We start from the raw sequence: 72,089 nt of genomic DNA, 5'->3' as shown, positions 1-72,089 counted from the left end.
TGAAAACAATAATGACTCTTCTAAATGGAGAAGCTCAACCCCAGCTAAAACCGCCTTTGTCCACAGTGTGGGAGGGCCCTCCATTAAGAAAAATGTATTATAGGAAAATGCAAATTTACAGGCCAATAAATTACAGGATGATTAGTCACGTTGCAGCCTTTCTTCAAAGGACTCTTTAAAGGCTGCGCTCCTTCATTTAAGTGTCTGTTTATAGCTCAGTAACTTCCAGACTGAGAGGCTGGGAGGCCCCATGAGGGGCAAGGGAAACTGGGAAGATGCAGAGAAGAAGAGAGCGTGCCCCTTCTTAACCAGCCTGGTGGGGTTGGGGTGGGGGGGGAAATCCCTGAAAGGGCATCAGAGTCATCTGGGTTGTGTTGATGTGACGCATGCTTGCCCAGCACCTATTCTGCTCCAGGTACAGTCCCAACACAGGGGTGGCAACCAGACAGGAACCGCCTGGGTCCTCATCGAGTTTCCAGGGTACGGGTGGGTGAGAAAATTAACATCGATCAGATTCACCCTGCTTCCAGATCGACTCAATGCGGTTTACAGGCAAGGACTCCTGAACACATCTATCGCCAGATGTCAGGGACAGTCCACGTGCACGGTGGCGGAAGGAAGGGTGAATCAATAGATGGAATTTTTGAAAAGGAAAAACAAATACAAATGTTATGGTTTTCCGAGCTTTTCCCAAAGAACAAATACGAAGTTTGGCCTTCTTTGAACCAATTGTCCCAGAGTCCTTTGCTCTGTGACCTGGATCAAATCCCTCAGCCACTCAGCACCTCAAGCGCCATTGACCACAGGCAGACAGGAAGGGATGAGCTCATGCCCTGGCTGCTGGAATCACTGAGGAATCTCTTCCAAGGGCGAGAAGAGCCTGCTGGAGCCCCTCCACCCATCACTTGGAGACACATGGACTTTACACTCTTTCCCAGGCTCTTTCTGACCCCATGTCTTGCCTCCTGCTGTCCCCTTTGCCATAAGGCCTCCTCCCCTGGACTCTACCTAGCAAACTCCTATTCATCCTGCAAGATCCAACTTCTGTCAAGGACTTACTGCATTATGTTGGGATTTAGCCATTTGTATGTCTGCTGCCCCCGCACTGGATTATAAGCTCCTTGAAGGCAAAGTTAAATTTTGTTGGTACGATTCTTAGAGGCAAGCCCCATGGCTGGCACATGGCTTAAACAATGCTCCATAATCATCTGCAGAATGAATGGCTCAAATTAATTGGGTGTACAAATGGCCTTGATCATCACAGTTACAGAAGAGTGTTGAGCACTCACTGAGGGCTTAATGCCTTGCCTAGCATAACCCTGAGAGGACTGTTTCACAAGAGGAAAAGATTGAGCCTAGGAAGTCTGAAGGTTAGTTCAAGATCAAAGAGCTGGTAAACAATTGGACCCAGGTCCACCTAGGGACCTATTACAGCTGTATCAGTTCTCTTTTCTAAATTATAGTCTCTTCTGGGGCAGGTACTATGTTGTATTCACCTCTGGATGTGTCCTCAGGACCCAGCATAATAGGTGCACAGAATAGAATGGCAGTGAATGAAATCTGAATGAAATTCGTTGACACAATGACATTTGCTTTATTTTTTAAGTCAACAACCAATGAGCTAAATTCCAGTGGTTTGCCATGGCACAGAAGAACCTGAAACAAAAAGAGGAAAGTATATACACAGTCTCTCTTTTTCTCTCTATGTATACAGTTACATAAATTTATTAGTTAATTTTTCTCGATTATTAAAGAATATTGAAAAATGAAAAACAGGTTACTAAAACTCACGTTATTTAAGTTTAGATATTTTTACTTATACCCAAACCTGAACTTATTATACTATTGCCTTCTCAGCTTGAATGGAAGCAAACTCATCAATACAAATCAAAATTCAAAATCTACTTCACTTGTTTTAGTTTCCATTGAAGGATCATAAGTTACAACAAATAAGAGAAAACTTTTTGAAAGTGTGTTTGATGAATATAAAGCCATATCAGAAGATATGAATATGCTTCTCAAATATTTAAACTTAATATTGAGAATTTAAAGATATCTGCTTTTCAGTTTTTTTCATGTTTCAACTACTTTAACATTTTGGGAAAGATGTTTTCTAAAATAGAACTACTCAAATGGGGCACACATTTTTCTAAAGCTCACAGCAGTTTATTTTTATTTGAAATGATATTTTGTTCATCATGGATTTTTTTTTGCATTAATTTTGAATTTTGACGTCATATATTAAAATACTATTTACCTTGATAACTGAGTTTTTCTTGGTGCTCCCTTAAAATTTATGCACACCCAGTGACTCTTTGTGACCCTATAGGCGATAGCCCGCCAGGCTCCTCTGTCCATGGAATTCTCCAGGCAAGAATACTGGAGTGGGTAGCCATTCCCTTCTCCAGAGGATCTTCCCTATCCAGGGAATGAAACTGGGTCTCCTGTATTGCAGGCAGATTCTTTACTCTCTGAGCCACCATGGAAGCAGATACAGCTTACCTGCAGGGGAAACTGATACGCATCAAGAAAACATTTAAAGGTTCCTTTCCGTTGGCCAATCCTAATTCCATCTCTGGAGATTTATCTCAAGAATTCAAGAGATACAAAGTCTTTTGGACCAAGATGTTCATCTCCTTGTTATTTATAATAGTGTAAAGTTGGAAATAACCTGGTTGCCCAACCATAGGCGATTTGTTTAAAAACTCTGTTTATCCATGTGGAAAAATGTCATGCAGCTGTTTTGAATCATGTTTTTTTTCAAAACGATGTTTTTGAAGAATATTTAATGACATGGGAAAATATTCAAGATGCCTTTTGTGGAAACCCACAATGAAAGCTGTATATCCCACGCCATTTCATTTTTCAAAAACAGATTTGTTTTGAAAAAACTGTAACACCGGAAAATGCTAATGATGATTGTCCCTGGATGATGGAAATATGAGTGGACTTTGTTCTTCCTTTTACTTTTTTTGTATATATCTACTTTCTACCATTCTAATTCCAATGAATTAGATTAGTATTAGGAATTAGATTTTTTTTCTATTTTTGATTGAGATGTAATTAACATATAAAATAATATTTTAAGTAAATTCATCTTATAAGCCTATACTTTAGAAGGTGTAGGAGAACAGGGAATATGCCCTGTTCATTCCCTGTTACATTCCTAGGGCTTGCAGCAGGGCCTGGAGAGTGGTAGGTGTTCAACAAACATTTGTTGAAAAACTGCTTATGACTAATTAGTTCAAGCACTCCTTTTATTAATCAAAATTCTTTTGGTTGAAGAGACAGAAGCATAACTCAGTTTAAGAGAAAAAGGAAATGCGTTTGATTGACAGGGGAGACTCCCGGTTTTGAAGGAACAGTTTTGGGGAGCAGGGTCAAAGCGTCCGCCTCCCATCCCCACTTGGCTCGCCCGGTTTCAGCATGAAGATGGCCACTGACAGCTCCTGAACCACTTCCTCCTAGCCCCACTTGTTTCTCAAAGGACAGCTCCTGGGTAGGCCGAGTATTATGCAAAACTTCAACTCTGCCAAATCCAGCATCTTAAAAAAATTTTTTTTTTTGTACACCCTCTAGTTATAGGATAGGATTTGTAAAGCTTGGAACAGACGTTTCAGTAACTTAAGGATTTCTAAAGTGAAAGGTCAGGTGGTCCCCAGGATAATTAGACAGCAATGGCTACTGGACAAAGAAATTCCCCGAAGGTTTCTGTTCTACCCCAACCTGCTGGCCAGAACTGTTTGACATTGACGTTTACCGTTCCTGAAGCTCCCAGTGACAGAGGCGGGAGGGATCAGCTACCTGGATGACAGCCACAGGTCTGACATAAGTAAGCCATTGAGTTCCCCAGGCAATCAGATTTCTGTACCTGGGGAATTCAGTAGGTTGGCAATATTTGTATCCTTTGATAATTCTACTGCAAGAGCTGAATTTAAGTCAGAGAAGAGCTAATTGTTACAGGCACTCTAATGGATGACTTCATATGCACAACACTTACAATAAGGCAAAAATAAAGCACATAAGGCAATAATTATAATGATCCCATTTTACAAATGAGGAAGCTGAGGCTCAAAATAGAGAGGTCACACAGATGCCAAATGGCAGAGCTGGGCTCTAAACCCAGGGGTTCTAACTCTAAATCCTACAATCTTTCCATGCCCCAAGTGTTTCCCAAGGGAAGTAAGAACCACCAGTTTGGGAAATGTTGCAAACTATTTCTCCCTCTTGGAAAGTCATGGTAGTCCTTGGCATATTAAAGCCTTTGAGAAGCAGTACATGAAAGAAACTGGATTGATTTTGTTGAATCCAGTTTTTGCCTAGATTTATTGACCATGTAACTCTTCTTCCTCTCCAAGATAACTGTGTCTTATGGAACACACTCTGGGAACTGCTGTATTATGCCCCCAAACTACTGTGTCCATTCATTATAACAACAGCTTCCGGGTCCTCGCACTGGCGTTTGATGATCTGTGGGAAGTGTCTCAACTAATTTTATACTTTCAATGGTGAAAACATCAAAGTCACTGAGATTCAAAGAGGATTCAAGATTGTGGCTCTCATTGACTCTTGGGCAGTTTCTGGAGTGAGAGAGGAAGGTATGGAGTTATCATGTTAGCCCTGGAAATCACCCATGACTCATGACCTCTCTGTGCCTTAGCAAGGACATATTATTGGCATCATGACCTGTGTGAAAACAATTATAGTCCTTATGAACTGCTATTTTTATAGTAATTGCTATTTCCTTTTCAATTGGAACCAAGGATAACTTTGGGGGGAAAGGTGCAAGACAGTTTTTGCTTTGTCTCCCAGATTTCCAGACCATGTGGTTCCTGTGGAAACATCAATCACAGTGACTTCTGTTGTGCCTGCCACCTTGCCAATCTTGGGATCGACCCCGCCCCCCTCCCACCTTCCCCGGACATAGCAATGGGCCCAAGGGGTGGGTAGTTGTTCCAAACACAGCCAATCAGATTCCTACTGAGAGGTCAGATCTATGGACTCTGGAAGAGAGCAGCGTATTATATCATAAACTTTGTGGAGCCATCTTCCTCACCCTGTGGAGAAAAGCTTCTCTGAGATATAAGCTAACACTCATATCTCAGAGCTGAAGGTTTGAAACAGCTGAAACTGTAGAGAGAGGGATAGACAAGGACAGCTAGGGTCTTGGTGACATCATTTGTATCCCTGGGTCTAGCCATGCCTGATACTGTCCCACCCCCAGTATTCTTAATTATGGGAGCCAGTGTTCCCTTTATGCTTAAGCTCACTAGGCTGTATTTTTGGTCATTAGCAACATCTAAGAAAATATCAATGTATTCAGAAATTGGTACCTAAAGTGGAGTATTATAAAGGTGGAATTAGCTGGATTGAAGGGGGTGGTAGGTAGGAGTGTAATAAATGAGGAAGAAGATGGTAAGAAATTAAGTCAATGAAGCAGGGAGATGTCAGATCTGTTTGAAACTTGTAGACCAAGCTCAGTGTTTGGGATATTATTCCAAGTGCAATGGACAGCTTCTGGGGAGTTTCAAAAGTAAGACAGTGACCTAATGTGGTTTATGTTTTTAAAAGATCATCCCGGCAGGGTTTTTTTGTTTGTTTGTTTTTATATTTTTGGGCCATGCTGCACAGCGCGTGGGATCTCAGCTCCCCAATCAGGGAGCAACCCCCCACCCTCTGCATTGGAAGTGTGGAGTCTTAACCACTGGGCCACCAGGAAAGTCCTGTTCTGGTGGTGAGATGCAGAATGGCTGGTGGAGGCAAAAATGGAAACCGGGAGACCAGCTTGGAAGGAGGCTAGTTTAGGCAATGGTAGTGGCGTGCCTGGACTAAAATAAGGGGCTGGTGTGGTGAGATACCCCCGTTATGACCGGGGTACACTGGGGAGGCAGGTCTGCGCATGTCTGCTGATGGGCTGGGTGTGAGAAGAGATGGCGGGGGAAGCAAAGGGAGACGGTGCAGTGGGTTCTGTTGGTCCCCACCCAGCACTCAGCCTCTCTGGGGCCCCCACTCCTGTGAGTATAGGTCACTCCCTTGTGTGGGCGATCGCTCTCAGCCAAAAGGACCTGACTCACTAGGAGGCCACCGGTGACAGCCCCAGCAGTAACTGATAGAGGGTTATGAAAGGCAGGCTTCCTTCCCATTTCAAGGTGAGACTAACTCTGAGTTGCAATTCGCCCTCCAGAGCTCCCTGTGGGTTAGTCGGGCTTCCCTGGTGGCTCAGATGGTTAAAGAGTCTGCCTGCAATGCAGAAGACACAGAGCTCCCTGTGGGATGTGGCTAATGCTGTCTCCAGCTGAGACCCCAGCCCTGACTGATCTGCCCTAACCTGCTCCCCTCGCTCCCTTCCTCCTGAGAGCTCTTCCCCAAGAAACCCTTGCCCAAGGAGTCCTGCCTCAGGCTCTGCTCCCAGGAAAGCCGATCTAAGACTGCACCATGCTTTCAGCTTGATCACCTGGGTGAACACGGATGCTGTTTGAGATGGGGAGACTAGAAGAGGTCTGTCTAGAAGATGAAGAGTTTGATTTTGGACATGTTAAGTTTTAGATGCTTGCTAAAAGATGTCAAGAAGCTATTTGGAATGGGAAAGTGGGAAGGCTCCATTAAATATAAGCTCTGATTCTGTGGTATCATTGGAAGGAAGGTATAAAGCAGGCGGTGGGTGAATGGAGGTGGGGAGCTTGAATAGGGGTGGGCGCTTAGGTGGACAATGGAACAGAGCAAGTGCTTCGTGATCGTGGGAGAAAATTCTGCCCTTGGCACAAACGGATGGCCACTATGAACAATTTCATTTCTGCTTCTAGTCCTCGGTTCCTCTACCTGTGAGAACTGGAAGGATTCTTTTAGTTCTGACACCTCTCCCCAAGCCCTGCCTTCTCCTTTCCCTCACATTCTGAGCCGGTTCCCAAACAGTTTGGCTTGGGCTTTCTCCCAACTCCCTGAGTTAGGGGGGGTCTATACACTAATTCACACTAAAGTGTTAATGACTAATAAAGATCTCCTTCAGGGGATCTTCCTAACCCAAGGATCAAACCCACATCTCTTACATCTCCTGCATTGGCAGGTGGATTCTTTACCACTAGCACCAGTTGGGAAGCCCAATAAAACATGGGCTTATATTTAAATATGGGCTTCCCTCATGGCTCAGAAGGTAAAGAATTTGCCTGCAATGTGGGAGACTTGGGCTCCATCCCTGCGTTGGGAAGATCCCCTGGAGGAAGGCATGGCAGCCCACTCCAGTCTTCTTGCTTGGAGAATCCCCATGGACAGAGGAGCCTGGCAGGATACTGTCCATGGAGTCACGAAGAGCAGACACGACTGACTGACTAAGCACAGCACATATTTAAACATGCACTTAAAACTTGTTTAGTAAGTCTATATACTGAGCAGCAATAAATGCGCTAAGACTTATGCCGGGTGCTATTATGAAAGATTCCAAGAGAAGGAAGGTCAAGCCCTGCCCTTCGGACTGGAACCCAAGCAAAAGAGATCTCATTGAGCCGCCTGGAGCTTCCCCGTCTTCCAGGGGCTCCCCAGAGAGTCTCTTTGGCCCTTCATATTACAAGACAGATAGTTTTTCTCCCTGTTTGCAGGGAAGGACGGAAGGGAGGAGGGGAGTGACATTGCAACCAGGATTGTTCAGATCGCCAGTATAAGTGCTCTCCTCTGCCGCACGGCCCTTGATTCAGTCTCGAGGCTCTCTCATGCCCCCTGCAGGTGGAAGGGTCTGCTTCTGGGTGCGCCCTTTCTGTGATGGGACTCTCACCAGGAGTGTAGGCTGAGTTAGTAGTTCTGGGATGGATCTGGGCTTCCATATTTTAAAGATGAATCTACAGGCAGGCAAGTCTGGAAACCATTAATAATGTGCACCCTCTTTCTCCTGGATCCTGAAACAATTCTGCAGTGAGAAGTCTGTTTGGAGTTCTGCAGTCCTGGGAGTGAGTCCGGTTCTGCCAGGCGCTAGCTGTGTGGCCTTGGGCAAGTCTCTTCACCCCTCTGAGCCTGTTTTCTCATCTGAAAAAATACAGACAAGAATACCTGCCCGTACGAAAGAGGAGGAAGCTGAACAAGGACGAGGTACAGTGCCTGGTATGAGCAGGCTCTCAGCAAGTTGTCATGGTCACCGATGCTATGGTCACGGCACGTACGTGGCCATCTGGTCCTGAGAACGCAGCCCTCTCCTGCCTCCCACATTCAAGGTAGTCTCTCCCTAGCATTCAGGACATTCATATCACCAGCCCCGGCTTCCCGCACCAGCCGCGAACTCCCCTCCCCTCTCGTCAATGCATCCTGACTACTCACTTCTTCCATGGGGCCTCCCAGCGCTGACCTCACCTCGGGCCCTATCGGCTGAGCCCTGGCCGGCATCTCTCCCTCTATCTCAGCTCCCCACACCCAGCAGGGCCTGGGTGGGGCTGGGCGGGTTGGAGGGGAGGCCAGGCCCTTCTGTCTGCAGCCCAGGCAGCTGAGTTGTCACTAGCTAGAGGATGCCTTGAGTGGGTCACCTCCCTGCTCTGTGAGTGGGGACGGCAGCTCTCCCTTTACAGGGCTGCAGAGAGAAATCAGTGCAGAGTGGGCAGAAAGCACGTGGTCACCCAGAAGTGTCAATGTTAGTCCCTTCCTGAAGCCTGGTGTCTCCCAGGCTAAGGCAATAGATGGAGACTTTTCAACGTAGCTCCACCTAGGGAAGAAGATGTGTTCTTTGCGTGGCCCGGCAGAGGAGGCATCATGAGGGAAGCTACTCTGTCTAGGGCAGAAGACCCTACTGTGTCTCTGTCCATTTTAAATTCTCCAATGAGACCCCAGACCAAGCCTTGAAGGTCCCCCCTACCCTACACGCTCAGGATCGGAATCCACAGAAAAGAGTGAAGGGGTATGGTAAATAGAGGTGAAGGGACGGGAGTGGTAGTGTCAGAAAGGGGAGGCGTTGAAAGGGCCAGTGGGGAGAGAAGGCAAGAGGGAGAGAGCCCGGGAGGCTTGTTCTCCAGGACCAGACGCTGTTGCTGTGATCGGAGCCTGGGGACGAAGAGGCGAGTAGAGAGGCAGCTGCCAAACCTCCACCCCTCGGGGGACTCAGTCCACCTGAACCCATGTGTGCTCCCCCTGGGGATGGCGAGGTCATTCTATGATGGCTCCTCTCACTCTGTCTTCCAGGATAGTGAAATAATAACATGCATACCTGGACACGAAGACACAGGGACGTGCACAGAACTGCAGACCCTCACAGCTGTGCGTGCCCACAGACACGCACACGTGCACACAGACACGCCCCTCCTGAGAGTCACGGGCATGGGTTGGTTGGAAGCTGGGTGGCAGAGAAGAAACCGCAGGACCTAGAGAACCTCGGGCACTTGGGTTCTGGCCCCTGGGTCTGCCTGCCAGTATGTGGTGGGAACTTTAGCAAGATACTTTCTAAGCTAGACCTCTAGTTTCAAAGTTTTAAAATGTAGTCTTTCCAATATATTTAATAAGTAAGCATCTGCAGAGCAAGGGGCTGGGTGAACTGAAGGACTTTAGGCCTGGAAGCTTCCTGGGTGATCTAGACCACTGCCCTCCCTATGAAAGGGGGGGACACTGCGGTGGAGTGACTTTTTCAAGGTCCCGTAGAGAGACCGTGCAGATCAGCACAGGGCGCAGATCTCCCAACCTGAGCTGGATTTTATCTGATGGCTCAGGTGGTAAAGAATCCGCCTGCAATGCAGGAGATGCAGGAAATGTGGGTTCGATCCCTGGGTCATGGACTGTAGCCCGCCAGGTTCCTCTATCCATGGGATTTCCCAGACAAGAATACTAGAGTGGGTTTCCATTTCCTTCTCCAGGGGATCTCCCCAACCCAGGGATTGAACTCACGTCTCCTCCTTGGCAGGCAGATTCTTTACCAACTGAGCCACCAGGGAAGCCCCTTTAGATGTATTATTAATGATATCTTACTTTCCCTTTTCTTTTAGAATGAATTCAACACTATAGACAAAATCTCTACAGTCTGCTGGAGTTGTGGAGAAAAAGACCTCTGGAGTGTTGCACAAGTCACATGCTGCTGTGAGCTCAGTGGTCACTCCAGATGATGGGCCGCCTCTCCGACTGAAGTGGGCAGGTGAGAGGTCTCCTGAACCAGAGGTGCCTCCTGTCCTGGCAGTGGGCATTGAGCCCTATTTTGCTCTCCCTTTGGGCAAATTTCTCTCTTGGGAAATTTTTGGGAAATAATTGAGGATGTGGGGAAAGGTTTAGCTACAAGAATGTTCATCCTAGTATCAGCAATATAACTGCTAAAATCTAGATTCAGTGTAAATAAGTAAAATTTGAGATAAACCCACCTACTGGGGATTAATTATCCCACAGTCAGAATACCATGAAACTTTCACAATCATTTATTTCCTGAAGAAGGTTTAATTGCATGTGGAAATGACTATGGTGTCTTATGAAGTAAAAAGAACCTGCTTTGTTAAGCAGAGTCAAAGGTGTAGAAAACAGATTTATGGTTACCAGGGGACACGGGAGGCAGGGGATAAGTTGGGAGATTGGGATTGACATACACACAGTACTTTATATAAAATAGATAAGTAATAAGAATCTACATAGCACACAGAACTCTACTCAATACTCTCTAATGGCCTATATGGGGGAGAAAAATCTGAAAAAGAATGGCTGTATGTAGAACTGATTCACTTTGCTGCACACCCGAAACTAACACAACATGGGAAATCAATTACACTCCAATGAAAAAAAGGTTTTTAAGAGCTTATTATAAGGCAGCTCCAAGAGGTGCCATAGCACGGAGGTGAAAGGCACAGATTCTAGAATTAAATGGGAGTGAAAAAAATTAGATGGAGTGAAAAAAACTCACCAGCATTTTAACTCTGGTTATTTCGGGATGGTGGGTGGGATTGGCATTCATTTTGATTCCTTTCTTTGTGTTTATCTGCTTTTCTTTATTTTGCACAGAGAGCATACATCACTTATATAAGACAGCACGACCCACTCACCGTGCTCCACGCTTTAAATAGACTCCAGGCTGCATCACCTGGTCTAGGCAACTTGTTCTGCGCTCCCTGCCCACCCAGGTCGTTCTGCCACCCTGCCTCTGCTTGCCTGTGGGCGCTTCTACCGTCTAGCAGCTGTGTAATCTCTCTGAGCCATAGCTTCCCCATCCAGAAAAGGAGCATGGTCATAGTACATACATCATAAGGTCAAAAAAGGAATTAAAGAATATGATGTATGTAATTTGCTCAGTGCAAAGCCCAGCATGTTGCAAGAATTTGGAAAAGCATATCATATATCTGTATATATGTGTTTGCGTACATAGCACCCCAGACTCAGTGGACGTGAATTTGAGCAAACTCTGGGAGATAGTGAGGACAGAGGAGCCTGGTGTGCTATAGTCCATGGGATTGCAAAGAACCAGACACAACGTAGCGACTAAACAATAGCAATGTACATGTGCGTGTGCACACACACACACACACACACACACACATACAGACACACAGAGAGATATATAAACTGGTGGGATATACATAAAATATTAAAAGTGCATCTCTTAAGATTTTTGGTTTCTCATTTCTTATTGCAACTTCCCTGGTGGCTCAGACAGTAGAGAATCTGCTTATAATGCCAGAGACCTAGGTTCAATTTCTGGGTTGGGAAGATCCCCTGGAGAAAGAAATGGTAAACCACTCCAGTATTCTTGCTTGGAGAATTCCATGGAGGGCAGAGCCTGGTAGGCTACAGACCATGGGGTCGCAAAGAGTCGGACATGACTGAGCAACTAACACTTTCACTTCTTATTACTTTGGAAATCAGGGGGAACAGAAAGTTATGGAAAAGGAAAGAAAAATGTCACCCCTAATACAACTGTGTGTGACACAGTGGGCACCCCGGCAGGACAGGAGAACCAGGGCTGAAAGCTAGCCCCCCACACGCTGAGCCCACTGATTCATCCTCTGGACCGCATGTGGGAGGGTGGATGCTGAGGGATGTTGGAGCCCAAAGACGATCACAGCAGGTCAGAAGAGCCCGGAATGGCATGTATAGTGTGGATGAAGGAATCAGATTGTAGGGAGAACAAAGAGGGAGGAAATAAGTCAGATATGATCGCCCCATTTTACAGAGGAGGAAACTGAGGCTCAGGGTGGTGGAGTGACTTGCCTGAAGGCCCTTGGCAGTCATTACCTGAGCCAGGATTTAAATCAAAGCCTGTCGATTTCACAGTGTATAATATTAAGTCCGTTTCTCTTTAGCTGATGGAGTCGCACAGAACAGTGGTTTTGCAGGTGCATAAAAGTGCCAGGGCTCCAAGGTGGGGTCTGACTGCCTTGAGGGTCCCCCTGGGTGCAGGAGATGAGGTCAGTTGGTTGGGTGAGGCGTCGTTGATTTCCAGAGTCTTTCAGCCCCTGGAGCTGTTGGTTCTGATTGCAGATGAAGGCGTGAAAACTGCTGTCCCCGTGTGCCCAGACTCCTTGTGGTTCTCCTGGCCCAGGAAGGCCAAGCTCTCACAGCCCCCAGCTTCTTCTAACGGATTCATCGTCCACCCCGTCTTGTCGTCCCAGGCTCAGGCCACCCTGCTTCTGCCTGGTGAGTGGCCTCCTTCGAAGATGAGCTGGCCTTTCTCCACCTTTGACAATCGACCCACTCAAAGGTGGGCCTGCATGTCCACACGGGGGGCAGCGTTGTCTTACAGGCAGATCTCCATCACAGCCGGCAAGTGGATGTGTAGGCGGCTGTCTGTGAGCCCTGGACACGGTGTGCCCTTAATGCAGGAGAAGAGACAGCGGGGGCCAGGGGGACACAGGTCAGAGTCTGTGCCTCGAGACGGCCAAGTTTGCCTCCAGCTCCTCCAAAAAGTACGTCAAATGAGCTTGAGAAATGCCAAAAGTTTTATCTCTTTCTTTAAGTTTATAGTATATATTAATACATTAGTGGGATGAAGGCCCCGAGAAGTCCTGCAGGAAGGAAATTTTGTTGGCTTTTAGCTGAGAATTTCCATGTTTTTGTCTTTCTTTTCTCCCTCCCTCCCTTCCATCCTTCCTTCCTCCTTCCCTCTCTCTCCTTTGTTCAACAAAGAGTAAGTTCCTAATATCCAGCAAGGACCGTCCCGTGTGCTGGGATATAGCAGTGAGCAAAAAAAAAGTCTCCTTGTCGCTGTGGGACTGACATTCCAGCTGAAGAAGACAGACTGAACATAAACAAGTAAAACAGGGAACGTTTGGTGCCCTGGAGGCAGGTGTGATGGAGGAGGAGGTGGAGGGCGAGGAGGATGGGGAGCAGTTTGCAGGTATGTTGGTGGGGAAGCCTTAATCGAGAAGGGCTTGATCTAAGACCTACAGGGGGTGAGGAAGCCCAGGCTGAGGGGCGGGAGGTAGGGGGTGGAGAGCATTTCAGGCAGAAGGACCTGCGAGTGCAAAGGTCCTGGGGCAGGGGGAGGTCACCAACATTTGCCTCCCCTCCACCATCCAGGACATGCTTTAGCATCTACCAAAGCAGTTAGAGAAACAGGTAGAAAGCTTAAGAACAAGGCTTTGGTCAGAAAGACCCATGCGTTTTTCCCATGTCGTCTCTTCTATCGCATCATCTGTGTTACGTCCCAATAGTCATGTCCAACTCTTTGTGACCCCATGGACTATAACCTGTCAGGCTCCTCTGTCCATGGGATTCTCCAGGCAAGAACACTGGAGTGGGTCGCCATGCCCTCCTCCAGGGGGTCGTCCCAACTCGCGGATTGAATCTGCATCTCTTATGTCTCCTGCATCAGCGGCAGGCGTGTTCTTTACCACTAGCACCAGAGAAGCCCCTCTCTTCTACTAGTCTATGAATCTTTAGGCAAATGAGGACACCTGTTAGAGTCTCAGTTTCCTCATGTGGGAAAGAGGGGTAACAACATGGACCTACTTCACAGAGCCCCTGGGAGATACCAATGAATGTACACGGGCCCACGACTTCACCCCACTTGGCCCGTAGGAAGTGAAAGTGAAAGTCGCTCAGTCGTGTCCTACTCTTTTCGACCCCATGGACTATACAGTCCATGGAATTCTCCAGGCCAGAATACTGGACTGGAGTGGGTAGCCTTTCTTTTCATCCAGGGGATCTTCCCAACCCAGGGATCGAACCCAGGTCTCTGCAGGCAGATTCTTTGCCAACTGAGCCACAAGGGAAGCCCTAGGGCCCAGCCTGCATAAATGCCAGCTCTCGTTGCTGTGATTATTATTATTTAACGGCTACAGGAGGAATTGTCTCACCCTGGTGGACCCATCATATTCTCAGTCCCCTTCTGAATCCTCCAGGTGTGAGGCAGCAAGGGCTGGAGGTGAACCTTGGTTCCCATAGAGGCCAGGGACCCAGAGGAAGGGAGCATGCCTCCGGGAATCCTGCTGCTGGCCGATCCTGCAGCAAACGACCCCTGGATGAGGAGAAGTGAATCAGGGAGAATGCAGGAGAAATGCAAGAAGAATGGCCAAGCCCCCCCAGGTCGAAGCCAGCATGGACTTGCTGAGTGTCCTCTGTCTGTTAGCCTGTCCTACCCCACTCCAGGCGGTGGCGATCCGCCTGCTAAGACACGGCACCGTTAGGAATTTCAAGTACTCTCACACCCTCCCCTCAAACACATAAATCTCCCTCCTTCCCCCAGCAGGTAAGTTTTCATTGTAAACCTTCAGGAGCTGTCTCCTTCCTGCTGAGATGTTAAGGTGGTTTATTCAAGAAGTATTTATGAGTACTGACCATGTGCGGCCAATTGCGGCAGGCACTCGGAGTACAGAACAATCTCCCTCCTCTCAGGGAGCATTGAGACCACTGGTTCTCAAAGTGTGGTCCTCAGACGTGCAGAACCAGCACCACCCAGGAACTTGCGAGAAATGCAAACCCTCAGTCCCACCCCAGACCTATCGAATCAGAAATTTTGCAGTAGGGCGTGGCAATCTGTGTTCCGTCTTCCAGGTGATAATAACTCATGTTAAAATGTGAGATGCAATGGTCTAGAATAGTAGTACTCAACCAGGCATAATTTTTCATGCATGCATGCACGCACACTCACACTTACCTCAAGATATTTGGCAATGTCTTGAGTTACTGTTAGTAGTCACAGTTTGCAAGAGAGTGGAAGGTGCTAGAGATGCTGCTAGACGTTCTAGTATGTGGAGGGTAACAGCACCCCAAAGACTTATCCCACCCAAACCGTCAATAGCACCAGCATCAGGAAACCTTGGTCTAGAGGGAGGCAGACAGACAATGCACGCTTACATAAATGAATACACAGGATTGTTTCAGACAGTAAGTGCTCTTGAAGCAGCTGATTTAAGGTAGTAAGAGAGTGGCTGGTAAGGACGGTGACACTGGGTGACCAGAGCGGGGTCTCTCTAAGGAAGTGACTTTTTAAAAATCTTTTTATTAGTATTATTTGCCACACTGTGTGGTATGCAGGATCTTAGTTCTCTGACCGAAGGATCAAACCTGTGCCCCCTGCCTTGGGAGTCCAGAGTCTTAGACACTGGACCAACAGGGAAGTCCTTCTGAGGAGGTGACTTTTGAGCTAAGACCTGGATGGTAAGAGGGACCTACCTGATCGTGGAATGCACGGGGAGAAGAAGATTCCAGGTAAAGGGAACAGCCAGTGCAAAGATCTCACATGGGCAGAAACTTGATATGTTGGAGGTTTTGTGAGAGGGCAAGATTATGACCTTGGTTTTAAGAAGCTTTCCTCTAACCCCCCTCTCTTCCCATCTTCTCTCCCTTTTTCTTCCTCTCTCCCTTCCTTCAGCAAGTACTTAGTAAGTACCTACTTTTTGCCATGCCCTGTAGTAGATATTGGTCCCTTGCAAAGCACCCAGATGAGCTGGACTGACTCACTGGTCAACAGAGGGGAAGCTGAAGGGCAGAGAGTCCTTGAAACTGGGACAGGAGAGACAGAGTGGGTGTGAGAATGGAAGGGCAGGACCTGGTCTCCAGAGATGAGCTACCCCTCCCAGTACTCACACACTGTGCAGCGCCTGGCCCGCCCCCAGCCTCGCGCTGGCCTGTGACTTGGCTTTGGCCGGCGGAGTGCTGTGGAAGTGATGCCGGCAACATTCAGGCTGAGTCAGAAGCCTGTGGTTCTCACCTCTTAGAAGGCTCACTCCTGGGACACCCTCTCTTGGGACCTAAAGGGGAAAACTCCTCCTGTTTCTTCTAGGCACAGCACTTCTGACACCAGACGTGTGGGGTTTTTCCACACCAAGCCATGCTCCAGTTCTTGGAGAAAACCAACAGGTGTCTTACAGTCTAACTCACTTCAGACATTCGCTGCCCAGGAGCACAGACCTCACAGGTTAACAACTCAATCCCCATAGACTGCCCCCTCCCATTTCAGATGCCAACCTCAAGTCCCAGGTTGTGCCCTGTACTTCTGATCAACTGGCTATCCATCAGGGGTTCCCATAACACCCTCCTCAGTCTGGATAACTTGCTATAGTGGCTCACAAAACTCAGGGAAACGTTAATTTATAGTTACTAGTTTATTATAAAGGATATCACAAGGATACAGACAAGCAGCCAGATGATGAGGTACAAGGTACAGGGAAGGGGTGCAGCATTCCCGTGTTCTCTCCAGGTGGGTGTGCTCCCCCGCCCCACGGCCTCCATATACATTCTCTAACCCAGAAGCTCTCCAAACCTGTCTGTTAGGGTTTTTGTGGAGGTTCCATTACATCAGCAGTGTGGATGATTAACTCATTGGCCATGAGTGATTGACTCAACCTTCAGCCCCTCTCTCTTGCTGGAAGGTCAGGGGGGGTGAGACTGAAGGTTCCAACCCTCTGATTATACCTTGGTTTCCTCAGAAAACATCCCCAGACCTTAGGGGCTTTGCAAAAGTCCATCCTAAAGGAAATCAGCCCTGAATATTCTTTGGAAGGACTGTTGCTAAAGCTAAAGCTCCAATGCTTTGGCCACCTGATGTGAAGAGCTGACTCATTGGAAAAGATCCCTATGCTGAGAAAGATTGAAGGCAAAAGGAAAAGGGGATGGCAGAGGATGGGATGGTTAGATGGCATCCCTGACTCAGTGAACATGAATTTGAGCAAACTCCAGGAGATAGTGGAGGACAGAAGAGCCTGGCGTGCTATATCCACGGGTTTGCAAAGAGTTGGACACGACTTAGAGACTCAACAACAACAACAAAAGTCACCTCGTTAACATAAGAACATGTGTGATTTAAAGGGAAGCTGGGGAAAAAACTCAAATGTTACAACAAAAGATGCTTTATAAAAAGTATTTATTTTTTATGCTCTTAAAAAAATATTTATTGATTTTATTTGGCTATACCAGAACTTAGTTACAGCACACAGGATCTTCAGTCTTCATTGAGGCATGAAGGATTTTTAGTTGCCGTGCGTGGGTTCTAGTTCTGTGACCAGGTCCCCTGCATTCAGAGTGCAGAATCTTAGCCTCTGGGCCACCAGGGAAGTCCCTCTTTTTAGTTCTTAACAAACCACAGAGGTTTTAGGAACTCTGGCCAGGAGCTAAGGATGAAGATCAACATACATAGTTTTATCATATCACAGAACCCAGCTGCTATGCTGTGAGAAGCCCATGTCCCAGAGGGCGAGGGGAGAGGCAGGCAGGCTCTGTGTTTCACAGCTCCAGCTCAGCCCTGCTCACCACCAGCATTAGCCACTGGCTGTGTGAGGGCACCATCTTCGATATTCCAGCCCAGGGATGGCTGCAGTCTCAGTCAGCATCACATGTAGCAGAAGAGCCTCCAGCTGAGCCCAGCCAATCCACAGGCACAGGAGAGAGGTCATAAAACTGTTGTTTTCAGCCACTACGTTTCGGGAGGGTGTGTCATGAAGCAATAGAGAGGTGAGACAGGCAGGATTCTGACACTTGTGGGTTTTGTCTTAGGAAAGTCCCATAAATAGGAATTCAAACACACCGATATATGAGAAAAGCTTAGGACAGCTGGAAGAGCAACTGGGAGATGAGCTACATGGGTTCTGGCTTCTTCCACAAGGCTGCTGTGTGGCTGGGGACCTGTGGTGGGGGTGGTTTAGTCGCTCAGTTGTGTCCAACCCTTGCGTCCCCACGGACTGTGTCTGATCCTTTGGACCCCATGGACTGTAGCCTGCCAGGCTCCTCTGTCCACGGGATTTTCCAGGCAAGAATACTGGAGTGGGTTGCCATTTCCTTCTCCAGGGGATCTTCCCGACTCAGGAATCGAACCTGGGTCTTCTACATTGCAGGCAGATTCTTTACTGACTGAGCCACCTATACTTATACCTATACCTCTTTCTAGATATCAGTGTGACATAGAGGACCTCAGGTCCCTTGGTCTCAGAGCACTCTTCTAGCTCTGCCATCCGTGGCTGACTGGGTTCTTGGCTGATCTTTAATTACCTACATATTCCTGCTTTTAAACATCACCTCATGCTGACCACCCCCCACTGGACGATCCACTGCAGCATGCCAGGGGGGTCCTCATGCACCATCCCTGATGGCGCCAACCAACTGCGCATTTCTCAGTAACGTTTCCAGAGTGCAGGCTTCCTGGTTCCACCCCACCTGTGCCAATTCTGGCTCTGTCACCTCCTAGGTGTGACCCTGGATGGATCGCTTCACCTCTGTTTGCCTTAGTTTCCTGTCAGTTAAGTAAGAGTACATCTCTCATGGGGGTGGTTGTTCAGACTTAATGAGACAACTCACATAAACAATCCTGGGCCTGACCCACGTCAGCTGCTGCTCTTAATTGCCCTCATTTCCTGTCTCACACACTTGTGCTCCATTGAGCATATTTAATTTGAGTTTAAACGCTCTCTCCTGATAGGCTTCAGGCTTCTGGAAGGACTGACTCAGGCTGAAACACAGACCACAAGATTTAGCACCAACAAGGAGAGCAGACGCTGCCCTGGGAGCCAGATGTCTGCATTCCTTCCACTGGCTGTGGGGTCTGGGCACCCTGCTCAGCTCTTCTGAGACGGTGATTGCCCCCAGGGCTCGGCCTCCTCCTGAGGCAAGGTGACAATAAACCGAGATACTGGGTGTAGAAGTGCTGTGTAAACTGCCTCGTGCACGACACGTACAGGTCAGGGACACAATGGCCCAGGGTCAGACCACGGGCCTGGAAGGCAGGAGGAAAGAGCTGGTTCCTGTTCTGGCTGTGTGACCTCGGGCATGTTGCCTCCCCTCTCTGGGCCTCACTGTTCCCCAAGGTAAAGTGAGATAAAGTCACAAAAATACCTACAGACAGGTAGGTTTCGCCCACAGAGTAACCTCTAAAAATTCAAACCTATTTGTTAAAGACTTGGAGGCGTTCACATAAAAACTGATGTAAAGTAATTAGCCTCCAATTAAAATAAATTAATTAAAAAAATATATATATAGTAAAAATTTAAAGTTGAAAAGTCAGAGGAAAAAAAAAGATTTCTAGGTTCTCTCTGAAAAACCAGAACACAGGGCCACACGTCCACCTGGTGGATGCTGAGGGGTGGCGTTCCCTTTGAGGGGGCTTCTGCTCTTCTATTCCTCACGCCTCCCCGCCCACCCCAGGCCTCTCGACCCTCCTGCTGTTCTCCAGGAATGTCGCTGGCGCAGCCCTGAGAGCCACCGGAGCTTGCCAGCCCCACACGAGATAGCCTCTGGGGGCCTCTTGTTGTGCTAACTTCCTAAGAATCCCTGCCCGCGATTATTATGACAATTCTGCTTCCTGGTATCTTGGTCAGCCGGCGCGGTTCTGGGAACACAATGGATGCTCGGCAAACATTTGGTTCCCACCCCTCCCCGGCTGCCTGGTGACCTCAGTTGCCCTCCAACCCGGGAGGTTTGAGATGCATCCTGCAGGGTGCGCCCCTCCTGAGCCTGCATCCACGCAGCCAGGGCAACTGAAATCAGGACCTTGTTCAGCTGCAGTGAGTCTCAGAAACCCCCCAGGGAACTGCAGAAGCATCTATCTGACTGGTTCCAAATTGGCAACTCTGCCCTCTCCTGCAGTCTCACCCTAGACAGAATTGAACTTCACCTGTGGGCAGGCATTTGCCTTCACGACACAGAGAGACGGAGGACATGGACCCTTCCATTACATACATGTTTGAAACCCAAGCTCCTTCACTTGGCAGCTGTGACTGCGGTCATATCAGCACGGGTTTTTCACACAAACAGCATCACTAGGGTATATAGAGAGATGTGCTCATTTGTGTCCAACTCTTTGTGACCCCCTTGGACTGTAGCCCGCCGGGCTCCTCTGTCCATGGGATTTTCCAGGCAAGAATACTGGAGCGGTTGCCATGTCCTTCTCCAGGGCAGAGATATAGAAGAGGAGATTTATTGTTGATTCATGTGATATGGAGGCTGAGAAGCTCTACAACCTGCCCTCTGCTGGCTGGAGACCCAGGAGAGGGAAAGCTGGTGATGTCATTTGTCTGAGTCTGAAGGCCTGACCATCTAGGGGACCAACGGTGTAAACCCAAGGCTGCGTTGGAAAGGGCCAAGGACCAGGAGCGCTGATGTCCAAGAGCAGGAGAAGATAGATGTTCCAGATTAAGAAGAGGGAGAGAATTCACCCTTCCTCTGACTCTCTGTTCTCTCCAGGCCCCCAAAGAATTGGATGGTGTCCACTGCCTTATTCAGTCTACTGATGCAAATGCTCATCTTTTCCAGAAACCTCCAGGAATAATGTTTTACCAGTTATCTAGGCATCTCTTACCTCAGGCTTCCCTGATAGCTCAGCTGGTAAAGAATCCACCTTCAATGCAGGAGACCCCAGTTCAATTCCTGGGTCAGAAAGATCTGCTGGAGAAGGGATAGGCTACCTATACCTACTCCAGTATTCTTGGGCTTCTGTGGTGGCTCAGATGGTAAAGAATCCATCTGCAATGTGGGAGACCTGGGTTTGATCCCTGGGTTGGGAAGATTCCCTTGGAGGAGGGTGTGGCAACCCACTCCAGTACACTTGCCTGGAGAATTCCCATGGACAGAGGAGCCTGGTGGGCTACAGTCCATGGGGTCACAAAGAGTCAGACACAACTGAGCAACTAAGGCACAGCACAGTGGCTAAAGTCCTTAACTTCTCTGATGTTCAGGTTCCTCCAGTGTGAAATGGAAACGGCACCTCCCCTGCCCACCCTAGAGGGAAGGTTTGACAGGATTAGAGGGGTCTGTCCTTAAAGAACTTAGCCGGCCAGGTAATGAATGCCCAGGGACTGGCAGCTGTTGGCATCATGGTCTAGGTCACAGAGGGACATCATGGCTTGTCTTTCCCAAACCAGAAGGAGCTATGTCCACAACTCCATCATGGAATCAAGAAGAAATTGGTGAATGTGCCTGGAGTCAAACTGGAATTGGGTGGGGAAAACCCAAATAGAGGACACCTCATAGTTCTTGCCCACCCAGCATCCATATTTCTCTTCTAGCAACCCACCTTTCCTTGGGGAAATGGCCCCTCCTCCGTGCTCAGTCTATGGGATTTTTGAGGTTTATACCATCTCCCCAGAACCAGGCCTAGCCAATCAGAGCCCTGACTCCTCCAACCGCAGTGATTGGCTCAGAGACCCCAGGCAATTCCAATGAGAGGCCTCTCTGGGATTTTTGCTAAACTCTTTGGAAAAAGAGGCATCTTCTTTCAGCTGGAGTGGTTAAGCTGATAAGACATCAGCCTGCAACTGCTGGTGGGCATCACAAACAGAGAGAAAAGAAACCAACCTGTCTGAGAGAGAGGCCAACACAGAAGAAAGCAGAACCAAAGCGCACAAGTAGAATTCCTGACTACAGCTCCAGAACCTGGGTCAAGTCATGACTGGAGCTGTGTGCGTCCTCACCTCTGCACGTTTCAGAGGCGTGAGTCAGTACACTCCTTTTTCGACTTGAGCCAATTTGAGTCACGTTCCTATAACTTGCAATGCAAGTGTCCTGACACAGTCCAGAAATAAAGTCTGCTACAAAGCTGAGCACCAAAGAATTGATGCTTTTGAACTGTGGTGTTGGAGAAGACTCTTGAGAGTTCCTTGGACTGCAACGAGATCCAACCAGACCATCCTAAAGGAAATCAGTCTTGAATATTCATTGGAAGGACTGATGCTGAAGCTGAAGATCCAATATTTTGGCCAGCTGATGTGAAGAAATGACTCATTTGAAAAGACCCTGATGCTGGGAAAGATCGAAGGCGGGAGGAGAAGGGGACGACAAAGGACAAGATGGTTGGATGGCATCACCGACTCTATGGACATGAGTTTGAGCAAGCTCTGGGAGTTGGTGATGGACAGGGAAGCCTGGTGTGCTGCAGTCCATGGGGTCACAAAGAGTCAGACATGACTGAGCAACTGAACTGAACTGAACTGAACAAACAGACAGAGAGAGATAAGTACATGAGTTAATGGATGAAGGAGCAAGGAAACAAATGAGTGAGTGAAATATTCCAGGAAACAATCCATTTTTGTTCTCAGATGCTAACTCTTCCTGTTCCTGAATAGGCCCTTCTGTGATTCCAGGTATCAGGAGGACACAGCCCACAGTATTAATACTTTCTCAGGCAGGATTTTACGTTCCCTCTCAGAACACGTCCAGACATCCTTCTTAGGCAAACCTGCCTTAACCTCTGGATGAGCCTGAATTTCCCCCTGTGTCTTATCTCTCAGAGCTGTCACAAAGGTTAAACGTGATAATGCGTTTAAAACGCTGGCAGGGGGGCTTGGTAAAGCAATGGCACTGGAGACTTAGCAGCAGCGATGACCATTATTGTCCTGATGCTTTCAGGCTCGGCTCATAGCCATCTCCACGAAGTCCCCTCTGACCAACTGAGTCCCCGTCAGCTTACTTCCCCTAGGGCAGAATTCAAGTGGGCAAGCTTGCCACACACTCAGATGCTGTTTTGCTCAAAGCTTGGCATATCAGAATCCTCAAGGTAGGTGGATTACAAACGCATGTTCCCAGCCCTGCCTGCTGAGGATCCTTGCCAGAAGGCTATGGTGGGGTCCAGGAATTTGCATTTTCACCAAGTTCTTACCCCTGAAATGATTCTGAAGCAAGTGGTCCATAGACTATGCTCAGGAAAACACCCACCTCCCCACTATCCCATTTGATTAATACGGGTGTGAAAGCTAAGGTCCCCAGGGCTTGGAGATTGTCCGAAAGCCACACAGGAATTCCCTGGCACAGCCAGACTGAACCGAAACTGTGCCCTGTAGGCCTGGGCTCGCTCCCCCCTGCTGCTTGGGGCTCCCCTCTGAGGACTGAATTTCTCACCTTTCACATCTGTTTCCCGGCCTCAGGTTCTCCCATCACTGAGCTGGCTCCTGCCTCTAGAGAATATGTCCTCTCAGGGCCCTGAACCTGCTGGTTCTCAAAGAACACCTGACCAATGAGGGGATATTTGGAATTGTAGCAGGACCAAAATATTTGGCAGTTTCTTTTTCTTTTTAAATAGTTTCTCACCCTTTCTTTTCTCCTGCATGTGTGTGTGCTAAGTCACTTGAGTCATGTCTGACTCTTTGCGATCCTGTGGACTGTAGCCCACCAGGCTCCTCTGTCCATGGGCTTCTCCAGGCAAGAATACTGGAGTGTGTTGCCATACCCTCCTGCAGATCTTCCCGACCCAGGGATTGAACCCTTGTCTCTTACGTCTTCTTCATTGGCAGGTGGGTTTTTGATCATTGGCAGCAGCTGGGACGCCCTTTTTTCCCCACCTATTGTTGCTGTTCAGTTGCTCAGTTGTGTCCGACTCTTTGCGACCCCATGGACTGCAGCACGCCAGGTGTCCCTGTCCTTCACCATCTCCTGGATCTTGCTCAAACTCATGTCCATTGAGTGGGTGATGCCATCCAACCATCTCATCCTCTGTGTTCCTCTTCTCTTCCTGCCTTCAATCTTTCCCAGCATCAGGGTCTTTTCAAATGAGTCAGTTCTTCACATCAGGTGTCCAAAGTATTGGAGTTTCAGCTTCAGCATCAGTCCTTCCAATGAATATTAGGACCAATTTCCTTTAGAACGGAATGGCTTGATCTTCTTGCAGTCCAAGGGACTCTCAAGAGTATTCTCCAATGCCACAACTCAAAAGCATAAATTCTTCGGTGCTCAGCCTTCTTTATGGTCCAAATCTCACATCCATACATGGCTACCGGAAAAACCATAGTTTTGACTAGATGGACCTTTGTCAGCAACATAATGTCTGCTTTTTAATATGGTGTCTAGGTTTGTCACAGCTTTTCTTCCAAGGACAAGCATCTTTTAATTTCATGGCTGCAGTCACCATCTGCAGTGATTTTGGAGCCCAAGAAAATAGTCAGTCACTGTATCCATTGTTTCTCCATCTATTTGCTGTGAAGTGATGGAATCGGATACCATGATCTTCATTTTCTGAATGTTGTGTTTTAAGCCAGCTTTTTCACTCTCTTTTTTCACCTTTATCAAGAGGTTCTTTAGTTCCTCTTCGCTTTCTGCCATAAGGGTGGTGTCATCTGCGTGTCTGAGGTTATTGGTATTTCTCCTGGCAATCTTGATTCCGGCTTATGCTTCATGCAACCCAGCATTTCTCATGATGTACTCTGCATATAAGTTAAATAAGCAGGGAGACAATATACAGCCTTGACATACTCCTTTTCCAGTTTGGAACCAGTCCGTTGGTCCATGTCCAGTCCTAACTGTTGCTTCTTGACCTGCATACAGGTTTCTCAGGAAACCTGAGGGTATACCAAATGTTTTAGAGGTAAGACATAAAGATATGTGATTATTGCATTTACATAATACATAAAACTTTGGAGTGCAAATGCCATAATGTAATTTTTTTAAGGAGTTCAGATTTTAACCTTGTGTTAAAAGGAATTTTTTCTTTTTTTAAAATAAAGTGGAAGTATAGTTAAAAAATTGAAGTATAAAATTAAATGTTAAAAATTGAATGTTGTGCACAGCAAGTGATTCAGTTATACCCATGCATATAAGTATCTATTTTTTTCCCCTTTTAGGTTATTACAAAATGATGGAGTGTCGTTCCCTGTGCTCTACGGTAGGTCCTTGTTGGTTATCTGTTTGATGCCCTGCAATGTGTAAGTGTTCATCCCAAGCCCCTCATTTATCCCTGCCACGCTTAGCAGTTTCTTCAGCAAAGGAGATGGATGATATTCTGTTGTTTCTAGGTTTTGTTCTGTTTTGTTTTTTGGCAGCGAGGCATGTGGGATCTTAACTCCTCGACCAGGGATCAAACGTGCATCCCCTGAATTGGAAGGCGAAGTCTTAACCACTGAACCACCAGGGAAGTCCCGAGAGTTGGGATGTTGATGGAGCTGCTGTGAACCTGCCAGACTGTCAACTCCGGCGCTGCAGCCTGAATCTGCCGTGCTCACCTGTATTTTACATTCTCCCTGCCTGAGGTACTGTAGGTGTTCAAGTGATGAGAGAGGAAAATGGAAGCCTGGACCCTGCTTCCCATTCTTAGTTAATTTCTTGTACTAGTGACGTTTTGATCGCAACAAGAATGTACCATCCCTGTAACGTCATCACCTCTGTCCCCCGTCCCACCCTTCCAGCTATGGGGTTGGGGGCGTGGAGGCCCACCGGATGCTCCGGGTGCCTATCTTGGACCATCTTCTCCAGCATCATGTATCCATGGGATGGAGGGTGGGTGGGGAGAAGGGTCGGCTTCAGTTGCCTGTGGGCAGCTGGGCGTGCCGTCACACCCCCTCCCCTGCCCGACCTGCCCTTTTCTCCATCAGTGCCTTGGCGCCTTGTCCCCTGGCTCAGCCAGGACTGGATTTGATTGATTCTTTATAGCCTGAGGATTCAATGCCTGCGCTGAGCACATGTGGAAGACAAACCGGGGGCAGGGGGAGAGGGAGAGGAGAGGCAAGGGGGAGCTGTGTGGGCCAGACCCCAACCCTTACAAGACACAGGGCTCCCCGCCCCGGCCCAGACAAGGACACCCCTTCCCACTGCACCCCCATGCTGATGACTCTGGTTTCTAGAATTGTCCTGAACCTCATTTCCCAGCAATGTCCAATCGGACGGGAATGTCCGAGCCCAGGCCCTTCAAATGGGACAAGCCTGGGCCAAACGTCCTCCCGAAAAAATGTGATGTGAGCATTGTTCATCTGTTATTGATTGAGAGGCTATGAGCTTTGCTTCCAAAATCTCCAATAAAACTGACTTGGAGGAGAATTTCCTGAATCCCGGGTAAGTGGATAAAGATGTTCCCCAGGAGTCTGGGGTGGTGCTGGTGGGGGAGCTTGTGCCCAGTTGGTTTTCTCCTTTGTTACTTAATGAAGAACAGAAAACAATCAGCCCGACTGCTGAGTCCAGAGCCGGCTCCCTTCTCCCTTTTAGTTAATTTCCGGTTGGAGGCAGGGCCCTGCTCAGCCTGAGAGCCCCTGGGAATCTGCCTCTTCTTTTTTGGGGTGGGGGATGGGGCATCCCGTGGAAGGGCTGTTGCACCTGCGGGTGGCATTAGGTGGGTAGGAGGTTTCTGGGGAGCGTGACAGGGCATTTGGGGAGCTGGTTCAGTTGCTGGAGCCGGCCAGGTTACAGAGAGAAAGATCCAACCCTGAGGTCCACCTCTTGGCGGCTCTACCCGCTGTGTGAGCTGGGGCAAGGGAGTTCGCCTTTATGAGCCTCGGTTTCCCCATCTGTGAAATGGGTGTTGTCTCAGCTCCCGCATCACGGGGTTGTTACCAGGAATCGAGGAGAGCAGGTTTGCAACGCGCTTTGCAGCCTGCCTGGTGCACTGCACACACTCAGTAAGCCTGGGCTCTTATGGTGATTTTCTGACATCACCAGCTAGGACTCTGCTGACTTCATGGTGAGCCCCAGAGACGCCCAGAGAAATGGGATCACCCCTTCCCTGCACGTCTCCTTCCCTCCTCCCACTCCCACCGCATGCTCTGGGGCTGGGGATGGAAGGATGAGGGCAGGCCATCTGAGTCATAGTGCTCGTCATCCGGGTGGGGGGAGTTGCGGGGGGAGAGCAGGCAGGGTGTGGCAGGAGAGGCCCGTCCTTGGCTCCCATCTCGGCTGTGGGGCAGCCTCGTATCTCAAGGTCACTGATCTAGGGCACCCTCAGCCCTCAGAGCTGGCAGGAAGGTGTGCCCTACCCATAGCCTTTTCCCCGTGCACTTATGTGGTTATGGGCCCCTGGTGCCTCCTCTCCCAGAAGAGAAGGTTGATTTTTGCCTTGTGCATCACAAAAGTGTGTTATACAGCTCAAATCAGGACAGGGCTCAGAGAACATAACTAAGACTCGAACGACCCAGACAAGTCCCGGCCTAATCTGGAACTACATGAACCCTGGTCAGACCCAAGCCTGCAAGGCAAAGGCTCAGAGGACTGAACTGCGACTTCGAACCACCGCCCACAGGGATCGTACAGAACGTAGAGCCTGCATCCAGCCAGGTTGCTTGGCTGCTCCAAGCAAAATCTCAAGATTCTCTTAAGACAATAACAACCCAGAATCTACACAACGTGACATTCACAACATCCAGGGTGCAATCCCAAATTATCAGCATAGAAAGACTCATGAAGATATGAAGGCCCTTAACCACATAAAAGTCTAGAACTTTCATAGACATCTATGAAAAGTCTAGAATTAACAACATACTTAATGGTGAAAGATTGAATGCTTCCTCCCATGAGATATATCATGAGCCATGTATAACAATGAAATAAAAATGGATCATACACCTATATCACCTACATATAAATCATAAAAACACAAAAATTCTAGAAGAAAACATAGGAGGAAATCTTTGGGATCTCAGGTCAGGCAAAGATTTCTTGGATTCAGCACCAGTTAACACTACCCATAAAAGAAGAGATGGATGAATCATCAAAATTGAGTTTATGCTCTTTGAAAGACTCTATTAAGGAAATGAAAAGATAAGGCACGGATTGAGAAAAACCATTTGCAAACCACATATCTTCTGAGACTTGCATCTGCAATCTATAAAGAACTCTCAAAAATAATAAGAAAGCAAACAGCCCAACCACCCCAAAATGGGCAAAAGATTTGAATAGACACTTCACCAAGGAAGACTTAGGGAGAGAGAATAAGCACATTAAAGATGCTCAAAATAACTAATCACCTGAGAACAGATAATTAAACCTGCAATGTAATACCATTCACGCCTACTAGAAGAGCTAAAATTTAACAGGCTGACCGTATCAAGTACTGGGGAGAAGGAAACTCATATACTTTCAGTAGGAACAGAAAATAGCCTAACCGCTTTAAAAAATAGCAGTTTTCAAGTAGTTAAACATATACCTGCCCTATGATCTAGCCATTTCATTCTGAGGTACTTACCCAAGAGAAAAGGAAATACAGGTGTTCACAAAAACTTCAGGGTGAATGTTCATAGCAGCTTTATTCATAATAGCTAAAAACCAGGACCAAACCAAATGTTCATCAATGGACGGATGGACAAACAAACTGTGGCATAATGCATGTAAAGACCACTATTCAGGAATCCAAGGGAACAGAGTGTACTGTACATGCAACAATATGGGTAAATCACAGTAATTAAGCTGAGCGAAAGAAGCCCGACAGAGAAAGAGCACATACTGTGTGACTCTATTTATATAAAATTCTAGAAAATGTAAATAATTTATAGTGACAGATGCCCATCTGTGACTCTGGGATCAGGGAAAAGGTTTCTTATCCCAATTTTAGTGATAATTGTAAATGTATGTCTGCTGCTGCTGCTGCTAAGTCACTTCAGTCGTGTCCAACTCTGTGCAACCCCATAGACGGCAGCCCACCAGGCTCCCCTGTCCCTGGGATTCTCCAGGCAAGAACACTGGAGTGGGTTGCCATTTCCTTCTCCAATGCATGAAAGTGAAAAGTGAAAGTGAAGTCGCTCAGTCGTGTCCAACTCTTCGAGACCCCATGGACTGCAGCCTACCAGGCTCCTCCATCCATGGGATTTTCCAGGCAAGAGTACTGGAGTGGGGTGCCATTGCCTTCTCCAAAAGGTATGTCAAAACCGACCAAAACTGTACAACTGAAATATGAATAGGTTGAAAATGAAAGCAATAGTCGCTTAGTCGTGTCCAACTCCTGGCAACCCCATGGACTGTAGTCTGCCAGTCCTTGGAATTCTCTATCCATGAAATTCTCCAGGCAAGAATACTGGAGCGGGTAGCTGTTCCTTCTCCAAGGGATCTATCTTCCTGGCCCAGGGATTGAACCCGGGTCTCCTGCATTGCAGGCGGATTCTTTACTGTCTGAGCCACTTCAAATAAAACTGGGGAGAAAAAGGAATAGTTTTCTTGCTATACTGATATTAAATACCCATTCAATGGCACCCGAGGCATCCCATGCATTAACCCAGGCCTCTCACTAGGAAGCATCTCCCTAAGTACTGCAAAGAGCCCAGTTCCTTGGACACATCGTGTTCTACAGCCTGGTGAGTCTAAGGCAGCAGATGAAGAGCACGAAGTATAAAGCGACTATGAACCTAGCTTGAACCACAGGAGAAGTAAAACCCAGGAGTTATGGGAGTACTGAGGAGAGGCGAATTCTCTACCAGCCCAGGCTCCTCTAAAGCAGAGCCTGAGGCACAGGGCTCACGTGTTATTACTTTATTAGGAGATGGAATCCCAGCATGATGGCTCATTTTATGTGCCAACCTGACAGGGTTGTGGGGAGCTCAGATATCTGGTTAAACATCTCTGGGTGTGTCTGTGAGGGGGTTTCTGGAAGAGATCAGTGTTTGAGTCCGTGGAGTGATTAGGGCAGATCACCCTCCCCAATGTGGGTGGGCATCATCCATTCTGTTGAGGGCTTGACTTGAACAAAAAGCGGAAGAAAATTGAATTTTCTCTCTCTCTACCTGACTGCTTGAGCTAAGACATCGGGCTTCTTCTATCCTTGGACTTGAACTTACACTACGGGCACCCCGGTTCTCAGGCCTTTGGACTCGGGCTGGAATTACACCACCAGCTTTCTTGGGCTTCTGGCTTGCAGATGGCAGATAGTTTTCTCAGCCTCCATAATGATGAGAGCCAATTCCTCATAATAAATCTCATTATTAAATCTCTTGATCAGTATTTGAGCTTCCCTGGTGGCTCAGACAGTAAAGCATCTGTCTGCCTGCAATGTGGGAGACCCAGGTTCAATCCCTGGGTCGGGGAGATACCCTGGAGAAGGAAATGGCAACGCACTCCAGTGTTCTTGCCTGGAAAATTCCATGGATGGAGGAGCCTGGTAGGCTACATTCTGTGGGGTCACAATGAGTCGGACACGACTGAGTGACTTCACTTGATCAGTGTTGGGATAGGTATAATCTCCAGTTGGTTCTGCTCCTCTGGAGAGCCCTGATTGATACACCCAGGAAACAGAAGTATAGGACAAGAAGAATGAAGGAGGGAGGGGAGGAGTCACAGAAAGGTGACAGCAAGTCAGCTACAGGCGAGAATCACTGAATCCATATCTCAAATGCATACTGCCTTCTGAGCTCTAGGCCGATAGACAGCTCTGCTCAGTGAGCCCCAGCCTGGGTTGCCGTCCTCCCGACGCTCAATTCTACTCCCACTCAGCCCGTGTCTCCAACGCTCATGGAGAGTTAAAGGCCCCACATTCCCTTAGTTGCTCATGCCAGAAACCGGGAAATCCTCCTGGAATCCCCTGGCTTCCTCTACAACCAGGCATCACCAAGTCTGGTTGATTCTACCTCCTCCAGTACTATCCCCAGATACTTGCTGCTCAGAGTGTGCTCCATGGACCTGCCACAAGCGGCATCAAACTCTCACCCCAGCTCAGACCTACAGGCTAAAATCTGCACTCTAACAGCATTGCAGATGAGTGCTATGAATATTAAAGTTTGAGATGCGCTGCTCTCCAACATTTCATTTTTCTCAACATTGGCTGTATATTGACAGCATCCGAGGGTCTTTAGAAATACTATTGCCTGGGTCCCTTCTCCAGAGATCCTGATTGAATTGGTCTCGACTGTGGTCTGAGCATCTGGATGCTGCAGCACTATTGTGCAGCTGGGGTTGAGACCTGCCGCCCTCGCCACTGTCCCTCTCAGCCTCCTCATGGTCCCCACCCTCTGCCGGACCTCCTTCAAGGACAATCGAGGCAGTCTGCTGCTCAGCCTCCAGGGTAGCCCTGTTCTGGTCCATCCTACACACATCAGCCAGAGTGGCCTTTCATAGCAGGAAAAAAGTCTACCCACTCTAACAGAGATGACCCAAATGCATAGAAATCAAACTTACTTTCTCTAACTGACCCCAGCTTCCTCATGAGTGTCCTTATTCTGCTGACAAATAAATAAGAAAAGGAAATAAATAAATACATGATCTTAATTTTACCAATTCAAGGTGATGCTGTCTCTTTTGGGTTACCTTGGTCCTTTTTTTGTGGAATATGCTCTGTTTTTCCTGGTGGCTCAGAATCTGGCTGCAGTGCAGGAGACCTGTGTTCGATATCTGGGTTGGGAAGATTCCCTGGAGAAGGGAATGGCTGCCCACCCCAGTATTCTTGCCAGGAGAAGTCCATGGGCAGAGGAGCCTGGTGGGCTATAGTCCATGGGATTGCAAAGAGTCAGACACGACTGAGTGATTAACACTTTCTGTCTTTCTGGGGTTCTTTCCACCTCCCACTCCATCTTTCCTTCCTGAGATGATGTGTGCATTCAAGAGGTGCACACATCATGTGTATTCTGAGGGCGGCAGGGGGAGTTGCTGCTGGTCCAGGCGTGGCCTCTGGCCTGCCTCACCAGCAGCACTGATTCCCCTACCACTGAGCTTTGGCCTCTGTCTTCTCTGACCTGCTGGTGCTGTCCTTGGTCCCTCCTGCCTGCAGCTGTGTGCCCATAGCACTGCTGCTGCTGGTGGGCCCTACCACCTCCAGTCTCCTCTCTGTGGCCTCTTGTCCTGCTCTTCTCAGCCCCTCTAAACCCCTCTGCTGTAGGAGACACACAGGGACCTCCAGGACTCATGTCCATCACCCACGAGCCACAGGGAACCAGAAGGGCTCCTTCAGGCTTGCTAGTCTGGACTCTCTTGGTATCTGCCTGAGCCAGGAGGGCTGGCAAGAACTGAGCATTAGCCCAGTGTTCTCAGTTCCCCCATCACTCTCATGAAGTGCCCAAGAGACCTTCTATCTCCTCCCCTCCCCCAACATCCTGGGCAGAGTTTCTACCCCAGACTGGTTCCCCACCCCTGCCCGCATAGGAAGGACTCTCTGCCCCTGTCTCCAGGTGAGTGCTTCTCTTTCATCCTATCCGCATTCCTCCTACATAAGAATATCAGCAAAAGTCTCTGGTCCAAACTGGTCAGGCCTGGATTGTGAATACAAGGAGTTTGGGGTATCTTTTTAAAAAATTTTTTTCTCTCCATAGGGCTGGCTTTCAAAATCATTATTTCACTGCAGACTTCAGAAAGCCAGTCTGGCCTCTTTGTTCTAAAGAATACTAGATTTCTCTTTTCCTGGGAAGCCTCCTGGACTTCTCTTCATGAAAGGCTACAGAGCAACATGCTTTAGGGTGGGAGGAGGGGAGAATTAAAAGCAACCTTCTCGCAGTTTAACTGTCCATCAACTTGTGAAAGGATAACCAGATTGTGGTACAGACATACTATGGAATATTACTCAGCAGTGAAAGAGATTCCCCCTGAGACACAAATGGAAAGCTCAAAAGCATTGCACTAAGTGAAAGAGGCCAGACGCAGAAGGTTACGTATTGTGTGACTTCGTTCATAAGAAACTGTAAGTAAGGTAAACCTATAGATTTGAAATTAGTTCATTTCATGTTTGCCTGGGCTGGTGGCATACAGGGGAGGGGATCAATTGCAGAGGGTCAGGAGGGGAATGTTGGGGGCTGATGAAATACTCTGTCTTGATTGCGGTGCTAATTATACAACTATATGTGCAGTGCTCAGTCACTCAGTCATGTTTGACTTTTTGCAACCCCATGGACTGCAGCCCACCAGGCTCCTCTGTCCATGGGGATTCTCCAGGCAAGAACACTGGGGTGGGTTGCCATGTTCTCCTCCAGGAGATCTTCCCAACCCAGGGATCGAGCCCAGGTCTCCCGCATTGCAGGCGGATTTTTTACCATCTGAGCCACCAGGGAAGCCCAAGAATACTGGAGTGGGTAGCCTGTTCATTTTCTAGGGAATCTTCCCAACCGAGGAATCAAACTGGGGTCTCTTGCATTGCAGGTGGATTCTTTACCAGCTGAGCTACCAGGGAAGCCCATAAAATTGCATATCCTTGTTCAAACGATGGACTTGTACACTTAAAACTGGTAAAATTTAGGTCCATCCATGTTACTGCAAATGGCATTATTTGATTCTTATTATGGCTGGGTAATATTCCATTAAATATATGTATATATATACACACACGCACATATAACAAGGACCTACTGTATACCACAGGGAACTATGTTATCTTATAATAATCTATAATGGAAAAGAATATATGAATCTATACATATTCAAATCACTTTGCTGAACACCCAAATTATATATTTATATCAATAACCTCAGATATGCAGATGACACCACCCTTATGGCAGAAAGTGAAGAGGAACTAAAAAGCCTCTTGATGAAAGTGAAAGAGGAGAGTTAAAAAGTTGGCTTAAAGCTCAACATTCAGAAAACCAAGATCATGGCATCTGGTCCCATCACTTCATGGCAAATAGATGGGGAAACAGTGGAAACAGTGTCAGACTTTATTTTGGGGGGCTCAGAAATCACTGCAGATGGTGATCGCAGCCATGAAATTAAAAGACGCTTACTCCTTGGAAGGAAAGTTATGACTAACCTGGATAGCATATTTAAAAGCAGAGACATTACTTTGCCAACAAAGGTCTGTCTAGTCAAGGCTATGGTTTTTCCAGTAGTCATGTATGGATGTGAGAGTTGGACTGTGAAGAAAGCTGAGCGCCAAAGAATTGATGCTTTTGAACTGTGGTGTTGGAGAAGAGTCTTGAGAGTCCCTTGGACTGCAAGGAGATCCAGCCAGTCCATCCTAAAGGAGATCAGTCCTGGGTGTTCATTGGAAGGACTGATGTTGAAGCTGAAACTCCAGTACTATGGCCACCTCATGCGAAGAGTTAACTCATTGGGAAAGACCCTAATGTTGGGAAGGATTGGGGGCAGGAGAAGAAAGGGACAACAGAGGATGAGATGATGGATGGCATCATCGACTCAATGGATGTGGGTTTGGGTAGACCCCGGGAGTTGGTGATAGACAGGGAGGCCTGGCGTGCTGCAATTCATGGGGTCGCAAAGAGTCAGACACAACTGAGCGACTGAACTGAACTGAACTGAACTGAACACCCAAAACATTGTGAATCAACTATACTTCAGTAAAATAATAAAAATTTTTCAATTTTATTTTATTTTTAATTGTTGGATAATTGCTTTATAATATTGTGATGGTTTCTGCCATGCTGCTGCTGCTGCTGCTAAGTCACTTCAGTCGTGTCTAACTCTGTGCGACCCCATAGACGGCAGCCCACCAGGCTCCCCCATCCCTGGGATTCTTCAGGCAAGAACACTGGAGTGGGTGGTTTCTGCCATACATCAACATAAATCAGCCACAGGTATACCTCTGTCCCCTCCCTCTTAAACCTCCTTCCCGCCTCCCTCCCCACCAGTGAATTTTAATACCTGTAAATTATACTTAAATATGGTTGATTTTTAAAAAAACTTTTAAAACACCAGTTTTATATTTTAGAACATCAACCTCATTTCATGTCTAAAATTGGCATTCCATCCTCTGATTCTCAATTTAAACCTCCCATTGCTCTTGGTATCTAGTTTAAAACCTGCATGCCTCTCTCCCTTCCTTCTTCCGCTAACTCAGATTTACTCTTGGACTCTCCCCTGCAACCTCACCTCCCCACACAGGCCCTTCCTGACCCCCAAGATGGGGCTGGGCCTCCCTGTGCAGCGGCCCCCCGCAGTTCCCACCGCTCCTTTGCACATTGTGATGGCTTGTTTATTTTTCCCAGAAGACTATGAGTTTGGTGTCCCCAGCTTCCAGCGGTACTCAGTACTCAGCCCAGAGTAGAGCGTCCAAGAATCCTTGCTGACTGACTATTTAGGTTCCCAGTGAACATCTATTGAATGAGAGGGCAGAAAAGCAATGAGCAGTTTCGTGGGTCGGAGGTGTTGTGTGCATAGAAAGAAAGGGATTGAAAAAAACGGAGTGGAGATCTAGGGAAAAGCCACATGACCAAGGTTGAACCCTGAGAGGCAGAAGGAATTAAGAAAAGAGAAGGACTTCCCTGGTGGTCCAGGAGTTAAGACTCTGTGTGCTTCCACTGCAGGGGCAAGGGTTCGATCCCTGGTTGGGGAACTAAAATCCTGCATCTCGGGCTGTACGGCCAATAAATAAATAAATAAAAGATTGCATTGCTAAAAAAAAGAGAGAGAGAGAAGGTGGGAAAAGATGTTCTGTGATTTGAGATCGGCCCCAGAGAAGGCTGGAGTTGACCCCATCATAGTGCGCTGGGGTTGGAGGGGTGCGGTTCGAGGAGAGACTGGCTGCTTCAAACCAGGCTCAGACACCATTATTGAGTATTCACCGAGAGCCAACCCCACGCCCAGAGCCGTGGGGGAAGTTTCAGGGAGTATGGGCTGTTCCCTCTTGTCTCCATACCACATCTCACTGTCTCACACATTAGCCTCTGCCTTGTAAAGATCGGTTCTATACCGACAGTTTCTGTCTGCACACCGACAGGCAGAGAAAGCAACCCTGCGGGGGGGACCTGACCCAGGCGACTGGATTCACAATTGCATCTCGAAGAATCCAGGCTGCCAAAATGCATTGGCCTTGCTGTGGCTCCCAGCACACCGAGACACACGGCTCCCGGTCGGAAAAGTGCAGACGGGCCCAGGAGGATGGGCTGCGTCCAGCGAAGCGACGTTTACTGATGTCTGCACCGTGCCAGCCTCTTGAGGATATGGAAAACAGTTAAAACATCATTCCTGCCATGTGCTGTCCTTAGACCAGCCAACACACATTACCAAATGCCTTCCATGTGTATTCAATAATGTTTGTTGAGTTCTAGTTATTTAACAAACACTTACATAGTGCATACTAAGTGCCAGGAAATGTTCTAAGTACATTACAGAGATTAACTCAGTTAATCCTCATAACAGCCATTCTTAGTCCCATTTTACCAATGAGGAGACTGAGACAGACAGAGGGAGGTACAGAAACTTGCGGAAAGTCACATCGCTGGGGAGTAGCAGAGACAGAAGACAAGCTCAGACAGAAGGTTCCAGAGCCTGTGCTCACAGTCTCGATGTGGCGTTGCGCTTATTTTTGTAGCTGTGGAACTCCACTCATCCATTCAGCAAATGTAATGAGCACCTACTATGCGTCAGACATGGAGTGAGATGCCAGGGATGCAGGAGTAATGTCTCCCATCAACATTTAGGGAGGACCTACTAGGTGTCTCGAGGACAGGACCCTGTCTCTCTCAGCTCTGTGCCAGGCATAGGGTTCAATACACAGCAGGAGCTTGGTTGTGTTTGTGGAGTGACGGAAAGTGCCAGGTATCAGAAAGAGCGCTGAACTTGGAGCCTGAGAACTTGGATCCCTCCTGCCAGGAAGGAAAGTGTTATGACATGTGCATCTGGATTCAGGTATGTTATATATCCCCAGGGGCTTATATTGAAAGAATGGAACTGAGATAAGGCAATAATATCTTCCAAAAGAATGAAGTATTGGTGGTGGAATTTCAGACATCCACAAAGAAGATCATTTGATGAGTGGGTGGTCCCCATTCACATGGTCTGGGAGTGGGACAAACATCGTCTGCTAGGAGGTGCCAAGCACTCTACTCGGGCTGTGAGTCACTGGCTGGTCACCCCGGACCCTGCCGAGGAGGCGGGAGAGCAGGCAGAGTCATCCTCGGGGATAAGGCAGGGTCTGGCACTCCACACCATCAGAGAAGGAAGCGGCCAGCGGCCCTGGTCTTATGCCTGGCCTGGGACTGGCGTGTCTTCTCGGAGCCTGCGGAAGCTGGGTGGGGGCTCTCGGGAGGGGATCTGGGCCTGGGGCTGGAATCTCTGGTCACCTAATGTTCTCCCTTGGTCCACCTCTAGAGCTTGGACCCCAGGCCCTGAGGCACAAGGGCAGCTGGCCGGGGTAGGCTCTGCCCAGAGCCGCTTGGCTCAGCTCAGGAGGGGGACAGAGACCACCATAAGAGCCTCCTGTCCGCATGGAGAGGACCCTCACTGACAGTTACAGCTGCGCCCAGGTGCCCCGACGCAGGATTTCTCATCTCCATCCTCGCCCCAGTTCGACAATGTCAACTGCTTCACTCCCCTTTCACAGAGGAAGAACCGAGGCCCGGAGAGTGGAATCTGTTCCCAGGGCGGCTCAGGAGGAGCTGCGGCCAGCTGTGAACTCATCCCATCCAAGCCTGGAGCCCTACCGCAGAGCCGTGGTGCCCTGGAACCTCCCACGGAGGGAGGGGGACCTCTCGCCTGCCTCCCGGCTGCCTGCCCCTGCCCCGGGTCTGGACTCCGGCATCCGTGGTGGCGTCCACACTGATCCATGGTTTGGCCGTCATGTCTGGCACTGAAACCCCCACTAAAAGCTCTCGTTGGATCTGAACCATTAAGTGCAGCTCGTAACAGAAGTCACTTAGTCCCCCTTCCACTCCAACATACACGTGCGCACACATACACACACACATGCAGGATCGGCTCTGCCCTCTCCTGGGTCTCTCCAGCCTCACTCCTTGCTGACTGCACTCCTCACTTCCTGCCTGGCCTTCGCCCTCCGAGGAAGCTCCCATTCAACTCCCTGGGACATTCTTAAAGACATTAAATATTAAGAAAATAACAAATATTAATACCTCCCAGCCTTCTCCGAGGCTGATAGGTGGTGCCTGTGGCTGAACTTACATCAGGTGTAGTATTTCGAGCGAAGCTTGCCCTTTCTTGCAACGTGGCACACCTCGCTTCTCCCCTACACGTGGGGTGAGGGTATCAGAAACAACCTCAGGGACAGCTCTGCTCCCTGCGGCAGAGTGGTTCCTAGATGGGCAGTGAGGGAGAACCTGAGAGGCCAACTGGCCCCACTCTGTCCTTAGCAGGTTGGCAAATGAGGGGTCAGGGATTGGCCCCAAGGTACCTCTAACCCGGGGCTGGAACCCAACTCTGACCAGCCTCAGTCTGGCATGCTGCTTCCTGAAGACGAGTCTGCTGAAGCTAGCAAGGACCTCGGCATCCCCCAGTGCAGACACCCACCTCTGGGACCCCTTCCCTGGAGGGCAGCTCCTGACACTGACCCTCCTGTCCTGCCCATATCCGTTCCTGTTCCTGGGTGCCTGCCCGCTACGCCCCTCTCCCCCTGGGCCAATCACCAAATCAAACATTTTCCCATACTTCATCACCAAACAATAAAAACACTTTAATGGAAGTGTTAATTTATTCTCTATCATGCCGGCCAGCTTGACTAAGATGAGAACAGCCAAGCTGAGCACGGAGGCCAGACAGGCAGCAGTTTTCCCGAGACCCGGGAACTGAGGTGGCTTCACATTCATCAAGATTGCTGTGCTCTGTCCAGCCCAGGAGACAGGAGAGGAGGGGCTCACACCACTTTCCCGGCTGAATTGCAGCCAGCGGGCCCCTGTCCTGACAGTCCTCTGGATGGAAGACATGACTTTTCCACGGGGCTATGGTGGGGGCCCGGCCCAAGGCAACACATTAACAGTGATAAAAATCCCAAGGTTGAAAAAAAAAAAAACAAACCCTGGAGCATGCCTGGTCCTGCCAGCTGGTCAGCATCCAGCCGTCCAGGGCTGGGCCAACTGTCTTGGGGTTCCATCACGGGTAGGCACGTCATCAATTCAGTTCACTCACTCAGTTGTGTCTGACTCTTTGTGACACCATGAACCACAGCACGCTAGGCCTCCCTGTCGATCACCAACTCCCAGAGTTTACCCAAACTCATGTCCATTGAGTCCATGATGCCATCCAACCATCTCATCCTCTGTCGTCCCCTCCTCCTTCTGCCTTCAACCTTTCCCAGTATCAGGGTCTTTTCAAATGAGTCAGCTCTTCACACCCAGTGGCCAAAGTATTGGAGTTTCAGCTTCAGCATCAGTCCCTCCAATGAACACCTAGGACTAATCTCCTTTAGGATGGACTGGTTGGATCTCTTTGCAATCCAAGGGACTCTCAAGAGTCTTCTCCAACACTACAGTTCAAAACCATCAATTCTTCAGTGCTCAGCTTTCTTTATAGTCCAACTCTCACATCCATACATGACCACTGGAAAAACCATAGCCTTGACTAGACAGACTCTTGTTGGCAAAGTAATGTCTCTTCTAGAAACACGTAACTCAACAGAGAACTTGTGTAGCTCTAAGAGCCCTCTCTCAACTCCCAGCTGTCAGTCATTTTCAATTCCTCATTCTTCCACTCCTCACCAACAAGCCATCCATCAGAACCCCAAGCTCTGTCTTCCAAGTCTAACTGGGATCTGACTGCTGCTCACCATCTGTACCATTACCTCCCTGGTCCAAGCTACCATCATCGCTCACTTGCATTATGATGAGAGCTTCTCACTTTCTTGCCTCCCTATGTCGATCCTCCACAGAGCATCCAGAGAGATCTTGGAAAATAGACATCAGATCTCTTTCCTATCCTGCTTAAGCCCTCTGATGGAGAACAACTTCAGGTCCTCATGGTGACTGTGACCTACAAGGCCCCTACTTCATCTGCCACCACCTGTCACTCTAACCTCATCTTCCATGGCTCTCCCCCTTGCTCGTTTCACATCATCTCCCATGGCTCTCCTCATCTCCCATGGCTCTCCCCCTTGCTCATTTCACATCAGCCTGTTTGCTGCTCCCTACCCTTGCCCAACACACTCCTGCCTCAGGGCCTTTGCACGTATTCTTATGATATTCCCAGGGCTCACTCCCTCTCTTTATTGAGATCACTTTCAAATAACTCCATCTCTGACTCTCCTAAAACAGCACTCCTTGACCTGCCCCTCTCTGTCCCTGCTATTGTTTTCTTTCAAGCACTAATCACTTCCTGACATCATATATATATTTTTTAATTTACTTATTTATTTTGCTGCACCAGGTCTCAGCTGTGGCATGTGGGATCTAGATCCCTGACCAGGGATCCAACCAGGCCCCCTGCATTGGGAGTGGGAAATCTTAGCCACTGCACCCTCTAGGAAGTCCTCTAACATCACATTTGATATCACTAGTTAATGTTACTCTGCCCCTCTGGAATATGAGTTCTGTGAGGGCAGAGGCTCAATATATCTTGTTTCATCTGTGTCCTTAAGGCCTAGCACAGTACCTGCCTGGTACATAGGAGAGGCTCAGTAAATATTTGTTGAACAAACTAACGGATGCAGCTGGGGAAGGAGGGCATGGGACAAATGGAGAGAGTAACATTGAAATATACACACATTATCATGTGTAAAACAGAGAGCTAGTGGGAAGTTTCTGTACAGCTCAGCGAGCTCAGCCTGGTGCTCGGTGACCACCTAGAGGTGTGGGTTGGGGTAGGAGGTGGGAGGGAGGTTCAAGAGGGAGGGGACAAGTGCATACCTATGGCTGATTCATGTTGATATACAGGCAGAAACCAGCACAACATTGTAATGCAATTATCTGCCAATTAAAAATTAATATTAATTTAAAAAATATTCTGTTTAGTAAAGGCTGTGTTTGTACATATAGCAAAGCTTCACATAGAGATGCTCTTACTGAGGAAAGGCACTGTGTACCCCAAACATGATTCTCAAAGGATTATCCAAATTTTCTGCAAAAATAGTGGTTTTGTTGGTGTAAGTCAGGGATGGCAAGAAACGGCATCCTGCTTCAATTCTTCCCTCCCACCCCCATGACAGACATCATCAACAGGTCATGATAAAGCAGGCTTTTCCCAAATGAGGGTTTAAATCTTGGACGGGTGATGTATGGACTGCAATTTGTCTCCCTTCCTCCAAATTCGTGTGTTGAAATCTTGACCCCCCAAGTTGGGGAGGGGTCTTTGTGGGTAATTGGGTTTTGATGAGGTCATGAGGGTGGAGGCCCATGATGGGATTAGTGCCGTTATAAGACGAGAAAGAGATCGGAGCACTCTTTCCACCAGGTAAGGATACGTCAAGAACACAGTCATCTTCAAATCAGGAAGAGGGTCCTCACCAGACATCAGACATGTTGACATCTTCATCTTGGACTTCCCAGACTCCAGAACTGTGAGAAATATGTGTCTGTTGTGTAAGTCACCCGGTCTATGCCAATCTGTCATAGCAGCCCAAACTAAGGCAGGTGAGGTGCTACTGAGGCAGCCTTCATCACAGAAAACACCCTGGTCACGAAAGTCTGGATATTTTCTTTGACATGACTCATAGCAGGGAGAGACCACAAATGCGGCAGAGGACAGCATGCCCAGAGGGGCTGGACTACTTAGCTGAAATTGACATAATGAAGTTCAAGCAAGGTCAGTGTTGTCCTTCATTTAAATTCATGAAAATCAAGCATGACAATTTATCCTAAGGAAAAAATATGGAATGTGGGTAGAGATTTATGTCTGAAACCGTTTATCGCAACCTTACTTGTAGTAGTGGAAAACAAGAAACAATGCCACTTCCAACAAGAAGGGACTGGGGAAGTGGAATCTTGTAGATCTACATGATGGATGGCTGCTGAGCGGGGTTCTCCGCCTCGGGGCCATCAGCACTGGGGGCTGGTGATTCTTTGATGTGGGATCTGGTATGTGCTTTGTGAGATGTTCAGCAGCCAGTCGGAATGCTCCCCACTCCAACCAGCTGTGATGACCAAAAATGTCTCCAGACATTGCTAAATGCCCCCCAGGGGGCAAAATCACCCTTGGTTGAGAAACACTGCTGTACATTCAGTAAAAATAATACTTCTTAATGCCATGGGAAATGCTTACATTGTTCTGCAGGGTTGAAAAGAAAAGATGAAACATGTATCTTCAACTATATCCATACATAAAATAGGGAAAGGGCTGTGTTTATACACAAAGTGGTGCAATGTTCTTACTGAGGAAGGGCACTGTATACCTCAAAGGCATTGCGTACGCCTTGCGAAGGAAACATACCAAGATGTTAACAATAATCTCTGGGAGACGGGTAGAATTGTGAAAGATTTCCTTTTACTTCCTTATTTTTGTGTTTAAACATTCACTCAGTCATTCATTCAACAGGTATTTCTGGATTACCTACCACATGTCAAGCATTATTTTGGGCCCTGGGGGATGGCTGTGTGCAACACAGATGCAGATATTACACCGAGCTCTCCCTCCACATAGGTTAATTTCTAGGGTAGGGGGATGGGGCTAGGAAGGACAGACATTAAACCCAGCACTTGCGAAGAACAACACTCGAATATAGTGAGAGAATCAATTCAGTTCAGTTGCTCAGTCGTGTCCAACTTCTTGAGACCCCATGAATCACAGTATGCCAGGCCTCCCTGTCCATCACCAACTCCCAGAGTTCACTCAAACTCATGTCCATTGAGTTGGTGATGCCATCCAGCCATCTCATCCTCTGTCGTCCCCTTCTCCTCCTGCCCCCAATCCCTCCCAGCATTAGGGTCTTTTCCAATGAGTCAACTCTTCACATGAGGTGGCCAAACTATTGGAGTCTCAGCTTCAGCATCAGTCCTTCCAATGAACACCCAGGACTGATCTCTTTTAGGATGGACTGGTTGGATTTCCTTGCAGTCCAAGGGACTCTCAAGACTCTTCTCCAACACCACAGTTCAAAAGCATCAATTCTTCAGCGCTCAGCTTTCTTCACAGTCCAACTCTCACATCCATACATGACCACAGGAAAAACCATAGCTTTGACTAGACAGACCTTTGTTGGCAAAGTAGTATCTCTGCTTTTTAATGTGCTATGTAGGTTGGTCATAACTTTCCTTCCAAGGAGTAAGCGTCTTTTAATTTCATGACTGCAGTCACCATCTGCAGTGATTTTGGAGCCCCAAAAAATAAAGTCTGCCACTGTTTCCCCATCTATTTCCCATGAAGTGATGGGACCAGATGCCATGATCTTAATTTTCTGAATGTTGAGTTTTAAGCCAACTTTTTCACTCTCCTCTCACTTTCCTCAAGAGGCTTTTTAGTTCCTCTTCACTTTCTGCCATAAGGGTGGTGTCATCTGAATATCTGAGGTTATTGATATTTCTCTCAGCAATCTTGATTCCAGCTTGTGCTTCTTCCAGCCCAGCATTTCTCATTATGTACTCTGCATAAAAGTTAAATAAGCAGGGTGACAATATACAGCCTTGACGTACTCCTTTTCCTATTTGGAACCAGTCTGTTGGTTCATGTCCAGTTTTAACTGTTGCTTCCTGACTTGCATATAGGTTTCTCAAGAGGCAGGTCAGGCGGTCTGGTATTCCCATCTCTTTCAGAATTTTCCACAGTTTATTGTGATGCACACAGTCAAAGGCTGTGGCATAGTCAATAAAGCAGAAATAGATGTTTTTCTGGAACTCTCTTGCTTTTTCGATGATCCAGTGGATGTTGGCAATTTGATCTCTGGTTCCTCTGCCTTTTCTAAAACCAGTTTGAACATCTGGAAGTTCGTAGTTTATGTATTGCTGAAGCCTGGCTTGGAGAATTTTGAGCATTACTTTACTAGCTTGTGAGATAAGTGCAATTGTGTGGTAGTTTGAGCATTCTTTGGCATTGCCTTTCTTTGGGATTGGAATGAAAACTGACCTTTTCCAGTCCTGTGGCCACTGCTGAGTTTTCCAAATTTGCTGGCATATTGAGTGCAGCACTTTCACGGCATCATCTTTCAGGATTAGAAATAGCTCAACTGGAATTCCATCACCTCCACTAGCTTTGTTCCTAGTAATGCTTTCTAAGGCCCACTTGACTTCACATTTCACGATGTCTGGCTCTAGGTGAGTGATCACACCATCGTGATTATCTGGGTTGTGAAGATCTTTTTTGTACAGTTCTGTGTATTCTTGCCACCTCTTCTTAATATCTTCTGCTTCTGTTAGGTCCATACCATTTCTGTCCTTTATCAAACCCATCTTTGCATGAAATGTTCCCTTGGTATCTCTAATTTTCTTGAAAAGATCTCTAGCCTTTCCCATTCTGCTGTTTTCCTCTATTTCTTTGCATTGATTGCTGAGGAAGGCTTTCTTATCTCTCCTTGCTTTTCTTTGGAACTCTGCATTCAGATGTTTATAGCTTTCCTTTTCTCCTTTGCTTTTCGCTTCTCTTCTTTCCACAGCTATTTTTAAGGCCTCCCCAGACAGCCATTTTGCTTTTTTGCATTTCTTTTCCATGGGGATGGTCTTGATCCCTGTCTCCTGTACAATGTCATGAACCTCCATCCATAGTTCATCAGGCACTCTATCAGATCTAGTCCCTTAAATCTATTTTTCACTTCCACTGTATAATCATAAGGGATTTGATTTAGGTCATACCTGAATGGTCTAGTGGTTTTCCCTACTTTCTTCAATTTAAGTCTGAATTTGACAATAAGGAGTTCATGATCTGAGCCACAGTCAGCTCCTGGTCTTGTTTTTGCTGACTGTATAGAGCTTCTCCATCTTTGGCTGCAAAGAATATAATCAATCTGATTTCGGTGTTGACCACCTCGTGATGTCCATGTGGAGAGTCTTCTCTTGTGTTGTTGGAAGAGGGTGTTTGTTATGACCAGTGCATTTTCTTGGCAAAACTCTATTAGTCTTTGCCCTGCTTCATTCAGTGTTCCAAGTGTTCCAAGTTCCAAATTTTCCTGTTACTCCAGGTGTTTCTTGACTTCCTACTTTTGCATTTCAGTCCCCTATAATGAAAAGGACATCTTTTTTGGGTGTTAGTTCTAGAAGGTCTTGTAGGTCTTCATAGAACTGTTCAACTTCAGCTTCTTCAGCGTTACTGGTTGGGGCATAGGCTTGGATTACCGTGATATTGAATGGTTTGCCTTGGAAATGAACAGAGATCATTCTGTCGTTTTTGAGATTGCATCCAAGTACTGCATTTCAGACTCTTTTGTTGACCGTGATGGCTACTCCATTTCTTCTAAGGGATTCCTGCCCACAGTAGTAGATATAATGGTCATCTGAGTTAAATTCACCCATTCCAGTCCATTTTAGTTCGCTGATTCCTAGAATGTCGACGTTCACTCTTGCCATCTCCTGTTTGACCACTTCCAGTTTGCCTTGACTCATGGACCTAACATTCCAGGTTCCTATGTAATATTGCTCTTTACGGCATCGGACCTTGCTTCTATCACCAGTCACATCCACAACTGGGTACTGTTTTTGCTTTGGCTCCATCCCTTCATTCTTTCTGGAGTTATTTCTCCACTGATCTCCAGCAGCATATTGGGCACCTACCAACCTGGGGAGTTCCCCTTTCAGTATGCTATCATTTTGCCTTTTCATACTGTTCATGGAGTTCTCAAGGCAAGAATCCTGAAGTGGTTTGCCATTCCCTTCTCCAGTGGACCACATTCTGTCAGACCTCTCCACCATCACCCGCCCATCTTGGGTGGCCCCACGGGCATGGCTTAGTTTCACTGAGTTAGACAAGGCTGTGGTCCTAGTGTGATTAGATTGACTAGATTTCTGTGATTATGGTTTCAGTGTGTCTGCCCTCTGATGCCCTCTCACAACACCTACCATCTTACTTGGGTTTCTCTTACCTTGGACATGGGGTATCTCTTCACGGCTGCTCCAGCAAAGTGCAGCCGCTGCTCCTTACCTTGGACGAGGGGTATCTCCTCACCACTGCCCCTCCTGACCTTGAATGTGGAGTAGCTCCTCTCGGCCCTCATGCACCTGTGCAGCCGCCGCTCCTTGGACTTGAGAGAATGAAACAAAATAAAAGCAAGACAGAGGAGAGAGACCTGGCCTGGCCCTTAGTACCCACTCCATGAAATAAAGAGTCCTTCAAAGCTTTTGCATAGGGAAGCTAAATTACCTGATTTCCATTTAAAAATAATTTGTATAAAAAGTTTTATTTTTTTTTCATAAAATTTATTTTCCAATAATTTTGTTTGGGATTTTTTTCCTGGTCTTTTTAAAAAAATTAATTTATTTTTTAAGTATTTTTTATTGGAGTATCATTGCTTTGGAAAGATAACATATGTCTGTGCTTATGCAAATTCAAGCAGCATCAAGGAAAACGTAAGAGAGAGTAGAAAAAAATCATGAAATGCAGCCACACAGGGTAAAGCCACAGCCAATACGTCAGTGGACATCTTTTCCAGCACGCTTCTCACTCTCCTCTGTTCCTGCCTATCTCTGCCTCTCTTTATAAATATATAAAAACGTTTTATGCAAGTGGATTCAAACCATTCATGCTGATTTGTAACCTGCTCTTTTCCTGCCCTTTGTAATTTTATGCTCATTGTAAACTTTCCACAGTGGGCATATATTACTTTTATAATCCGGAACATTAAAAAAAGCAAAAGACCACAAAAAATAAAGTGAAACCCACAAATACAGGATGAGGGATTACTGGCTGTGCAATAAGACGGTGAAGAAAGGCTTTGGGGTTTAGGTGACCACAAACTCAGCATGAGTTGACGGCATAATGTGGTTTCTAGTTTCAGTTCAGTTCATGTTATCAGACAATTCTCCAGCTCCGAGTCTGGGAAAAGCAAAGGGCAAGATGAACAGGCTTCTTTGGGCTCAGCTCAGGGGAATTCAGTGTCTGCTCAGTCCCCCTGCCTCCCAACTTTCAAAGCACCTACTACCATGTGTTAAACCAACATGATACCAGCTAATGTTTAGTGAACAGAGTTTGGTGAACTCTGTGCCAGGCACTGTTCTAAAAGCTTTAGATATATTAATGCATTGAATTCAACCAACAACCTCAGGACAGAGAGGCCATTACTATTCTCATTTTACAGATGGAGAAATTAAAGTGCAGAGAAGCTGTGTAACTTGCCCAAGGTCCCACAGCTTACTAAATACAAGAGGAGCAGGGTCTGCCCTCAAGGAAGAAAGAAAGTGAAGTCGCTCAGTCGTCTCCGACTCTTTGCGACCCCATGGACTGTAACCCACCAGGCTCCTCTGTCCTTGGAATTTTCAGGCAAGAGTACTGGAGTGGGTTGCCATTTCCTTCTCCAGGGGAATCTTCCTAACCTAGGGATTGAACCTGGGTCTCCCGCATTGCAAGCTTTACCATCTGAGCCACCATGGAAGCCCCAAGGAGCAGACAGTCAAAAAGACAACTACAACAAACTTACATTAATTCATTCCACGAACATTCACCATGTGAGGGGTCCCATGAATATATCCTCTTGGTCTGGCCTCAGTGGTTGTTCATTTCTTTCAGTCATCCAACAGATGTTTGTTGAGCATCAACCATGTGTCAGACATAGCAGTAGACCCTGAGGAGACAGAGGTGAACAAGAAAAGTCCTCACAGTCCAACATACAGTTGAGTGGGTGATGTTGGTATTGTTGTTCAGTCACTAAGTCATGTCCGACTCTTTGCGACCCCATGGACTGCAGCACGGCAGGCCTCCCTGTCCATCACTATGTCCTGGAGCTTTCTCAAACTCATGTCCATTGCATCAGTGATGCCATCCAACTATCTCATCCTCTGTCACCCCCTTCTCCTCCCACCTCCAATCTTTCCCAGCATCAGGGTCTTTTCCAATGTGTTGGCTCTTCACATCAGGTGACCAAAGTATTGGAGCTTTTCAGCATCAGTCCTTCCCATGAATATTCCGGGCTGATTTCCTTTAGGATGGACTGGTTGGGTCTCCTTGCTGAGTGGGTGATAGAAACACTAACCAAGCAAACAAGTACACGATTTCCTTTAACGTGGGAGTAAATCCTATGAAGGAGAATCAAGCAAGGTGAGGGCTGGCATGGCCAGTGTGGGGATCTGAGCAGGCAAGCCAGTATAGCGCATTTAGAGAAGTCTGTCAGGGAAAGCCTCTCTGATAAGGTGGCTTTGGAAAAGGGATCTGAATGAAGTGAGGGAGAAAGTGTTGGAAACAGGTGGGACGGTGCAATCCAGGCATGGAGAATGGGCGTGCAAAGCCCTCGTGGCATGAACAAGCTTAGATAGGCCAAGAACACCCAGGGGAACAGTGTGTCTGGACCAGAGTGAGTGAGGCAGGATTGTAGGAGATGCCGGCTGAGAGGTGGTCAGGCGTCGGAACACGCATGGGGGATTTGGCTGCTGGGTGGGACTATATCACATCTAGGCTTCAAGTTTTAAGCAGGGAGGTGACAAGACCTGATGTCCACTTTTGAAAGATCACCAGGCTGGAGGACAGGAGGGAAGGGGGACAGCAAAGGAGCGAACACTGATGGGTCAAGATTGGGGTGGCGGTGAGGGGCCCGTGAGAGTCGATTCATTATTCCAATTAGCACTGACTGGACCTGCGGATGGGTGAGACGCAGGATGCGAGGGAGAGAGAGGAGGCAGGATGGCTCCAGGGGGGTGAGGTAAGCAACCAGGGGTGATGTCTACTTAGAAGCAGAAGCCTGAAGGCAAGTGGGTTTTAGGAACTTGATCTGCTTTGAGATGTGGCCAGACTCCTCCAGGTGGGAAGCTGGAAGTAAGAGTCTGGGGCCAGAGTCAAGGCTCAGGTGTGGAGATGGACATCTGGGAGGTGTCAGCATGTAGGGACTCTGTCCATAACCTCAGACTGGCTGAAACCCCCTCAGGAGAGGGTGGGGAAGAGCTCTGGGTGCTCGGACACTGATGGTTTTGGAATAAGAGACAAATCCCAGGAGGGAACCTGAGCCGTGTGGCCGGGGGAAAAAGGAGGGAAACCAAGGGTGTGGAGTCCTAGAAGCCAGTGCTTGAGACGGGAGGGAAAAAGCAGCTTTGACAAAGATTGCTCGGAAGGTGGGGGAGATGAAACCTGAGATCGCCTGCTTCGGTGGGTGGTTGCCACTATACGTGAGGCATCTTCTCTTTGGCAGCCGCAGACCGAGGATTCCCAATTCCTTGTTCCAGCCACAGACCCACCGGCAGCAATAATGACCTCTCTGCTCACCCAGGTGTCTGACCAAGGATCATAAGAAAGTTTTGGCCAGTGACCTGGCACAGCCCTCCCAGATCCCTCCAGGCACAGGGCCCCTCCTGGCCAGCAAAAGCTGAACCACACATGCTGCGGTTTACCACAGGCCCTGGCCTGCAGCGTCGGCCTCCTCCATGCCTATTCACCCCGCGGCCTGAGATGATGGCCCTGCACTGGGGAAGGGGTAGATCTCTGGGAGGGTTCAAGAACCTCAGGAGAGTCCTTGTCCACTCAAAGGTGGCAGAAGGCACATTCTGTACTGCAAGCTCTGATCTTGGTCATCAGAAATGAACTCCTCCTTCCAACTGCTTTCCTCTCCTTCCTGCTCCTCCAGGGCCAAACTCAACCATCCATTACCACGCCTCCTGCCCCACCTAACATAGCCCATCTCCCTTTTCAGGGGTCTCTTGCAGTTCACAGTGCCTCTAAGTCTGCCAGCCCTTCTCCCTTTTTCCTCATCCCATGCACTCCCATCATCTGCTATAGGAGATAACAGGGAAGGAGGAACAGAAGTTGGAGATACTGATGGGGTAATGATGATGAATATCCATATCCCTTACTGAGCATCTCTCCATGCCTGGCCTCGCAAGACTTGTTGTCTAGATTTCCCAACAGCCACCGAGGTAGGTGCTCTCATGGGGCAGTGGCCGTCCCTGACACCTGCAGGACAGCAGCAAAACCCACTATTTGTTAAGCATTTTTGATACGTCAGGTTTGGGATAAGCACCTTCTGCTCACTCTTCTTCCAGCCTAACGTCAACGGTAGGAGACACTCTTGCAACATCCGTTTTGCAGGTGAGAAAAGGCTGTGCTGTTAAGGGAAAGAGTAAGTTGTGGATCAGAGTTCAACACTGGATTGCAGTGAGCAGGGGGACACAGGGGCAGAGAGACTCCAGAAATTCCTGCTAACCGTCGTTGCCACCCTGAGAAATGCAGGCGCAAGGGGGCATTGGACATTGGGTGAGGGAGCAGGTAAATAACACGACCCGCTTCCCTGTAAGTTCTTACCCTGGAGGAGGGATCCATGAGTCTGTAACCTGTGGCACTGGGTAGGCTGCTGGAGAGAAATGAGGGGTGTGGGCACCAGGGGTCCCGATGACTTGAATGTGTCCCCAGAGGAACAGGGGCAGCCCTTGCATTTTTGTGGCCTGAGGTGGAAATTTGAAACAATAAGGAAAGGGAGAAAAGTGACAGAAACAAGAAAGAAAAAGCAAGGAAACAATAAAATGTTACCATCTTGCAGGCGCCAGGCTGGGCGATGAAACCGCTAATGAGCCCGAGCATCTAATTCAAACCAGACAGATAACAGCCCCAGAACGTATAAGAGCACTGGGGGAATGTGCCCTTGAGGAAGAGCTGGAGTTGGAGTCTCCCACACTCGCTGTGCTGCCCATCCAGCACAAGGTTGGGTCCAGCCAGGGTGGCGGGGAGAGACAGGGTAGTGAGAGTGTACCCATCTGGTCCAGCAAGCCGCCTGCTGTCTTCTCGCAGGGAACCATCCATAGCATCACTGGAGGCCAGCTCACCCGCAGCTCCACCCCTCCCCATCGCAATCAGCATTTCATGTCGGGGGATGGAGATCCTGCTCCACTCTTTTTTCCCCTATTTTGCCTACTTATGAGTATTTGAAAGTGTTTTATTTTAGCTCACTTTTCATCAAGGCACTTGTTCATTTGAGTAATCTGTTATAACTGTATTTTGATCATTATACTGTGACTTGACTCCTTTCCAAGTACTTTGAGTTCTTTTCAGGTGTCTGAGAAGCAGGATAATGTAGGGATGCTGGAGGGCAGCCTGGGTTTGAATCCCAGCTCCACCAGTACTATCTGTGCCATTTGGACAAATAATTAACCTCTCTGTGCTGCCGTTTCCCACCTTTGAAATGGAGACAATGATAGTCTCTACCTCCTAAGCTTGTCAAAATTAAATGAGATGATACATATGCAAACCATTGGCATTGAGTAAGCACTCTGTGCGCTTAGGTGTTTTGTCTACTTGGATACTTTTTATTTATTTGTTTACTCAAGTATTATTTGAGCATTTCCTGAAGTCAGGTGATGGGTTAGGAACCAGGGAGGCAATAGAGAATGTGACAGGTCCCTGCCCTCATGGTGCCCCCTGTTCAGTCGGAAAGGCAGACCAGCCAAGAGTGATTGTAACAGCGTACTGGGGGTGAGGGAGCAGAGACCACAACAAAGGCACCTAGTGAGTCATAAGCAGTCAGAGGAGGCTTCCTGGAGGAGGTGACATCACAGTTACAACTTGAAGGACACGCAGGCACTAGGCAGTATAGAGAGACTGAGTATCTCAGCTGGAGAGAGAACAGGGTTTGCAAAGACTGATAAGCATAAAATGCCTGGATTCTCTCAGAGAACTGCAAACAGCGCTGGAAAGTCATGTGTGACGGGGATGAGGCAGCTGATATGGCTATGGAGGGAGCCAGGTGCTAGGCCCAAAGGGGACCCCTAAGCCTTGGATGCTGGGCTGAGGTTGAACACTGTTCTAAAGTTGATTTAAATCTTGCTTTTGAGCTTCTATTTCCTTATTTATAAACCTAGGATATCGTGCAGAGCTGTTAGAATGAAATGACACAGGTCCTGTGCTTTGCACCAGGTCTGCCACATAGCGAAAGTCATGCTAGCTATAATGAATATTGTTATTCTGATCAAGCAGAATTCTTGGGAGACTAAACGAGATAATGCAGGGAAAGTTCTCAGTACTCAATAAAAGAGCATGATTGTTAAGAATTCGAGTTCTGGAGCCAGACTGCTTGGGTTCGTATCCTGGATCCACCACCCAAGAGTGGGCCAGTTCCCTCACCTTTCTGACCCTCAGTTTCCTCATCTGTAAAATGGGGGCAAAACTCCATAGCCTTGTGAGGAAGAAGAATGCATGTAAAGGGCCTACCTATTCCTGGCAAATGCTAACGCCTCAATGAAATTAAAAAGTTGGCAATTATTAGTGGTTACTCATTTTAAGTAGTATCTTTGCATCCTCCACCGGTTAGTTACATACAACCTTCACAACATCTGATTATACACAAGACTATTTGGATACATATTAATAGTTTATTAGCGGCCAGGTTTTTTTCCAGATGGTAGAATACATCAAATTCACATTCTACTGCTTTTTCAAGTTGGATGACGTTCACAAGCCATTTAAAGTTATTGTGGAATTAACAGGTAAACAGAGAGACCCCTGCTAAATGCCATGTCCTTGACACTCAGTATCAACGTAGTTTGCTGTTAGTCACTAAGTCGTGTCCGACTCTGTGATCTCATGGACTGTAGCCCGCCACGCTGCTCTGTCCTTGGGATTCTCCAGGCTAGAATACTGGAGTGGGTTGCTACTTCCTTCTCCAGGGGAATCTTCCCAAACCAGGGATTGAGCCCATGTCTCTGATTCGGCAGGTGGATTTTTTACGACTGAGCCACCAGGGACGCCCCATCAGTATCAATAGTCCGTGTTATTAACAACAAGCACCTGTCCTGCACCACACATGTAACAGAGAGCTGCGGTGTCCATCACACTTCGAAGTGACGTAGCACTTTGTATAATGGAGATGGAGACTTGGAGAGCTCAGGGGGCAGCCAGCACTCAAACTAAGGTGTGTGTGTGTGATGTCACACGTTCGAAGTGTGATGGACACCAAAGCTCTGTGACATGTCTGGTGCAGGACAGGTGCTCGTTGTTAATAACGCAGACTGTTGATACTGATGGGGCTTCCCCGGGGGCTCAGTGGTAAAGAATCCACCTGCCAAGCAAGAGACGTGGGTTTAGTCTCCCAGGAAGATCCCCTGGAGAAGGAAATGGCAACCCACTCCAGTATTCTTGCCTGGAGAATCCCATGGACGGAGGAGCCCGGTGGGCTACAGTCCATGAGATCGCAGAGTCAGACCCGACTTGGTGTTCTGAGTCAGGCTGTGTTTTCTCAGTGGTCCCCTTTCTGAGCTGAGTGCTGACGTCTTGGGTAGGCATTGGCTCTTATCCACCCCCTTACCAGCCTTCCTCTCCCCACTGGGTCTTCTCTGCATAAGGAAGATCCGTTTCTCCAGGTTTCGCAGAACAACAGCCTTTCCTCCATATTCTCCATGGAGTCTCCCTTTGGGGATAGATGAAGTATTGCCTCTCCTCAGATTCCTGCAGAAGCTGCAGTGACCTGTAGATCAAAGATCTGGGTAAGCTCACCTACTATCCAGCTTTGGGGGTCCTTGTGCCTCCCACAACCAACTGGAAATGTTCTTCCAAGCGTGTAAGGTGGGTGCGAGAGTCCACAGTATAATGAAAGTGACAAAAAAAAGCAATGGACTGAGAGTTAACTTCTGACCTGCCATGAAAAGTCACTGCCCCGTTCTGAGTACCGGTTACCCCATCTGGAAAATGGAGAACGTGGATGAGTTGCCCTGCCTTCCTCATAGGATACGGTGCTACTGTGCAGTTTATTATAAACCTGAAGGAACAACGTGCAGAAGGTCACCCAGCTGACTGAACACAGATAATAAGTATCCACTCTGTGGGGACAACATCGTAAGAATTTCTTAAGTACTGAGAGTGAAAATTCTTCACATTTCTCAAGCCACCACTGATCTGATGCTTCAGTTCCATTGCATTCTTTTGATTGTAAGTGACAGATGATGAGGACTGAAAGGAAGAGAGACAGACAGAGATCGACAAATCCTAACAAAAAGAAAAATGCTTCGGGCAAAATGATGAGACCGGAGGGAGATGGGGAACAGAGAGGTGCCTGTGATAATTAAAGGGACTGAAAAACCAATGCAGAAAGAGTGAAGGGTGCCAGGACGGAGAGTGAGGACTGTGCGGGGCCAGAGGTGAGGACCGGAGAGGCTGCAGCTGGGGAAGGCGGGCGCAGGGCAGGGGGCAGTAGACCCGACACCGCCCAGGGCTGGGCCACAAGGGCCCCGAGACATGAGTGATGGATGGGCAAGAATCAGCGAGTGAGTGGTCACAGGACCAGGGCCGCATGATTACTCAACTGCATGGCTCTGAGTCGGGTTGACGAGACAATATGTGCTCCCCAGACCCCACCAGAGAAAAGCCCATCTTGTTTGGTTCCTGATGCCAGAGCCTCCTCTCAACCCCCAAAGTCCAGTCCAGAAGACCAGTGTCTGCTGACCACTCAGATATTAACCTTTGTACGTTAGATCAAGGATGGCTAGAAGGTCACAGGAGCATGGAAATTTGAGGTCTGCTTGTCCAACCCTACCGCTCTCCCTGTCCGCTGTGAAATTTATTCAAGGCTCAGAGGGGAGGAGACCTGTTTAAATCACAAAGGGAGATAGAAGCTGCCCAGAAGAATTGCCTGAGCCTCCTGGCTTTGGAGAAGTACACAGAATGGGTGGGGGTGGAGAATGAGGGGCAAGAGGGAGGCTCGGAAGAGGAAGCAGGCAGGTGAGAGGATAGAGGATGGGGAAGCAGGGGCAGGGGGTGCAGAGGGCAAGGAGGAAATGGGGGAGGGGCGCCAGTCCCCTGTGCCCGAGCCGGCGTTCACATTCGCAGAGGGTCCCCAGCGCCCAGAAGGCCTGGCACTTGCAGGCATTTGATAAACATTTGCTTCAGACCCTGAGGCAGAGGAACGCCTTCTGGTGACACTCCTGCCCTCGGCCAGAGTCTACCGTGGCCACCCTTAGGACTGGGGTGAGCTGGAGCTGAGGTTAGTAGCAGGGTGTGGCGGAGCTGGGAGCGGAGTTGAGGCCTGGCCTAGGAGAAAACTGACACTGGGTTGAACCATGGACAGGGCCGGAGTCAGGGCAGGGGTGTGTGGAGATACTCAGAGCCCGGGCTGGTGCTGAACGGGATTTCGAGGTGGGTGCTGAGGTCCAGCCTGAATTGAGTTGGTGCGGGAATGACCTGGAGATTTGGGCTAAGGCTGGTTCTGAGGCTATTGGAGGGATAGGACCTGGGGCCCCTTCCTTCCCTTGCCCTGGTCCCACGCCTCTCTCCACCAAGGTGTGCCCAGTGGGTTCTCCCCAGAGGCCTGCCTGAGGCCCCCTGGAGCCTAGGTTCCATTCTGAGAATCAGGGTTGGAGCCTGAGACATGGAGGTGCCCCAGGGTAGGGAGGTAGGAGGGGAACCAGCTCCCATTGAGATGGAGCATCCTAACAGCTCTGCTGGACCGGCCCAAAAGGAGCAAGGCCCTGCCACTGACTGCCTGTTCACAAGTGAAACACACCGAGTGAGACTTACTCTGAGGCGACCGTGAATATGCATCAGTGTTGCGGCTTCTTCAGTCCCTGAATTTTAGGGAACCTGCACTGCAGAGCAGGATTCTTCCCAGAAGTTGCCCCAACCCCTGAGCTCATAAGGTTAATGGGAGCCTGGTTTCTGCTGCACAAGGCTTGGCAGGGAGGTATTGATGGAGCGGAGAGCAGAGATCAGAACTCTGTAACTGGGAAGAGCTGAGATCCACCTTCTGAGTCTCTGTTCCCACCTCTGTAAAACAGCATAGGATCTGCTGTCAGGCAAACTTCCATTTTATTTTTTTTTAAATAATAATTATTATTATTATTAATTTATTTATTCTAATTGGAGGCTAATTACTTTACAATATTGTAGTGCCATACATTGACATGAATCAGCCACGGGTGTACATGTGTCCCACATCCTGAACCCTCCTCCCACCTCCGTCCCCATCCCATCCCTCAGGGTTGTCCCAGTCCACCGGCCCTGAGCGCCCTGTCTCATGCATCGAACCTGGACTGGCGATCTAGTTCACATATGGTAATATCCATGTTTCAGTGCTATTCTCTCAAATCATCCCACCCTCGCCTTCTCCCACAGAGTCCAAAAGACCATTCTATACATCTGTGTCTCTTTTGCTCTCTCGCATACAGGGTTATCGTTACCATGTTTCTAAATTCCATATATATGCGTTAATATACTGTATCGGTGTTTTTCTTTCTGACTTACTTCACTCTGTGTAATCGGCTCCGGTTTCATCCACCTCATTAGAACTGATTCAAATGCATTCTCTTTAATGGCTGAGTAATATTCCATTGTGTATATGTACCACAGCTTTATTATCCATTCATCTGCTGATAGACATCTAGGCTGCATCCATGTCCTGGCTATTATAAACAGTGCTGTGATAAACATTGGGGTACATGTGTCTCTTTCAATTCTGCAAACCTCCGTTTTAGTCTTAGCTCTAGAACCTGTAACTCTGGGCTCAGAGAGGTTAGGTTTAAATCTCAGCTTTGCCGCTCATTATCTGGGGGAATCTGAGCAAGTCACTTTGCCTTTCAGGGCCTCTGTTTCCTCATCTGTAAAATGGACAAAATAAGAGTATCTATCTCATAGGAACACATTGGTCAGAGGAAACAGTTGCGAGCAACAGAAGCTGACTCTTTCTCTCCCGAGTGCAAAGGGGATTTATCAGAAGGACCGTGGGCGCCCACAGAATCCACAGGAAGCTGAAAGATTAGGCCTAGAGAGCCAGAGAGCAAGGAAAGACTCAGGACAGGGCAGAGGCCCGAGCAGCCCAGGTGCAGTGACGACCCCGGCCGTCCCTGGACCCTCCCATCGCTCGTTCTCAGTGGTCATCGCCCCGCCTAAGCGATGTGACAACACCCTGCCCATTTCTTCCGTTTCCATAGTGGAGGAGCGTGACTTCCTACCACTGTAGGCTCACCAGGGATGCCCCAGGGATCATCAGGTACTCATGAGAAGGGAGGTTGGAGCTAACAGCAAAGGTTCACGACTGGGGTCTTCGAGGACAAAGTAAGACAATACTCATGGTTCTCTGATGCCTGGCACCAAGGAGCGCTCCTAGAATGCCAACCATTAGCTGTGGTGGTCCCTGCCTGCAGAGACCCCTGGACGGTATTAAAAGCGGCAGACACCACAGAGCGGGCAGTGGTGCTCGCCAGGAAACTGTCTACTTATCAGGCAGCCTGGTGTGAAGAAACAAGCCCTTGAGGGACTTCCCTGGTGGTTCAGTGGGTTAAAAATCCACCAGCCAATGCAGGGGACACAGGTTCGATCCCCGGTCCAAGAAGGCCTCACATGAGCGAGGCAACTAAGCCGATGCGCCACAGCTACTGAAGCTCACACATCCTCGAGCCGCTGCTCCACAAGAGAAGCCACCACAATGAGAAGCCCACGTGCAATTAGAGAGGAGCCCGCCTGCTGCAACTAGAGAAGGCCCACCCGCAGCCGTGAAGACCCCGCAGAGCCAGAAGGAGAGGAAGGGAGGAAGAAACGGGCCCTCGGCCAGGAGTCCGACTCTGCTTCTCATCGCTCCCCTGGCACCAATTAGCAACACAGTCCTGACAGGCCCCTCACCAGCCCTGAGCTCCCAGGTTCTCAGCTGAAAAAAGCAGCATCACCGCGGCTGACCCTGGTGGCTGTGTGACCGGAAGTTGGGAGGAGCATAGGAGCTAACACAGGGGAGTATTGTTTTGAAATGTTTCATGTTTTCTAATAAATCTAAAATCTTTTAAAAATGATTCACATCCCATAAAATTTACCCTCTTAAAGTATACAATCCTATCGTTTTTATTATAGTTTCAGGGTTGTGCAACCATCACCACTAATTCCAGAACATTTCATCACCCCCTCCCCCTGAAAGAAACCCTGTACCCATTAGCAGCCACTCTTCATTCCTCTGGCTCAGCCCCTGAAAACCACGAATCTGTCTGCTGTCTCTGTGGATTTGCCCGTTCCGGGCATTTCACATAAATGGGAATCATGAGATACGTGGTCTTTTAAATCTGTTTTCAAGGTTCATCTGTGTTGCAGGATGCATAGATATCTCATTCCTTTTTCATGGCTGGACAATATTCCATTGAATGGATGTATTGTGTTCTGTTTGCCCATTCATGCAGGACCGTTTTAGCACGCACAGGCCCAGGTTTGGGGCTTCCAGTGTTCTCAGAGTGAGAGAGGCCAGTGCAAACCAGGAGGAGTGACCTTGTCTGGATGAAAAGGTGTGCGGCAGTCTGAGCAGATCAGTCTCTGGCCCTATACACTCTTCAAGTACCTGAAGTCATTCCAGAAATCCCCTGGATTCTGAGCATAAAGACTTCTTGCTACCCAGGCTCTGAGATTTCTAGCACCTCTGCCTCAAACCCCAGGCTATTGTGTGCACTACAGTGGGGACTTGCTGGGGATGAGGTGGCAGACACTGTCCTGGACCAGGCATGAGGTCAGTACTCAACATGTTCTTGGATGGATAAATGGATGGATCGAGATATATGGATGACTGTGTGGGAGGTTGCAAATAGAGGTGAATAGGCAGAAAGATGTGTGGGTAGAAAGATGGATGGATGGAAGGCTGGATTGCTAAGTGGACTGGTGGGTAGCGCTGGCACTGCATTCTTGCCAAGACCGACCTTACGCAGAGGAGAGAGACACGCTTTACCGAGAGAGAAATCCTAGCCCAAGACATTCTTGACCTAAAGGACCTATCTATTATTCATGGACTAACTCCTATTCAGGAAGGGCTGAATGTCAAATCTTTGGAAGTTTAAATCAAAATGATCTTGGTTATGCTTGGCACATAGTAGGTACTTAATACGTGGTAAGCAAATGAATGAATGAGCCAATGGCTTAAACAACTGAGCACCTCTCTTCTCCCCCAATTGTATGCATCCAGAGAGTGACACTCACTTATAAACTAGTAAAGTGACACCTAAGGTCATCCAGCAGACCAGGGGCAGAGAGTGGTGTGGAATCCAGGCCAACTAGAAGCCCAGCATTCTTTTCCCCATACCTGGCATTTCCTAGTCCCTGATCTCAGCGAGGACATCTCATACAAACCGGACAAGACGTTCCATGCCTTGGAGTTTGTGTTCTCGTGCTTGTGACAAGGAGGTCACTGAAGTGACCACATGTCTATTTGATGTTTGTTTAAGAGCGGTAGTGTGCACACACTCAAGAATGAGAAGGCAAATACCTCTTGTCAGGAGCGTCCATCTTCCCGTTGTCCAGCTGCAGCATATCAGGTGTATGGAGCTCTCGAGATAAGCTGGCTTTGACACATCACAGATGCCTTCCCACCTCCCAGGGAGGTTGTGACGGCCCCTTGTGACAGGGACACTGACATTCAGCATCTGGGTAGCAGCTTATGTGAGCCAACGACTCCGCCGGGCACACAGTAAGTGCTTAACGAATGCTGGCTGCCTTCATTAAATAATAACACTCCCTGGGGCCCAGGCTTCCTTATCAGGCTTCACAGTTTTCAGCAGCATTGGACTGGGAGTCAGGAGGTCTGGTTCTAACCCCAGCCCTGCAACACACTCTCAGTGTGACCATGGCTGTCTAACCTCCCTGGGCCTCAGTTTTTCCGTCTGCAGCATGGAGATAATCATACCCTCCTCTCAGGGCTGCTAGGGAAACAGCAGGAGAGGGTCCTTTGCATGTGGTCCTTTGCATGTGGTATACTAAGCTGCTGCTGCTGCTGCTAAGTCACTTCAGTTGTGTCTGACTCTGTGCGACCCCATAGACGGCAGCCCACCAGGCTCCCCCGTCCTTGGGATTCTCCAGGCAAGAACACTGGAGTGGGTAGCAAAACACCAAGGGTCAAATCTGGCCCACCACCTGCTTTGGTAAATAAAGTTTTACAGGAACACAGTCACACTCCTTCACATGTGTGTTGTCTGTGGCTTCTTTTACGCTACAACAGCAGAGTTGAGTAGTTACAACAGAGACTGTAAGGCCTGCAAAGTCTAAGACATTTATCATTTACCAAAAAAAGGTGGCCAGCTCCTGCCACTGAGCAGGGATTCCCAGGTCTCAGCTGCACAGATTTCTCCCCCATTCTTGGAAACTTGTTAGAAGCATACTCTCAGACCCGCCTCAAGGCTGCCATTCAGTAGCTCTCGGGAGCGGCCTGCGTAACTCCTTTTTGACAAGTGTTTCTAGTGATTCTGATAAAGGGAGGTTCCCAGTCCAGATTTTGAAACAGACTGGGATAGACAGAGCTGAGATCAAAACCCTACTTCTCTGGGTCCTGTCTGTATGACGGGGCACAAGTTAAATAACTTCTCTGAGTCGGCATTCTCATCTACAAAATGGGGATGACAATGTCTGTCCCTTCGGGCTCCTGGGAAAGTTAAAAATAAATCTCTATGACGTGCTCAGTTGGGTCTGGGTCTTCAGTAATTGCCAGTGTTCTTTTTCTTTGCTGGGGACAACTTTCAAAGTGTTTATTGAATTTGTTACAACCTTGCTTCTGTTTTATGTTTTGCTTTTTTGGCCCCAAGGCTTGTGGGATCTTAGCCTCCAAACAGGGATCGAACCTGTAGCCTCTGCATTGGAAGTGGAAGTCTTAACCCCTGGACTGCTGGGGAGGTCCCGACAGTTTTCTTTCCTTCCTGCGTCCCGATACCTTCTCTTTTAACCCCTGGGCAAGCTTCTTCTCAGTTCTCCCAGAACTCTCCTAGGGCCCGCCCCCCAGCCCTGCTGCAGCTTCGCTGAGGGATCCTACTCCCCCAGCATTTTGTAAGAGGCAGCATCAGGGGGCCGGTCTGCTAGAGCCTGGAGCTCTCGGCCTGTTTCTGACACTGAAACTGCTGCCAGCTGTGTGTTTACACATTTACTCTCATAATATTTGCTTTCCGTGGCCATTATTTGCCTGACGTCAGATGAAAATGATCAACTCCCCACGAGGGCTTTCAGAAAGCAAGGTCAGCACCTCCCTATCCCCCCTTCACCGTCCCATCCCTTCTCTCCGTTTCCTAAACTAACCACCCTCCGGGCAACGAGTAACTTAGCAAAATGTGTTGACATGAGACCAAGAGAACAGGTACATTCTGATCCCTGCCTATCACTGACTTTGGCAATCTTGGGCAAGTCTGGTTCTTTCCCTGAGCTTTGGTGCGTCATCTCTGCCCTGAGAGGTCTGGCTTATTTGGTCTCTCAGGAGCCTCCTCGCACCACGGTTCTGTGACTCGGGGACCCTAAGATCCTTCTAGGTGGGAAGATTTCAGAGTTTACCTGGCTCTTCCCTCCCAAGCTGATGGAAGGATAGGAAGAAAAGAGAACAGCAATTGTGAAAACAAAGCCACACTTCTCTTTATCTTCAACCTTGCAAACAGCACAATCTTTCTCTCATCAAGATAGAAAAGAAAAACAGAAAAACTACAAGCTCTCCTATTAGATCATCTCCTGGAGGCATGTTCCTCCATTACAGCAAATACTTCGCACCCCCAAATATCTTGGGGAGACTGGGGAGGGACCATAAGTTGAGCTTCTCCCACCCATCTGCCACTTATTCATGCTTGCTTAAGTCGCAGGTGAAGCCAACTACTCCCCAGGGCCAGCTCTGTTTCCCAGGGAGGAGGAAGGGTTACACACAGGTTCAAGAGAAGAGAAAATTGCCAAAGTCAAGTCAGGGAGTTCCTGATCCCAATGACACGTCCGTCCATATCAAGTATGCAGTGAGAGTGCAGTGAGGAGGGGAGCCCACACCTCCAAAGGACTAAACAAATCTTCACCTGAAACCTCAGCCTGAAACACTGTAGAAAGACACATGGAACCCCACCCGGCCGGGCACGAGGCAGGTGGGATCAGGCAGTGGTCGAAGGAGCTCCGTCAAGTCAGACAGACCCCGTGCAAGCTGTGTCATCCTGCCGGCATGGGCTCTGCCAACTGTGAAATGGAAATTGCTTAGGAGTCATCCCTCGTGGGGCCATTGGAATTTCAGGAAGGTAGTCAGGGGAAGGGCCCAAGCCAGTTCTAAGTTCACGTAGGGCTTTATCAAACGTTCTTCTCCTGCCTTAAGAAGTGTTGCTGAATGATGTTTTGAGGGTATTGTGTGTGTGTGTTAGTCGCTCAGTCGTGTCTGACGCTCTGTGACCCCATGGACTGCAGCCCACCAGGCTCCTCTGTCCCTGGAATTCTCCAGGCAATAAGACTGGAGTGGGTTGCCATTTCTTTCTCCAATGTGAGTTTTAGTAGTAGTAGTTTAGTTGCTAAGTTGTGTCCAGCTCTTGCAACCCCACAGACTAGTCTGCCATGTTCCTCTGCCCATGGGATTCTCCAGGCAAGAATACTGGAGTGGGTTGCCATTTCCTTCTCCATTGAGGGTAATAATGATACCTTATTCAGGCATACAGAACGTCCGAGTTCTGAGAAGCACTCACACAAGCGCTCTCGTTACAGCGTCGCTTACCACCGGCCCACAAGGCAGACACCATTGTTCCCATTTTACAGCTGCTGAAGCGGAGGCTCAAAGAGGCGAAGCCAAGTTTCGAGAGCTCACTGTGATTCAGCAGCAGGCTGGGGCCGTGGCCTGGCCTCCGGTCAGGGCTCTGGCACGTCCTCTCACAGGGCAGGGCCTGTGTGGTGTGCTCAGGGGCCCACCCCCAGGCACTAGCCCCCGGCCTCCCAGATCCTCTCCGGCCTCAAGTGGACGTTCTGGGCCACCGGCGGGAAGCTCATGGAGAACTGTGAGGACACAGCGCCCTCAAGTGGCTGCTGTGCAGCAATGAGAGAAGCTGAGGTCGCAAGTGCGTGCCTGTGCACTCAGGAGTCTGACGCTTTCAGAAAAACCTGTTTCACAAGGGCTGCAGCCCAGATCAGGCGCACAGTCCCCTGACTGCCCCGCACCTGTCCCAGCTGAGTCCCTGGGTCACTGGCTCCTTGACACCCAGTAGTCCCTCTATCCCAAGGCTCTTAGAATTTCACTATTTTAACCTGGGAAGAAACTTAAACACCACCTAAACGAACTATTTCTTTGCACAGAGGAAATTCTTTTTTTATATATATTTATTTCATTTTAAACATTTTATTTTGCTTTTTAGGCCTTGCCATGAGGCACATAGGATCTTGGTTCCCTGTTGTTCAGTCGCCCAATCGTGTCTGACTCTTTGCGACCCCATGGACTGCAGCATGCCAGGCCTCCCTGTCCCTCACCATCTCCCGGAGTTTGCCCAAGTTCATGTTCACTGCATCAGTGATGCCATCCAGCTGTCTCATCCTCTGACACCCTCTTCTCCTTCTGCCCTCACTCTTTCCCAGCACCAGGGTCTTCTCCAATGAGTAGGCGGTTCGCATCAAATGACCATAATACTTGAGCGTCAGCTTCCGCATCAGTCCTTCCAGTGAATATTCAGGGTTGGCCTCCCTTAAGATTGACTGGTTTGATCTCCTTGCTGTCCAAGGGACTTTCAGGAGTCTTCTCCAGCACCACAGTTCGAAGGCATCAGTTCTTTGGTGTTCTGCCTTCTTTACGGTCCAGCTCTCACAACCGTGCATGACCACTGGGAAGACCACAGCCTTGATTTAGTTCCCTGGCCAGGGCTCAAACCAGCGCCCCCTGGGTTAGGAGCAATGAGAGAAGTCTTAACCCCTGGACCTTCAGGGAAGATGCCAACACAGAGGAAATTATTGAACACAGAGTGGAGATGGCACATCCAAGGTCACACAGGAAGTGAGTGGAGACCAGAGCCCAGATTGCCCGTCTTTTCATTCAGACCCGGCCAGAAGTTCAGAGAAGCTGGGCTCACCAACCCTGCGCCTGCCTCCCACCTGCTTCCTTTCTCCCCTCTGCCCCCGGGGTTGCCAGACACACCAGGCAGAGTGGGGCAGGTCGAAGAGGCAAAGCGCCAGCCACAGGCACTCACACTCTTGATGACTGTGTGACCTTGTGCAGGTTACTTGACCTCTCTGCGCCCCAGTTTCCTCCTCGGTGAAATGAAGAAATAATAGCACCCACGTCACAGGGTTGCTGTGAAGACCAAATAAGATGTCAAGTAGAAAAGACCAGCGGCACGTTCCTGGTAGGTAGTGACCAGCCCCCAAACATGTAACCCCTGCCACAATTTTTATTTTATATCGTTGGTGCCCTTAATTCACTGGCTCACTTCCAGGGGGCTAAAAGGTCTCCCAAGTACATCTCTCCTCCTCCCTTCTCTCGCTCATTTCTTCTCCTCAAACCTTAAAGTGGCAAAGGAGTCCCCAGCCCCTGAATTTCACATCTCTCCCATGTGGGGTGCTGCAGACGAGGTGGCCTGGGTGGGAACTGAAGCGTGGACACTGCTCCCTTGCGGGTCATCAGGCCACGGTGAGCTGGGCTGAATTTCAGAGATGGGCTGAAACCCCTCAGGGTTCCTCTGGGGCCAAGAGGACACGAGCACGAGCAATACCTTCCAGGGCTTCTGGAATGATTCTAAAGGGCCCAGCTCTATCAGTCGGACGTCACCAGGCTCCGCTTTCATGATGGAGCCTTGAAAATCCCTCCTTGTTTTTTTTTTTTTTTGCTTCCTAGCAGGCTTGGAGGCAGGCAGATGTAGGGTCAAATCCTGGCCCTACTGGTCACAGAGCTGTGCGATGTTGGGAAGAGACTTGACACCTCTAAGCCTTAGTTTCCTTATCTGTAAAGTGGGGTGATGACAGGATTGCACAGAGCTGTTGGATCTGGAAGAAGGTGGACAGTGCAGTACATGAAGTGTGGCCCTTCAACTGGCTTTTGAATAGCAACTCAGGATAAAGTCAGCATTTTGCCCCCAAAGTCTCATCTTTCTCTGGGAGTCCCCGTCCTGGCAGGTGGCAGCATCTACCCAGTGACCCAAGGACACGAGACTCTTGTCCGCCCACCTTGTGTCAGCTCGGTGAGTGAGGAGGTCAGTTCATCACGCCTTCCTTGCCGGCTGACCCTGTTCAGCCTCTTCAGCCACTGCTCTTGATCCAGAATTAGGTTCTGACGGTTCCTCCTTCCACATAGCATGAACAGTAGCTACTCAACAGATGGAAGTGATTCTTTTTATCACCACACCACACCCCCCCCCCTCCCCCGCACAAGATGCAAATTCTCAGAAGGCAAGATATATCTTATTTGGGCTTCTCAGGTGGTGCTGATGGTACAGAGCCTGCATGCCAATGCAGGAGACATAACAGACATGGGTTCGACCCCTGGGTCGGGAAGATCGCCTGGAGAAGGGCATGAAAACCCACCCCAGTATTGTTGCCCAGAGAATCCCATGGACAGAGGAGCCTGGAAGGCTATGATCCATAGGGTCTCAAAGAGTCAGACATGACTGAAGCAACTTAATACGTACATATCTTATTTATCTTTGTATCCCCAACCAAGAGCATGGGCTCTGGCCATAGCAGAAGTTAGTAGACTTTTTTAACGGAAGGATGAATGGATGTGACTGAAAGAAGAGAAAAAATATGTAAGAACTGCCATTTATCTGATAATGAGGCAGTGACAGAAACATGCAGGGCACTTTACAAAGTGATGTCTTTGAATTCTCACCCAAACCACAGAAACAATTTCTGTCTCCCTAGTTTATAGGAGAGGAAACTGGCTCAGAGAGGTGAAGACACCTGCCAGAAACCATGGTGATGATGTTGGTGACACAGCCCAGATCCAGGGTCACTCCTCTCTGGCTGCAAACCCCACGTGATATCCACTTCTCCACACTGCTTCCTAAGAGGGGGGCAAGTCAGAAGAGCAGCCAGCACCCGAAGGAAATAATAACTGCATTTATTTAGAGCTTGTTAAAGTTGTCAGGGGACTATAAAATTACTGGCAGTCAGGTAGTTAAGTCTCCATCCTTCCAATGCAGGGGGCACGGGTGCTATCCGTGGTCAAGTAAGTTCCATAGAGTGTGCCCAAAATATGAATCAATTTTTTAGAAATTAATGAAAAAGAAAGCTTTTAGGTGCTTCACTTATTATCTCATTTAATCCTCACAAAAAGGGAGGCTGCTATCTATCATCCCCATTATACAGATGAGGAAACTGAGGCACAGAGAGTTTGGGTAACTGCCAGCAGATGCCCGACTCTTTACTGCTACATAAGCCATTCTGTCCCTCAGATGCTCGGGGTACCTGTTGCAGCACAGAAGGACAGACCTGGAAGGGGAGTCTCGGGTCTGAAAGTCAGAAGCAGTATAGACAAGGACGCACAAATGTCTCCAGGCATTCAGGACCAGGGTATTAGGATGCCCAGGAGATGCTGCTGTTATTACTGGTATTAGTAACATACTCTGTTATTACAGATGCTATATAGGAATATACTATCGAATTACTTACACTGTCCTGGCATGTTACAGTCTTCAGAGCCCTTTCGCATGCACAAGCAATTTTCCTCACCAAAGTCCTTCAAGATATACAAGGCAGGGGATAGTATCACAATCTTACAAAGCAAATAGCTTCTGGTAAAGAGTCCGCCCGCAATGTGGGAGACCTGGGTTCGATCCCTGGGTTGGGAAGTTCCCCTGGAGAAGGGAAAGGCTACCCACTCCAGTATTCTGGCCTGGAGAATTCCATGGACTGTATAGTCCATGGGGTCACAAAGACAGACACGACTGAGTGACTTTCACTTTCAGAGGAGTAAGGCGAATACCTTAAGGTCATGCAGCGAGGAGGTAGTCATATGGATCCAGACCTATGGTGTTCTAACTCATCTGTGTGGTTTCTCACGTACCTGCAGCCTCTCTGAGACCCTACGTGGTATGGCACAGGTCTTGTTTAGAAAGTTGATGGCGTGTCAGCAGAGGAGGATGGGAGGAGAGAAAGCAGGACCATTAGGGATCTCAGGAGGGCAGCTCTGCCCTGCACTGCGGCAACTGGACAAGACAGAACAGGACAAGACAATCCGGGCCTCCCGGGGCCCCTCCTCGGGTCTCAGCCTCCGCTCTGCCCTGCACGCCAGCCTGACAACCCAGAGACTGACGCAAGGTGGCACCCTTGGCCAGGGAGCTGACTGGAGTGAGCCGAGGCCTGCAGACAAGGCAGCCCGTGTTTCCGCCCAGCCTCTGATGAGCCAGCTTTCCATTAAAAAGGCTCTTCCAAGCCTCCTCTACTAAAATCCTAGGTCAGTCCTCTCGAATCCACAGATAACCCAGCCACATGCTTAATCAGGGGTGGTGCACAGTTACGGCTAGCCCGGTGCATCCAAACATGGGCAGATGCAGATTTTAAGGACCGTCCAGCGGGTTTCAGCAAAGAAATCTTTCTAACGTTTATTGTGCACTTCCAATGGGACAGGCATGATGCTAAGGGCTTCCTCTGTATGTAAGGTTGTCAGATAAAATTCAGGGCCCGCACTTAAATTTGAATTCCAGATAAACAAGGAATCATTTATTAGGATAAGTATTTCCCATTTATTGCACAGGGCATATTTGTACTAAAAAAAAAAAAATATTCCCTGCTTATCTGGAATTCAGATTTCACTGAGCATCCTGTATTTCTCTTTGCCAAATCTGTATTATTTCATCCTTACAGCCACTGAGGAGGAAGATTCTGGAACCATCTTCACCTCAGCCTGCATCGTAACCAAGGTTCCAAGTCACTTTTGACTTGCCCAGGTTGCTGTGCAGCAGGTGAAGTGTGGGGCTGCGGTTCCAGCTCTGCCCGATGCCCAAATCTGCACCAGTTTCCTCACTGATCAACACAAGGGGCAAAGGGGGAAAAAAAGACTGCATTCCTCTGTTCTGTCCAGGAAGGGACCAGTTAACATGGTCTTTGAAGGCGCCAAATGGAAATATTCTCCATGTGATAATAATAGAGGTTCCATTGTAAAACGAGAAGGGGTCTTAGAAAGCATCCCGCTGAGAGGCGGTTGAGATCTGGGGCTAAAACGTGGGCTCTGGAAACACTGTTTGGTAAAAGCCAAACTCTATTCGTCATCTGCTGGGAGACTTTGAGCAAATGACCTTGCTTTGCTTTGCTTTCACTGTTAAGAATATGAGGAAATGCTATCATGGTAGGGTTGTTGTAAGGATTAAATGAGCTAATACATGTACAGCACTTATTTTTTGTTTTCATTTTTTAAAATTGGAGTATAATTGCTTTACAATGGGGTGTTAGTTTCTGCTGCTCAACAAGGCAAATCAGGCATATGTGTACATATATCTGCTCCCTCCCGAGCCTCCCGCCCTACTCCCATCCCCCCCAGGTCATCACAGAGCACCGGGCTGTGCTCCCTGTGCTGCACAGCAGCCTCCCACCAGCCGTGTATCTGCACTTAGAACAGTGCCTTGTGCTTGTGAAAGTCGCTCAGTCACGTCCAGCCTTTTGTGACCCTATGGACTATACAGTCCATGGGATTCTCCAGGCCAGGACACTGGAGTGGGTTAGCCTTTCCCTTCTTCAAGAGATCTTTTCAACCCAGGGATCGAACCCAGGTCTCCCGCATTGCAGGGGGATTCTTTACCAGCTGAGCCACCAGGGAAGCCCAGCTATCTATTTGCTCTTAGAACACTGCCAGGCACTTGCAAACACCCTTATACACACACTTTTATGAATATAAGTTCTGCATGTATGTAGCCCACCCACTTTACTTCACAAAGGGGATCACTGGAGCCCAGAGAGGGGGCAGTCTTGCTGGGGCCACACAGCAGGTAAGTGGCGAAGCCGACCCTCAGTCCCAGGTCTCCACACGGAAGGTGAGGATGTCCGTCTCAAAGGAAGGAGAGGAATCAATATCGCACAGCACTGAAGAGTCCATTTCTCAACCTTCCAACCCTGGTTTCTCCCATGACAGCTGGTACAATGGAATCCTACTACTCTGAAATCATTGACACAGCTGAAATCTTCTGGTTCTTTTTCTCCAATACAGTAGCGTAAATTCACTTTATTCCCTCCACGAACATTTACTGGAGAGGGGGCGTCGGGGGTGGGGGGGCGCTGCTCTACCACATGCCAGACACTGGGTTAGGCAAACAGGACAGAAAAGCGAGTATATACTAAGAGACCCTGGTGTGATTAGTAGCAGGAGTGGGGACTCCAGGGCCTGTGGAAGCCAGAGGAGGGCCACGTGGCCAGCAGATGAGAGTGATGGAGAGGCAAGTGAGAGCTGATCTGAGCCCCTCAGGACAAAGGTGGTTGGCCAGGTAAAGAAGGGGCAGGAAAGACCTTCTAGGTTGAAGGGACAGCACAGGTGAAAGCCTAGTGAAGTGAAAGTGAAATTCGCTCAGTCGTGTCTGACTCCTGGCCACCCCATGCAGTATACAGTCCATGGAATTCTCTAGGCCGGAATACTGGAGTGCGTTGCCATTCCCTTCTCCAGGGGATCTTCTCAATCCAGCGATCGAACCCAGGTCTCCCATGTTGCAGGCAGATTCTTTACCAGCTGAGCCACAAGGGAAGCCCAAGACTACTGGAGTGGGTAGCCTATCCCTTCTCCAGCGGATCTTCCTGACCCAGGAATTGAACCGGGGCCTCCTGCATTGCAGGAGGATTCTTTACCAAGTGAGCTATCAGGGAGGCCCTGGTGAAAGCCTAGAGGCAAACCCCAAAACATGCCATCCTCTGCCAGGCCCATGACAAAGAGACTGGGGTTATATGCAAGTGAACCAAATGCTCCCCACAGTGCCCTGAGCGGGCAGGTTAGCAAGCTCCCTCCAGTGGGATGGTTGCCCCATGGTTAAGAAAAAAACAGGCCAAAAAAGCTTTCATGTCATAAGGAAACCCCTGCTCGCCCAAACTGCCAAGCAGGACCCGAATCAATACACTTAAGGAGGGACTCTGCCTTGGAGACAGGCTTGGGTTTGCCCTTGGTGCTGTTTTCATTGACCATGGAATGGAGGCCAGGTATCACAGCACATCCTGAGAGTCACCAGAATCAAAGCTGGGTGTCGGCGGAAGGCAGAGCTTCGGCAAATCTCCATCTGTCTCATCTTGACTTGTTCGACCGATGCAGAAGCACAGTTTTGATTGCTACCAGGTCGGAGAAGCAGGCAGCTTTGCCCTTTGCAGTTGGTGTGGCTACAGCCCCTGGGTTCCAGACTTTCCCCCCAGATGGCCTTGTGCTCACTTGGACCTTCCTCTGAATGTCATCGACACCAAGGTCATTGGCAGCACTGCATCTCTGAGGGGCCAGGGGTATTTGCTGGTTATTGGATGATATTTCTTCCTGGGTCCTAAGGGAGCCTCCATTGTGTGAATGCCAGGAAGTCTGAAATCCTGCATTGCTAAAACAGTTGACATCATCTATGCCCAGGAGCTCCCTCTTCTGCAGGTGCTCACCGCTCTGCTACTGGGCACGAGTCTTTAGTCAGCGTCTCCTGGCCTCACCAGGGCGACCCCAGCATCATTCTCACAGGCTTGAGGTTTCGTCTCTGGCTGAAGGCAGGTCACAGCCACAAGCCGTAAATGGCCACAATCGGCCAGCTGTCCAAGTCAAAACGATGGGGGACCATCTCTGACTCTTGCCTGTCCCTCAGCACCCCCTTGGCCATCAAGTCCTGCAGCTCCTTCCCTCCCAAGCCTCTCCCTGCCCACTTTCTCCACCACCCCTCATGACCACTCTGGTCAAAGCCACCATGATCGCAAGCCTGGACACTGTCTTAGCCACCTAGTAGCCTGTCCGGCAGCCTATGGTCCTAGGTGATCTATTTGCTGTTCTGCTGCTAGAGTGACAATTCTAAAATTAGAATTGGATCTTCCTGCTTAAAACCCTTCCAGTCACTCATTCATTCAGTCAGCCAGTTATTCACCTCTTCAATAAATATTTTGGTCTACCACATGCCAAACATTATTTATTATACAGTTAGGAATACGTCGAGACGGACGAAAGCCCTGCCTTCATAGATTTACTGTCTAGTGCGTGTGTATTGAGAAACATACACGGAAACAGGTGAAAGTTGTCAAGTAGTGGTAAGCACTGGGAATAAAAATAAACCAGAGGAGATTTATTGATGGAGGAAAACGCCACGCTCTCTAGGGTGGTCAGGAAGGCCCCTCTGAGGATTGTTTGAATAGAAGCCTGAACGCAGTAGGGGCCCAGAGCTACATGAGATCTGTCCTGGGCAATAACAGGATACTTCATTCCATAAAAAACAATATCCCATAGCAAACAGTATCATATTTTCTGAGTGCATAAAACTTAGCCAAAGAGAATTGGTTGGTCATCTTTGCAAAAACCTAGCAGATGTTTATCAAAGCTTTCATTAGCTATATAACCTTCAGTAACTGACTTTCATTAGCTCTATAACCTTCAGTAACGGACTTACCAGGCTTCTCTGGTGGTTCAGATGGTTAAAAAATCAGCCTGCAATGTGCAAGACCTGGGTTCAATTGCTGGGTGGGGAAGATCCCCTGGAGAAGGAACAGCTCAGTATTCTGGCCTGAAGAATTCCATGGACAGAGGAGCCTGGCAGGCTACAGTCCATGGGGTCGCAAAGAGTCAGACATGACTGAGCGGCTTTCACACAACGGACTTACCATGCCATTTCTGTTTTTCATCTATAAAATGGAGATTCTATCATTAATACCCACTCATCAGGTTGTTCTAAAGATGAAATGAGTTACTGCATATGACGTGCTTTAGCATGGCTCCTGGTACTTGTCAGCTATGATTCGGATCGTCATGTCATCACTTTTTAATGGGGATCAGGATCCCTTTGAGATTATGAAAATGCACATGTATACACACAAAATTTAACCTACCATTTTGGATGTTTACAGATTCCCTGAGGTCCATCCACAACTCTCCCCAGTGGTGGGGGAGGACCACATGGACAGAACGCAGAACTCCAACTCCAGATTCAACCAGAGAAGCTCCATGTTAACACGTTTTACATATATGCATATTGTGTTTCTACATGTGATTTCATTGGAAGAAAAATATGAAAAGGGCTCTTTTCCATCTCATTTTGCAGATGAAGAAACTGAAGGCCAGTGATGGGTAGAAACACAACCCAAAGTCACAGAGTAAATTAGAGGCAGAGTCAGAACGAGAATCTAGATCTCTTGTCTTCCAAGTTAGTGGGAAATATGAAAGGGAAATTGGCAGAGGCGTCACTGGGTAAAAATGCTCCCACTGGACTGGGCATAGCTTAGTGGACGAGAGCATGGGTTTGGAAGACAGGCCTGGGTATGAATCCTGAACTGGCCACTTACTCACCTTGAGTAAGGTTCTTAACCTCTCTGACCATCAGTTTGTCCTAAAATGATATAAAAAAATACTCAAAAGTCTTTTATTGTGAAGGGGTAGTGCTGAGTGTGGGATGGAAAAGCAGTTGATGTAAACATGTTTGACATCAGGTTCAGATATGTCTCAAAGTCCTTCTGACCACGCATGCCTGCATTTATTCTGGATAAAAGTGATAAGATAGTCACTAAAAGAATCTGTGAGGTGGAAGGGAATGAGCCTCTGCCGTGCAGAGAGCACCAGGCCTGGGTGCAGGTTGGGGGACTGGAGAGGCTCTCCACGGGGCTCGGCACCTGTTCCAAGCGCAGTCCTCAGTGGTGGC

The 72,089-nt window shown here is 48.4% G+C and overlaps 1 long non-coding RNA gene across 1 annotated transcript; it reads left to right on the top strand.

Moving 5' to 3' along the window:
• Window positions 1–41,021: 41,021 nt before the first annotated feature.
• On the top strand, window positions 41,022–71,418 carry LOC129647952 (uncharacterized). The gene is made up of 3 exons (XR_008712592.1): window positions 41,022–41,376; window positions 57,765–57,866; window positions 71,302–71,418. It is a non-coding gene; the product is annotated as an uncharacterized LOC129647952 (long non-coding RNA).
• The last annotated feature ends 671 nt before the right edge of the window (window positions 71,419–72,089 follow it).

The sequence above is a fragment of the Bubalus kerabau genome, chromosome 3 (assembly GCF_029407905.1).
Source record: "Bubalus kerabau isolate K-KA32 ecotype Philippines breed swamp buffalo chromosome 3, PCC_UOA_SB_1v2, whole genome shotgun sequence".
Lineage (NCBI taxonomy): Eukaryota > Metazoa > Chordata > Mammalia > Artiodactyla > Bovidae > Bubalus > Bubalus kerabau.
Note: the sequence above shows the minus strand (reverse complement) of the source record. Positions and strands in the feature narration are given on the sequence as shown.